General features: G+C 36.7%; 5 protein-coding genes across 5 annotated transcripts in view; 2 read left to right on the top strand and 3 right to left on the bottom strand.

The window, feature by feature from the left end:
• The first annotated feature begins 23,638 nt into the window (after positions 1–23,638).
• Positions 23,639–36,508, top strand: LOC122027398 (rRNA-processing protein EFG1-like). The gene is made up of 8 exons (XM_042586352.1): positions 23,639–24,004; positions 25,807–25,936; positions 26,027–26,154; positions 28,323–28,461; positions 28,660–28,771; positions 35,278–35,341; positions 35,437–35,670; positions 36,245–36,508. Exons 1-8 carry the CDS (start codon positions 23,852–23,854, stop codon positions 36,251–36,253), a joined length of 969 nt encoding a protein of 322 aa, XP_042442286.1. The 5' UTR covers positions 23,639–23,851; the 3' UTR covers positions 36,254–36,508.
• A 15,239-nt stretch (positions 36,509–51,747) lies between these two features.
• On the top strand, positions 51,748–53,132 carry LOC122007414 (transcription factor BHLH148-like). Its single transcript, XM_042563283.1, has 2 exons — positions 51,748–52,591; positions 52,654–53,132. Exons 1-2 carry the CDS (start codon positions 51,866–51,868, stop codon positions 52,996–52,998), a joined length of 1,071 nt encoding a protein of 356 aa, XP_042419217.1. The 5' UTR covers positions 51,748–51,865; the 3' UTR covers positions 52,999–53,132.
• A 2,611-nt stretch (positions 53,133–55,743) lies between these two features.
• Positions 55,744–59,782, bottom strand: LOC122027388 (dehydrogenase/reductase SDR family member 12-like). The gene is made up of 10 exons (XM_042586342.1): positions 59,627–59,782; positions 59,449–59,510; positions 58,034–58,153; positions 57,825–57,924; positions 57,558–57,638; positions 57,302–57,351; positions 57,065–57,215; positions 56,459–56,515; positions 56,248–56,369; positions 55,744–56,159 (listed from the first exon to the last, which is right to left on the bottom strand). Exons 1-10 carry the CDS (start codon positions 59,639–59,641, stop codon positions 55,952–55,954), a joined length of 966 nt encoding a protein of 321 aa, XP_042442276.1. The 5' UTR covers positions 59,642–59,782; the 3' UTR covers positions 55,744–55,951.
• Positions 59,783–61,252: 1,470 nt separating this feature from the next.
• On the bottom strand, positions 61,253–65,420 carry LOC122027378 (GRF-interacting factor 1-like). The gene is made up of 4 exons (XM_042586332.1): positions 64,994–65,420; positions 62,708–62,784; positions 61,987–62,068; positions 61,253–61,912 (listed from the first exon to the last, which is right to left on the bottom strand). Exons 1-4 carry the CDS (start codon positions 65,075–65,077, stop codon positions 61,505–61,507), a joined length of 651 nt encoding a protein of 216 aa, XP_042442266.1. The 5' UTR covers positions 65,078–65,420; the 3' UTR covers positions 61,253–61,504.
• A 2,673-nt stretch (positions 65,421–68,093) lies between these two features.
• The window catches only part of LOC122027369 (endoplasmic reticulum oxidoreductin-1-like), a 5,087-nt gene continuing 1,277 nt past the window's right edge, over positions 68,094–71,903 (bottom strand). The window contains exons 3-10 of the mRNA XM_042586319.1: positions 70,876–71,128; positions 70,656–70,766; positions 70,169–70,287; positions 69,962–70,066; positions 69,182–69,384; positions 68,982–69,105; positions 68,474–68,646; positions 68,094–68,372 (exon numbers count right to left, since the gene is read on the bottom strand). Coding sequence (XP_042442253.1) covers positions 68,497–68,646; positions 68,982–69,105; positions 69,182–69,384; positions 69,962–70,066; positions 70,169–70,287; positions 70,656–70,766; positions 70,876–71,128 — 1,065 coding nt within the window. The 3' untranslated portion in view covers positions 68,094–68,372; positions 68,474–68,496. The remainder of the gene's footprint in view (positions 68,373–68,473; positions 68,647–68,981; positions 69,106–69,181; positions 69,385–69,961; positions 70,067–70,168; positions 70,288–70,655; positions 70,767–70,875; positions 71,129–71,903) is intronic.

Below are 71,903 nucleotides of genomic sequence, written 5' to 3'. Positions count from 1 at the left end.
TGTATTATGAACTTGTTGTATCATATTCTTATATAAATAAAGGCATTTGTTTTTTTTTTGGGTTATTATACTTACTTGTATTGGTGCCAAATAAACTAAATATAATAGCGTCCTTGAGTAGAAGGTTCTTACCTATATCAATCGATTGGTTGAATCGATAGTGAGATGATATACGGAACACTACTCTTAATCATTCCTAGTCGAGTATTAACATTCAGGGACAATGTTAATGAAATAAGACTAGCATGTAGGTCAAATCGATGACTTGATCTCACAAGTCATGGATATAGAGATATCAAGTTGACACATGAGTATGCATTGGAAAATATATACTGAATGACCCGCCATGATAAAGTATCATGGATCGTTATATGAGTGTCATATACTTTCTCATGTGACTATTAGTATGACTACTAGTTCTTAGACCTGAAGTCACCATGGTTCCCTACATAAGGAGTTATGTACTTTGGTTTCGTCAAACGTTACCCATAACTGGGTGGACTATAAAGGCGATCACTGGGTATGTAATAAATTATGCAGAGGGATGTGAGTGGTGTAGATGGGATCTATCCCTCCTATATGACGGGAGCGACATCGATATTCTTGATAGAGTGAGACCACGAAGTGCATGGCCATGCCCAAATGAGCTAATATGAGATATTGAGCTCATTTGATTGAGTGAGTCTACTTGGAGTTCAAGATTTAGATTGATTAGAGGATGACACGGTCTATGTCTCACATTGATCAATCTAGATGTCTAGGATAGAAGGACACTTGTCATATATTGTGAGGAGTCACAATTAGTAGTCACAAGGTGATGTTGGATCTCAACATTCTTATAACTTGGGTAGTAATGATGTGTTGCTAGATACCGCTCATTACTTATGCTTCTAAATGGATTTAGGAGCATTGCCAACGTTATAAGAACCTATAGGGTCACACACAAAGGATAATTAGATGGAGATTAGGTTCATATGATGAACCAAGAGGGTTAGATTCATGTGATGAATCAAATTGGATCAAGAGTAATCCTAATTGTACTAATTGAGTTGGACTCAAGTTGATTCATGTGTTCAATGAGTCTAATTTAGATTATGACTCATTGAATCAATTTAATTAAATGAATTAGATTCATTATATTAAATTGGCTTGAATCAAATGATTGGATTAGATCAACCATGGGAGTTATAATGTCAAGTTTGACTTGACTTGAGAGGAAGAGGAAAATTCAAGTTTGACTTGACTTTATGCCACATCATTTGTGAGTTGACATTAAGTGGCCAATAATGGTATTACACATCATCATGTTTAGAACATGTGTGTGCCACCTCATGGAGGTTACAAATCTCGTCCTCATTTTAATGGCCACATTAAATGAGAGGAGGTTACAATAGTGGCCGACCACTTATTGTGAGGAATGAAATTTGATTTTTCATTCAAGGCTCATTCACTTCATCTTCTTCCTCTAGCTCTCATTGTCTTCTCCCTCTCCTCCTCCTTGGCCGAACACTTCATAGGTGCTAGCACACCTTTTGTTTGGCCTCTCCACCTAGTTTGTTCGTGTGGATACTTCTAGAGGATCGTACGCTTGACGATCTCGAGATCTGGCGAACCGTTGGACGAGCGGGATTGCGAAGGGCATCACATTGAGGGTAACTTCCTTCTCCTAGTGTAGATCTAGATGTAAGAAACTCGTACTCATATTTTTATTTTATTTTACTTCGCACGGATTCGGTGGCTTGGGGTTTCGGGGTTTTCGCGACGCGAAAAAGCGGTTTTCGCGGCCCGAAAAACCCAACAGTGGTATCAAAGCCACGTGCGAAGTCTTGTACGAGTTTAGTTTGCATTTTTATGAAAAATGTAGGTTCTATAATTTTCTGTAAATTTAGGATTTTTATAGTTTTTATGGGTATTTTTCTAGTAGAACCGAAGCACAAGTGTTTCGACACTTGTAGGCTTCGACTACCGAGAAGATTTTTCCGAAACGGCAAGGTTTCGCCCCAAATCTTTTTGGGACAACAAGCTAAGGCGATGTAGGATCGCTAAGGAACATTCACAATGGTTAGATCGCGGGTAGGGGCGCTGCCCCTGGCCCTGCAAGGGGATTCGTTCCGCGATTGCGCCCGAAAACCTGCTAAACGGAACCGCCGGGAATTTTACTCATAAAAATTGTAAAAATTATAGTAAAAATTATAGACAATTATAGAAAATACATAATTTAGAATTATGTATCATTTTGTGATAGTCATGGCCCAAAAAGACCCAATTTGATTGGAAATGTGTTGTAATTCATAATACGGCCTGCGTGCCGTCATGTGATGTGTGTGTTGTATATTTGATTCGCGACCTACGCGTCGTGCCTTTCTCTATTTTATATTCTTGTTGTAAATTAGTTTAAACTCGAATGTAACTCGAGTTTCAAAAATTGTAATATACAAAATTGGAGCGGTGGAAGGTCCACTCGAGACGGAGTTACGAGGAGGGCGCGAGCAACACAAGGTGGTCAAAGGGAGGAGCTTGAGAAGCTGTTGACCTTAGGTTGACCATTCGATCTTCTCATTGGCTTGAGAAGATCGTAGTAGGGTCATGACTAATCACAAATAATTTAATTAATTGCTTGTGTCTATGTGATGCATAATTAGTAATTAATTAGTGTCTGACGATTAGATTAGATCTAAATTGTGTACAAGATGCACCCTCTCGATTAGATTAGATCTCAATCACGTCAACTCAAATGCCTACCGTGCCGTGATACCTATTACTACCTCGATCACATGTGTTGTTGAATCTGCCAAAGCAGAGCAACACATATTATCTTGGTAGGGTACGGAGGGACAATTTTGGTCCCGCTTATCAACGCATGGGCGAGTACAAACTCAATTAGATTGAGTATTCCTAGTTAACTCGGTTGGATCGAGTACAACTATAGGCATTCTTCCAACGGTTGGAAAGATAGGACATCAATCACATTTATATTAATTCTTGGGCGTATTAGCCAAAGCTAACTCAAGTTTTAATATAACTACAGATAATGATCCTATAAACAAGAGTTGCATAGAGATGTAATTGGTAAATCGTTACCTACCAATCATACTAAATCTTGGGCGTATTAGCCAAAGCTAACTCAAGGGTTAGTATGATGTGGATCTTGTCCCACATGAATTATAGAATTCAGTGGGAGCATCATTTAGTTAAAGGCCTAATTAAATTATTTAAAAGAATATGATATTTATTTTCTATTTTTTTCTGTTGTAGATAACCATGACGTCGAATACGAACTCTTTCTCCCTGCGTTCTGTCCTTGAGAAGGACAAGCTCAACGGAGCAAATTTCCTGGACTGGTACAAGAACTTGAGAATAGTTCTCATCCACGAACGTAAACTGTACGTTCTGGAGCAGCCCATTCTGGAGGCTCCTCCTGCCACTGCCACGCGAGCTGACCGAGATGCTTACAAGAAGCATCAAGATGACGCATTAGATGTGTCCTGTCTGATGCTTGCGACCATGAACTCTGAGCTTTAGAAGCAACATGAGTTGATGGGCACTTACGATATGGTTGAACATCTTCGTCAACTGTATCAAGGACAAGCGAGGCACGAGAGATTCGAGATCTCTAAGGCACTATTTCAGTGCAAGATGTCAGATGGGGCTCCCGTAGGCCCATATGTACTCAAAATGATTGGGTACATAGAAAACCTACAGAGGTTGGGATTCCCGTTTGGTCAAGAGCTGGCCACTGACCTGATCTTGCAATCCTTGCCGGATAGCTATAGTCAATTCGTTCTAAACTACAACATGAACGAAATTGACAAGCCACTGCCTGCTGAGCTGAACCTTAAGAAGGTTAAGCCCCACTCTATTCTGATGGTTCAGAAACACAAGGGCAAGGGCAAGCCCAAAGGCAAAGGAAAGTCCCAAGCCAAGGGCAAAGGCAAGACACTGAAGCCTAAAGGAAGGGTCGCCAAGACTGCGGTCAGACCGGGCACTGGAAGAGCAACTGCAAGGTGTACCTGGAAGATCTTAAGAAGAAGCGAAGTGAGACTTCCACTTCAGGTATATATGTTATAGAAGTCAATCTATCTATTTCTTCATCATGGGTATTAGATACCGGATGTGCTTCTCACATTTGTACTAATGTGCAGGCGCTGAGAAATAACAGGGCATTGGCGAAGGGCGAGGTGGACCTACGCGTAGGCAATGGAGCACGGGTTGCTGCTGTTGCTGTAGGGACTTATTTTCTATCTCTGCCCTCTGGGCTTGTACTAGAGTTGGATGATTGTTGTTATGTGCCTGCTTTAACTAAAAACATAATTTCAGTTTCTTGTTTGGACAAGAAAGGTTTCTCTTTTATAATAAAGGACAAATGTTGTTCTGTTTATTTAAAAGATATGTTCTATTGTAGTGCACCTCTGATGAACAGACTCTACATTCTAGACCTTGAAAGCCCTATCTATAACATAAATACCAAGAGGTTCAAGTCAAATGACATGAACCAAACCTATCTCTGACACTGTCACTTAGGTCATATAAATGACAAGCGCTTATCCCAGCTCCATAAGGATGGTTTGCTGGACTCATTTGATTTTGAATCTTATGAGACGTGTGAGTCATGCCTACTAGGCAAGATGACCAAGACTCCCTTTAGTGGGCACAGCGAAAGAGCGACTGATTTGTTAGGACTTATACATAGTGATGTATGTGGCCCTTTCAATGTCGCTGCTAGAGGCGGTTATAGGTATTTCATCACATTTACTGATGACTTCAGTAGATATGGTTATGTATACTTGATGACACATAAGTCTGAATCCTTTGAAAAGTTCAAAGAATTCAAGAATGAAGTACAGAACCAGCTTGGCAAGAGTATTAAGATACTTTGATCAGATCGAGGTGGAGAATACCTTAGCCATGAGTTTCATGACTATCTAGCTGAGTGTGAGATTCTATCTCAACTCACTCCTCCTAGAACACCACAGTGGAATGGTGTATCCGAAAGGAGGAACCGTACTCTATTAGATATGATACGATCTATGATGAGTCACACAGATCTTCCGACATTCCTTTGGGGCTATGCTCTAGACACGACAGCTTTTATACTCAACTGAGTTCCATCCAAGGCCGTGATAAAGACACCATATAGGATATGGACTGGGAGAGATGCCCAGGTGTCTTTCATGAGGATTTGGGGTTGTGAGGCTTACGTTAGATGTTAAGTCTCAGACAAATTAGGACCCAAATTTGATAAGTGCTACTTTATTGGATATCCCAAGGAAACTAAGGGATATTACTTCTACATTCCCAGTCAGCACAAGGCAGTTGTGGCAAAGACTGGGGTCTTTCTAGAAAGGGACTTTGCTTCTAGAAAAACTAGTGGGAGTACGTTCGATCTTGAAGAAGTTCAAGATGCAGACCATAGCACTGAAGCCTCGATGGAAGTTGAACTGGAACCACAAAGTGTTGTGGATGATGTTGTTCTATAAAGAGTTGAGGAACAACAACCAATTCAAGTAGACATACCTCTTCGCAGGTCTGATAGGGTACGTCGTCAGCCTGAGAGATACTCATTTCTCTTGTCTGACCATGATGACGTTGTGCTCATAGAAGATGAGCCTACCATCTATCAAGAAGCTGTAATGAGACCAGATTCCGAGAAATGGCTAGAAGCCATGAGATCCGAGATGGAATCCATGTACACTAACCAAGTATGGACTTTGGTTGATCCACCTGAAGGGGTAAAACCCATAGGGGGTAAGTGGGTCTTTAAGAGAAAGACTTATATGGATGGACTTATCTATAAGGGTCGCTTGGTAGCTAAAGGTTTCAAGCAGATTCATGGTATTGACTATGATGAAACCTTTTCTCCAGTAGCGATGTTTAAGTCCATTCGGATCATGCTTGCTATTGTAGCATACCATGACTATGAGATATGACAGATGGATGTCAAAACCGTGTTTCTGAATGGAAACCTGCTCGAGGATGTGTACATGACACAACCTGAGGGGTTTTGTAGATCCATAGCATACTGGCAGAGTATGCAAGCTGCATAGGTCCATTTATGGACTAAAGCAATCTTCTCGGAGCTGGAATCTTCGATTCGATGATGTAATCAAACAGTTTGGTTTCATCAAGAATGAAGATGAACCTTGTGTCTACAAGAAGGTTGTAGGGGATATAGTTGTCTTCCTCATATTGTATGTGGATGACATACTACTCATTAGGAAAGACATCCCTTTGCTACAGTCTGTCAAGACTTGGCTAGGGACATGTTTCTCAATGAAGGACTTAGGTGAAGCATCCCGCATTCTAGGGATACAGATCTATAGAGATAGATATAAGAGATTGCTTGGCCTAAGTCAGAGTACATATATTGACAAGGTACTCCTTCGGTTTACCATGCAGAACTCCAAGAAGGGATTTCTGCCGATGTCACATGGCATGAGTCTTTTGAAGACTCAAGGTCCCTCTTCTAGGCAGGAGAGAGACCGCATGGATCAGATCCCTTATGCCTCAGTCATAGGATCTATCATGTACGTCATGCTATGTACTCGTCCTGATGCCTCGTATGCTTTGAACATGACGAGTAGATACCAGTCAGATCCAGGTGAAAGTCACTGGATAGCGGTCAAGAATATTCTTAAGTACTTAAGAAGGACTAAAGAATATTTCTTGATATATGGAGGCAATGATGAGCTAGCTGTAAAGGGTTACAGTGATGCTAGCTTCCAGACCGACTAGGATGATTATCGATCGCAGTCAGGGTTCGTGTTTTGCATTAATAGTGGTGTTGTGAGCTGGAAGAGTTCGAAGCAGGACACAGTCGCTGATTCTACGACAGAGACCGAGTACATTGCTACATCAGAGTCAGCAAAGGAGGCAGTTTGGATCCGCAAGTTCATCACTGAACTTGGGGTGGTTCCTAGTATCGCTGACCCTATTGAGCTATTGTGACAACAATGGAGCTATAACACAGACTAAGGAACCTCGTTTACACCAGCGAACCAAACACATACTACGGCGCTTCCATCTCATTCGAGAGATTATCAAGAGAGGAGATGTGAAGATTTGTAGAGTATCTACAGAGGCTAACATTGCAGATCCCTTGACCAAGGCTTTGGCACAGAGGAAGCATGATGGTCACACTAGGTCATTGGGGCTTAGAGCCTACACTGATTGACACTAGTGCTAGTGGGAGATTGTTAGTTAGAGCCCTAGAGCCAATCATTTGATGATTGTATTATGTACTTGTTGTATCATATTCTTATATAAATAAAGGCATTTGTTTTTTTTTTGGGTTATTATACTTACTTGTATTGGTGCCAAATAAACTAAGTATAATAGCGTCCTTGAGTAGAAGGTTTTTACCTATATCAATCGATTGGTTGAATTGATAGTGAGATGATATAGGGAACACTACTCTTAATCATTCCTAGTCGAGTATTAACATTCAGAGACAATGTTAATGCAATAAGACTAGCATGTAGGTCAACTCGATGACTTGATCTCACAAGTCATGGATATAGAGATATCAAGTTGACACATGGGTATGCATTGGAGAATGTATACTGAATGACCCGCCATGAGAAAGTATCATGGATCATTATATCAGTGTCATGTACTTTCTCATGTGACTATTAGTATGACTACTAGTCCTTAGACCTGAAGTCACCATGGTTCCCTATATAAGGAGTTATGTACTTTGGTTTCGTCAAACGTCACCCGTAACTGGGTGGACTATAAAGGCGATTACTGGGTATGTAACAAATTATGTAGAGAGATGTGAGTGATGTAGATAGGATCTATCCCTCCTATATGACGGGAGCAACATCGATATTCTTGATAGAGTGAGACCACAAAGTGCATGGTCATGCCCAAATGAGTCAATATGATATATTGAGCTCATTTGATTGAGTGAGTGTACTTGGAGTTCAAGATTTAAATTGATTAGAGGATGACACGGTCTATGCCTCACATTGATCAATCTAGATGTCTAGGATAGAAGGACACTTGTCATATATTGTGAGGAGTCACAATTAGTAGTCACAAGGTGATGTTGGATCTCAACATTTTTATAACTTGGGTAGTAATGATGTGTTGCTAGATACCGCTCATTACTTATGCTTCTAAATGGATTTAGGAGCATTGCCAACGTTATAAGAACCTATAGGGTCACACACAAAGGATAATTAGATGGAGATTAGGTTCATATGATGAACCAAGAGGGTTAGATTCATGTGATGAATTAAATTGGATTAAGAGTAATCCTAATTGTACTAATTGAGTTGGACTCAAGTTGATTCATGTGTTCAATGAGTCTAATTTATATTATGACTCATTGAATCAATTTAATTAAATAAATTAGATTCATTATATTAAATTGGCTTGAATCAAATGGTTGGATTAGATCAACCATGGGAGTTATAATGTCAAGTTTGACTTGACTTGAGAGGACAAGGAAAAGTCAAGTTTGACTTGACTTTATGCCACATCATTTGTGAGTTGACATTAAGTGGCCAATAATGGTGTTACACATCATCATATTTAGAACATGTGTGTGCCACCTCATGGAGGTTACAAATCTCGTCCTCATTTTAATGGCCACATTAAATAAGAGGAGGTTACAATAGTGGCCGGCCACTTATTGTGAGGAATGAAATTTGATTTTTCATTCAAGGCTCATTCACTTCATCTTCTTCCTCTAGCTCTCATTCTCTTCTCCCTCTCCTCCTCCTTGGCCGAACACTTCATAGGTGATAACACACCTTTTGTTTGGCCTCTCCACCTAGTTTGTTCGCGTGGATACTTCTAGAGGATCGTACGCTTGACGATCTCGAGATCCGGCGAACCGTTGGACGAGCGGGATTGCGAAGGGCATCGCATCGAGGGTGACTTCCTTCTCCTAGTGTACATCTAGATGTAAGAAACTCGTACTCATATTTTTGTTTGATTTTACTTCACACGGATCCGGTGGCTTGGAGTTTCGGGGTTTCCGCGACGCGAAAAAGCGGTTTTCACGGCCCGAAAAATCCAACAGAACAAGTCCTTATGTTATTCTAAGAATTTTTATTCTTAGAATCATATCAACTAGACCCATATTTTTCATGTCAAATCTTGAGTTCAACATATCTTTAGTGGATTTAATTATCTTATCATTACTCTCAATGATAAGTATTGTTGGTGCAATTTCCCTATGTCAAGTTTGACCTGTTTGACTAAGCTTGAGTTGAGTCAAGTTTGAGTCGGGATTTGAGTTTTGATGTTTGACAATATAAGGAGATTGCTGGAGCAATCATCCGGTTGTGGAGATGGTCAAAGGATTGACCAGGTTGATGAGAATACAAGTCAAGTAGGTCAAGGTTGATAGGAGACTTGATTAGGAAAGTCTTGGTGAGGAGCCAGGCAACGGGAAAGTCCTAGTGTGGAGCTAGGCATGAGAAAGTCCAAGTGTGATCTTGGCAAAGGAGAAAGTCCTAGTGTGGAGCTAGGCAGGAGAAAGTCCTGATGAGGAGTCAGGCAGCGGGAAAGTCCTAATATGGAGCTAGGCAGGAGAAAGTCCAAGTGTGATCTTGGCAAAGGAGAAAGTCCTAGTGAGGAGCTAGGCAATTGAAAAGTCAAAGTATGATCTTAGCAAAGGGTGCAAGTCCAAGCATGTAGTCTTGGCAAGATAAGTCCTAGTATAACATGGCAAGGAGAACCCGACAACTAGGATGAAGCCGAAGGAAGCTCCTGAAGGCAAGGCGTGAAGGATGGGGAGATATCCGAGGGACGCGAGCTTGATGGAGGAGGCTAGAAGGCTAGTTCGAGGTTGGTCGGGTGTGACCAAATGCTAAGCATGGAAACCCAACAGGTCACGGTTGACCGGGAGTTGGGTTGGAGACTTTGGACTTGAGATTGAATCAAGTCCAGGATGGTCAATCGTTAGGCAATCGATTGAACCAGGGTCCAATCGATCAGCCGATCGATTAGAGTGTGCTGCGAAGGAAGAAATGACCCAATCGATTGGTCGATCGATTGAGAGCATGAGTCGCGAGCACAGTGGCCTTCCCAATCGATCGGGCAATCGATTGGGAATCTCCAATCGATCGATCGATCGATTGGAGCTGGGAATTCTCGCGCGATCGCGAGAACACAGAAAGTATCTGAATCGATCAGTGGATCGATTCAGACTGTCCCAATCGATTGGGATTCGACCCTGCACAGGATGCAGGTGATGGACGGCTACGATTGTGCGGAGCTGACGTGGCAATCGATTGAGGTTGATTTCAATCGATTGGAGGCACTGTATATAGCCTGGGCGGAGCATCTTCTTCGCGAGATCTTTGCGATTTCTTCCTACGATATTTTGGTGATCTTCAACGAGCTTCTCCGACTTTTACCGCTAGTTCTTGAAGGCTCTTGAGAGTATTCTCTCAAGGTTCAAGAAGTAATAACAAGCAACAAGTAAGCAAGAAGAGAGTGTTTTTACTTGTATTTGTATTTCTTCTTCTTGTGTGAGTTGTTTGTGTGTGTGAGAATTTGTGCAAGGCTTCTCCGCCTTCGGCTGCGACTGAGAAGGAGGGTTTTCATAGTAGAGGAGCGTGTCGTGTGTGGATCCTTGGATTAGTCACCTCTTCTTGAGGTGGATACCAAGTAAATCTACTTGTTAGCACTGTGTGAGTCTTGTATTTTATTTCCGCTGCATATCATCATCAAGATGCAACCGACAAGCGCGCGACGAGACGCTATTCACCCCCCTCTAGCGGACACATCGGTCCCAACAATTGGTATCAGAGCGAGGTCGCTCTTCTATGGACTAACTGCCAAGAGAGCAAGAAGCTAAAGGAAGAAGAAGATGGAGATTGAAGGACCGCTCGGATGTGATATCCGAATTCCACCTCTGTACGAAAAAGAAGACTTCAATTATTAGAGGGCGTGGTTGGAGACATGGTTTCAAATGGATTGGAACCAATGGGTTGCATTGGAAGACCCATTTGAAGCTCCTAAAGATAAAAATGGGAAGTACCTCCCACCTCAACATTGGAGCGAGGAGCAACGGGAGCAGATAGAGGCGGATAAGGAGGTAACAAAAATCTTGTTAAATTTATTACCTTCTAATATCATTGTGAGTGTAGGTGAATGCACAAGTGCATGTGATCTTTGGAAAAAGATCATTGCCTATCATGAAGACCCATCATAATTCCAAGGAGTAGAAAAGCCCAAGGAGAAGGGCTCATTGGTCTAAGAAGAGAAGGACCAATCCGATGTTGACACAAGGGCAACATTCGAGGAGGAAAAGGAAGAGGAGGAGAAGGAAGATGAGGAGAAGGAAGATGAGGAGAGATCATCCACATCTTCAAGAAAGGAAGAGGTGGAAGCATCCACATCCTTAAGGGTCGAAGAGGTGGAAGCACCCATATCCTCAAGAGGAGAAGAAGAAAAAGATGATGCAACCTCCACAATTCAAGCTACATCAAATAGAGAATCAAGCATCATCCCTACAAGCAAAGGTATAGAAACTTCAATTGTAAATAATAAAAACCATATCATTTGCTTTGAGTGTAGGGAATATGGGCACTACAAGAGCAAATACCCCAAATTGGCCAAGAAGAAGAGTCAAGTAGTACCCAAGGGCAAGGAGAAGCCCAAGGAGACAATCCCCACAACAAAGAAGAGCAAGGAACACATTGTGTGTTTCTTGTGCAACCAAAATGGACATTATCGAAGCCAATGTCCAAAGGGGAAGAAAACAACCAAAGTCAAAGGAGGAAGCACAAGTCTAGAGGAGTTTCCAAGGTAAAAACAAGGTATCATTTAATGAATTCATTCCTTTGACACATGATAAAAAGCATGCTAGAAATAATTCTTATCATCTTAATGCTATTTATCATGAGAATAGGAGGCATGATAGCCTTAAGGATAAATATATTCCTCCTCATGCTAAATTTACCACACCTAAGGTTAGGAAGGTAAATAACAACTTAGGCAATAACACCAAGGACTTTAGATATATGCCTAAAAATAGAAATGCTCAAGGAATCAATGAAAAACCAAAATCTAGGGATTTATGGAGTGAAAATCAAGTCTTAAGGTCAAAACTTGATAATTTAGAAAGGACCCTAGCAATAATGGAAAATATGCTTAGGGGTCAAAATGAGGATAACCTAGGAAAAGCTAGACAAGAGTCATCCAATGGCTATAGAGGTTTGGGATACAAACCTAAAGCCAAGAAGGATGTGACTTCCTTTCATAGGGTTCCATATAGCTATGGGACCAACCCTAGGTGTAGAGGTCAAGTCAAAGATACTAGGGAAGGAATCCCTAAGAGTACTTTTGACAAGACTAATGTGACTAAGACTTCTAAGAAGTTCAACAAAGTCACAAAGAAGGTCGCAAGGGAGGCAATCCCTAAAGTTGATCTAGTAAAGGTGACTAAGGCTCCAAAAAGGCCTAATAAAGTCACAAAGAAGGTTACAAGAGAAGTTATTCCTAGAAGTGACCTAGTAGAGGTAACCAAGGCTTTTAGAAGCCTAGAAAGGTCCTTAGGAAGATATTTAGGGAAGTCATCCCTAGTGAGTACCTAGAACATCCAAGGAGTACCAATAGATTTTGGGTTTCTAGGAGCATATTCTCTACACCCTAGATGGGTTTAGAGAGTGTCAACTCTAATTAGAAGGGTAGTCAACCCAACCTTGATGAAGTTGACACTTGGAGAGCATTTTCAAGGTTTTACTAACCTTTGAAAATGAGAAGGATTATTAGTGTTAATCTTTGAAAGAGTAAAATGTGTCAAAATTTGAGAAGTTGAATCTAATTTAAATTGACACACTTGAGAGAAGCAAAAGAAATGCCAAATTGGGAATTTGGCATTTTCCTATAGAATTAAGGGAAATGTAAACATGAATCCAAATTATCACTCTTAGAAAGAGTAAAATGTACCAAATAAAATTTGAGGATTTAATTTTTAATTTTAATTGGCACAAATAGGAAAGGGTAAAAGACATGCCAAGTTGGGTTGTGGCATTTCTCCAATAGGCAATCTAGGATTAGAATTTAAAGGCTTAGCTAAGGGATTAAGGATACTTAGATAATCTATCTAGGTATATTTTATATATGCTAAAGTGTCATGATTGATTGCTTATCACATGTCATGACATCATGTGTTGCATTCATTTTTAGTATGAAAAATACAAAAATACCATGTCATGTTATACATACATCATGTAGCTATAACATTTTTTTCTTTTGAAAATTGCTTATTTTGATGTATGCCATGTAACATCATGCATTATGTTAATTTCTTTGTAATTAAGGATAAAAGACATTTATCATGAATGGTAAATATCTCAACAAGTGGGATGATACCAAGTGACATCCTAGGTGGATGATCATAAGTTTCATAATGCCTAGATAGTTATGCATGATCTCTTAGTTTAGGGCAAAACCAAATATACATCTCACAAAGAACCATAAGGTGACTTGTATATGTTTTAGTATACATTAGAAACAAGTGAGATGTTAGGATGATGAACAAAACTCAAGATGTTGATGTAGTACATCTTGTTGAGTTATAGGTTCATCAAAACACATAGTTATGTGTTTTTCAATCATTGGGAAAGCTAATGTACAAGTCATGTGCATTGAGCCCAAAGAATATGGTTGGATATTGGTTTTTAAAATGTTTTTAAAATACTTTTGAAAACCTTGGTGAAGACTATCTTTTGATAGTATTCATCATTGAAAAGTTAGACACAAACTAGGAGAAAATATTGAAGTTTTCAAGAGTTTTCAAATTTGTGTCACTGTTTGAAAATAGAAAGTATTTTCATAGAAAACTATTTTTCCTTGATAGAGTATACCCTAAAGAGTATCTACATGAATTTTCATGATTTTTATAATTTTGTATAATTTTTGGGGAGTTTCTGAATTTTGCTGAAACTAAATTTCAGAAAATTAGAAACCCAATCGATCAGCCGATCGATTTGGATGGTTTTAATCGATCAGCCGATCGATTGGGAAGCCAATTTCCATGAACAGAGGGTTAGTGGATCGATCAACCGATCGATTGACCCAGTCTGGATCGATCAGTTGATCGATTCAAAGGGAATTTCTACAAGTATAAGCTCGCGAAATTGATCAATGGATCGATTGAAGTAGCGTTAATTAATTGAGTCCCAACTTCAATCGATTGGGAAGTCTGATTATGGTTGGAAAAGCCTAATTTCAGCACATTAAGCCACTTCAAGTTCCAATAATCATTCTAAATCCCTTGGAATACATTTGTATACATTTAGGGGGAGTTTTCATGATGAAAGAAAGTATGGATTGGTTAAGGTAGACTTAGGTGAAGTTTAGGTTGGGGTTTAGTTTCATTATTGAATTTTGAACCTCAAAACTTCAAGTTTTATTTTTTCTAACTGTTTAGAAACTCCAAGTCATTGTTGGTACAATGATAGAAGTTTGACCATGTTTGTAGGGGGTGTTACTTCTTAAATGCATGAAAATTTACTTTTAAGGACCTTGGAAACCTTCGTGATGGATAATACTCGGGTCGAGTATTGGGGAACAATAGAAGATTGGTTATCTTCATTGCTAGGATGATAAATGCTCTCGGATGAGCATTGTGGAGTAGGTTACTACTCAAGGGGGAGCATTGGATTAATGAAGAGGATCGGACCTTCATTGGTAAAGTGAAAAATGCTCTCGGATGAGCATTGTAAAGAAGATTACTGTTCAAGGGGGAGCATTGAATACAATAAATGGGAGTTTCATTGGGAAGTTAATGCATGCTCTAGGATGAGCATTGTGAAGTGAAGTAGAGCTCAAGGGGGAGCTTAGGCAGCAATGAAAAATATGAGATCTTCATTGTGGGGTTGTTAACAACATGTAAGGTTGTAAACAATGTAGAGTTAACTCTTATGGAGAAGAGTTTGTTTTCAGTTTTTGATGTGTGACAAAGGGGGAGAATGGAAGGTTAAGTTAGACCTTCATCCCAAGAAGGGGGAGTTTACTCTCTAGGAAAGGGAGAGAATGAATGAAACCTTCATTCATGCCTTGTCATGAAATGGTTAAGGCTATGAGATTTAACCTTGTGATAAAGAAGAAGTTAATGCTATGAGATTTAGCCTTGGTATAAAGAAGAGGTTAAGGCTATGAGATTTAGCCTTGTGATAAAGAAGAGGTTAAGGCTATGGGATTTAACCTTGGTATAAAGAAGAGGTTAAGGCTATGTGATTTAGCCTAACTTAGAGGTATTGTTAAACATCAAAAAGGGGAATATTATTGGGGCAATTTCCCTAGGTCAAGTTTGACCAGTTTGACTAAGCTTGAGTTGAGTCAAGTTTGAGTCGGGATTTGAGTTTTGATATTTGACAATATAAGGAGATTGCTGGAGCAATCATCCGGTTGTGGAGATGGTCAAAGGATTGACCAGGTTGATGAGAATACAAGTCAAGTAGGTCAAGGTTGACAGGAGACTTGACTGGGAAAGTCCTGGTGAGGAGTCAGGCAATGGGAAAGTCCTAGTGTGGAGCTTGGCAGGAGAAAGTCCTAGTGTGGAGCTAGGCAGGAGAAAGTCTAAGTGTGATCTTGGCAAAGGAAAAGTTCTGGTGAGGAGCCAGGCAATTGGAAAGTCCAAGTGTGATCTTGGCAAAGGAGAAAGTCCTAGTGAGGAGCCAAGCAATTGGAAAGTCCTAGTGAGGAGCCAAGCAATTAAAAAGTCCAAGTATGATATTGACAAAGGGTGCAAGTCCAAGCATGTGGTCTTGGCAAGATAAGTCCTAGTGTAACTTGGTAAGGAGAACCCGACAACTAGGATGAGGCTGAAGGAAGCTCCTGAAGGCAATGCGTGAAGGATGGAGAGATATCCGAGGGACGCGAGGCTGATGGAGGAGGCTAGAAGGCTAGTTCGAGGTTGGTCGGGTGTGGCCAAATGCTAGACATGGAGACCCAACAGGTCACGGTTAACCGGGAGTTGGGTTGGAGACTTTGGACTTGAGATTGAGTTAAGTCCAAGATGGTCAATCGATTAGGCAATCGATTGAACCAGGGTCCAATCGATCAGCCGATCGATTGGAGTGTGCTGCGAAGGAAGAAATGGCTCAATCGATTGGTCGATCGATTGGGAGCATGAGTTGCGAGCACAGAGGCATTCCCAATCGATCGGGCAATTGATTGGGAATCTCCAATCGATCGGGCAATCGATTGGGAATCTCCAATTGATCGGTCGATCGATTGGAGCTGGGAGTTCTCGCGCGATCGCGAGAACACAGAAAGCATATGAATCAATCGGTGGATCAATTCGACTGTCCCAATCGATTGGCTGATCGATTGGGATTCGACCGTTACGCAGGATGCAGGTGATGGACGGCTGCGATTGTGCGGAGCTGATGTGGCAATCGATTGGGGTTGATTTCAATCGATTGGAGGCACTGTATATAGCCTGGGCGGAGCGTCTTCTTTGCGAGATCTTTACGATTTCTTCATGCGATTTTTCGGTGATCTTCAACGAGCTTCTCCGACTTTCACTGCCATTTCTTGAAGGCTCTTAAGAGTGTTCTCTCAAGGTTCAAGAGGCAATAACAAGCAATAAGTAAGCAAGAAGAGAGTGTTTTTACTTGTATTTGTATTTCTTCTTCTTGTGTGAGTTGTTTGTGTGTGTGAGAATTTGTACAAAGCTTCTCTGTCTTCGGCTGCGACCGAGAAGGAGGGTTTTCATAGTGGAGGAGCGTGTCGTATGTGGATCCTTGGATTAGTCACCTCTTCTTGAGGTGGATACCAAGTAAATCTACTTGTTAGCGTTGTGTGAGTCTTGTATTTTATTTCCGCTACATATCATCATCAAGACGCAACCGACAAGCACGCGACGAGACTATTCACCCCCTCCTCTAGCGGGCACATCGGTCCCAACAAGTATGTCATCTACATATAGACACAAGATGACGTAGTCATTCTCTGTGAGTTTCATGTAGATACATTTATCACATTCATTAATCTTGAATCTGCATTCCTTCATGCCATTATCAAAATTTTCATGTCACTGCTTTGGTGATTGTTTCAAGTCATATAATGACTTCACCAATCTACAAATCTTGTTTTCATATCCTGGCACAGAAAACCCCTCAGGTTGCTCTATGTAGATTTTCTCTTTTAAATCCCCGTTTAGAAAGGATGTCTTTACATTCATCTAATATATTTCAAGATTTCATAGAGAGACAATAGCCAATAATGCTCTAATGGAAGTTATTCTTGACACTGAAGAATACATATCAAAGTAATCGAGACCTTCTTGTTGTCAGTATCCTTTGATTACTAATCTGGCCTGATACTTATCAATTGTACCATCTGACTTCATTTTCTTCTTTAAAATCCACTTGCAACCTAGTAGTTTATTTTCAAGAGGAAGATCCACAAGTTTCTAAGTATGATTTTGCAAGATAGAGTCTATCTTAGATGCAATTGTCTTTCTCCAGTGAGGTCCATCAAAAGAACCTACAACTTCTGAGTAACTTTGGGGCTCACTTTCTAGTATAAAAGTGATAAAATCCGATCCATAAGATTTTTCTACCCCAGCTCTTTTGCTCCATCTAAACTCAACCTCCACTGGTTCCTCATCATCATCTTCACCTTGTATTTCATATACCCACTTTGAGGAGCTAGCATCCTCTTGGGTCTTATACGGAAACACATGCTTGAAGAACAAGGCATTTCTCGATTCTATTATCGAGTTCTTGTGTATCTCTGATATTTGTGACTCATATATAAAAATCGATATGTACTTTTATTCTGTGCATATCAAATAAATATGTAACCAACAATATTTGGTCCTATCTTAATCCTTTTCGGATTAGGCATCAACACTTTAGTAAGACACCCTCACATTCATAAATATTTGTAGGACAGTTGTCTTCTATTCTACAACTCATAAGGGCTCTTATCTATTTTCTTTCGGGACACCTTATTTAAAAGGTAATTAGTTGTTAACACAGCTTCCCCCCATATGAACGTTGGCAGTCTAGAGCTCAATAGAAGAGTATTCATTATCTTTTTTAGAGTTCAATTCTTTTGCTCAGCAACTCTATTTTGCTGAGAGTATAAGAAGTTGTAATTTTGTGTCTAATCCCATGTTTAGCACATAACTCAGCGAACAGTGATACATATTCACCTCCTTAGTCACTTCAAATCACCTTAATCTTTCTATTAAGTTGGTTTTCAACCTCATTTTTATAGAGAGTAAATTTCTCTCTATAGTTTCATCTTTACTTTCGAGAAGATACACATAATAGTATTTTGTGTTATCATCTACAAAAGCGATGAATTATTTATCACCATCACGTGTTGGCGTACCTTTTAGGTTGCACACGTCAGTGTGGATTAGGTCAAGTGGTTTGTTGCTTCTTTCAATATGTTGAAAGGATGACTGTATCATTTTTGCTTCAACACAAATCTCACACTTGTGTTTCAGGTCAAGGTAGAATGTAGGTATGCTTTGCATATTTATTAATCTATACAACACATTATAGTTAACATGTCCTAGTCTACTATGCCACAAACATGAAGACTCAAGCATATAAGTGGAAAAACTTTTATTTATTTATCTTAGGTCCAGTGGTCATTACATTGAGCTTAAACAACTCATCAGATACATAGCCCCTTCTACAAACATTCCATTCTTGGACAATACAACTTTGTCTGACTCAAAAATAATGTGAAAGTCATGCTTACTTAACAGTGATCCGGACACTAGATTCTTCCGAATCTTCAGAACATATAATACATTGTCCAAAGTAAGGTCTTTGCCTGAGGTTACTTTAGCACCACTTTTCCTTGGCCCATGATGTCCACGGTTACTGAGTTCCCTATAAACAATTTATCTCCAATGACTTCTTCAAAGTTGTGGAGCAGCTCCTTGTTACATCACACATATCTGGTGGTTCCAGTATCAATCCACCATTGTCGTGGGTTTGAATCGACCAGGTTCAGTTCTAAGACCACTGTGTAGAGGTTGCCCATTTCTGGTCCCCCGTTCAGGTTGGCCTCCTGCTTCTTCTTTGGCTTGTTGCACTCCGAAGATTTGTGACCCAATTGGTCACAATTGAAGTACTTCCCAAAGAACTTCTTCTTGTTGATGCTTCCTCTGTGTCCCATTTGGAAGACATGGGATTCTTCCATTTCTAGCCTTAACCGTGTTCAACCACGTTGGCTTTCATAGTAGCTTGAGAGAACAACTTTCTCTTTGAACTCATGTTGTCTTCTTCGATGCAAAGTCTAACAATGAGTTCCTCCACATTCATCTCCTTACGTTTATACTTCAGGTAGTTCTTGAAGTTATTCTAGTCGGGGGCAACTTTTCAATGATAGCAGCCACTTGAAATGTTTCACTTAGAACCATCCCTTCTAAGTGGATCTGGTGCAAGATCACCTAAAGCTCCTGGACTTGGCTGATCACCGTCTTGAAGTAAACCATCTAGTAGTCCAAGAATCGACCTATGATGAACTTCTTGGCCCCTGCATCCTCCATCTTGTACTTCTTTTCCAGAGACTCCCACAACTCCTTACTCATTCTCTTCATGCTATACACAGTGTACAATGAGTCGGCAAGATAGTTGAGGATGTAGTTTCGGCAAAGGAACTCAGAATGAGTCCATGCATCCACTATACTGATGGTTTGCGCATCAGCATCCTCAGCATGCTTGGGAGGGTCCTCGGTCAAGAACCGAGCCAGATTGAGCGTGGTCAAGTAGAAGAACATTTTTTGCTGCCACCTCTTGAAATTCAGTCCACTGAACTTCTCTGGTTGTTTCCCATGATTGATTGACACAGTTCCAATCAGGGTGGAGGGGGCCTTCATTTGTTAAGTCTGTTGCACCTCAACATTCTGTTCTGTGGTCATCTCAACAGGAACGAGTCTATTTCAAGATTGTTAGAGAAAACAATCTGCGAGAGATATTTGGGACTTTGTTGAATTTAAATTACACAAAATTAAATTCAACTTATCTGTAGAAATGACCTGAGCTGATAATATCAAGCTGCCAGTAGGGCTGGTTTATGCTAATTGCTGAGTGCAGACTAAGATCTGAGTACAAGCAGCAAACTCTGAGCGGATTGACGGGTCAAGCGGGCTAACAGTAGATTGACTGATCGGGAAGAGTGCAGAACGGCTGACCATATAGTTAGGCTGAGCAGGCGAGCAACCAACCCCATGTCAGAGTCACACAGCAGAGAGGCCGACCGGGTAATAAGGCCGAGCAAGTTCAACCGGACAGAGCAGCTGACCGAGCGAGAGACCGGTCAAGCGAGCAGACAGGTCGAGCGAGAGGTCGGTTGGGTGAGAAGATAGGTCGAGCGAGTGGCCGGTTGGCGAAGCAGCCGTATGGCAGGTCGGGCAGAGCAACAGAGTGACCAAACGAGTGAAAGGGCGGCCAAACGAACAGGTGACTGGACGAGTGTGCGGTCGATCGGGCGGAAGCTAAGCGACCGAACGAACAAGCGACCAATCAAACTGGGTGAGTGGTCGAGTGAATTGAACGAGTGGTCGGGCGAGAGGCTGGCCTAGCAGAGAGGTCGAGTGAGCTTCTGCCGGATGAACGAAACAACTGAATAAGCGAAGTAGAGAAATTGGCTGGGCAAGCGCAATAAGAAAATCGAGGCCTGTGATGAACGCAATTTCCTTTAAACAGATTCACTCCACTTCCGGCTGTGCTTTGAGGCTTTCTCAAATCATTTGTCTCCCAGGATACAATTGCGAACCGTGATTCTCACCAAGAACTGATGGTCACGACGAACTGAGAGGTACCCAACTGCTATCACATGCATTTGCCGAGCAAGAGATGCATGGCAGAGGAGGAGGGGAATGTAGGTGAAGAGTTTCAGCTTTTCACGTGTGTAACCTTTTGCCTATGGTCGCAGTCTCCTTATATAGGAGCTCAAGACCAAAGGGCAGCGTTAATGATCGTTTAAGAACATTATTTGCCAGTTGTGAAATGCCAACGTTTCACTCAACTACATTAATCTTTCTTTAATGCATCTGTTACACAAGCAGTAAAAAGATTTATATGACAAAATATTGATTGTTCCACTTGGATAAATTTTACGCTGATCGGTCTGGCATTCAGCGCACACAGGTTGTGCTTGCACACGAGTCAACATGATTCAATGCAATATGTGCCCTAGATTTGCACCCCCCCTCCACCCCGCAGCCGAGTGAACTGAACGAGTGGTCGGGCGAGAGGTCGATTTGGGCTAGCTTGAGGCTGGCCTGGCAGAGAGGCCGAGAGAGCTTCTGTTGGATGAACGAAACAACCGAGCAAGCGAAGCAGAGAAATTGGTCGGGAGAGTGCACTAAGCGAATCAAGGCCTACGATGAACACAGTTTTCTTTAAATAACACCCCACCTCCTGCTGTGCTTCGAGGCTTTCTTGGGTTGTCTGTCTCCTAATATACAATGACGAACCATGATTCTCACTAAGCACTAATGGTCACGACGAACTGAGAGGTACCTGACTGCTATCACGTGCACTCCGCCGAGCAAGATATGCACGACAAAGGAGGAGGGGAATGTAGGTGGAGAGCTTCAGCTTTTAACGCGTGTAACCTTTTGCCTGTGGTCGCAGTCTCCTTACATAGGAGCTTAAGACTAAAGGACAACACTAATCATTTAAATATCATTATTTGCCAATTGTGGAATGCTAATGTTTCACTCGGCTACATTAATCTTTCTTTAATGCATCTGTTACACAAGAAGAAAAAAGGTTTATATGGCAAAATGTTAGTTGTTCCACTTGGGTAAATTTTACCTCGATCGGTCCGGCATTCAGCACGTGCAAGTCGTGCTCACACATGAGTCAATATGGTTCAGTGTAATCCGGGCCCTAGATTTGTAACCCCCCTTACGGTCAAGTGAATTGAACGAGTGCCTGGGCGAGAGGCCGATCGGGCTAGCTTAAGGCTAGCTCAATAGAGGGGTCGAGAGAGCTTTTGCTGGATGAACGAAACAACTGAGCAGGCGAAGCAGAGAAATTGGTAGGGAAGGTGCACTAAGCGAACCGAGGATTGCGATGAACATAGTTTTCTTTAAATAGATTCACCCCACCTCCGGCTGGCTTCAAGGTTTTCTCGGGTCGTTTGTATCCCAAGATACAATGGCGAACTATGATTTCCACCAAACACTGATGGTCATGGCGAACTGAGAGGTACCTAACTACTATTATGTGCACTCCGTCGAGCAAGATATGCACAACAGAGGAGGAGGGGAATGTAGGTGGAGAGCTTTAGCTCTTCACGTGTGTAACCTTTTGCATGTGGTCGTAGCCTCCTTATATAGGAGCTCGAGACCAAAGCGTAGCGTCATTATTCGCTAGCTATGAAACGCCAATATTTCACTTGGCTACATTAATCTTTCTTTAATGCATCTGTTACACAAGAAGCAAAAAAGGTTTAGGGTTCAGGGTTTAGGCACGCGCAAGTCATGCTCGCACACAAGTCAACATGGTTCAGTACAACAGATGAGGGATGATAAGTGGGATGAGTTACTTGTAAAAGTGAAATCTTTTTGTGAACTTTGAAATATTAAAATTCTTGATTTCAGTGCTCTGTATATTATAGACGAGGTCGAGTATGTCATCATCAAGACAATTTCACCATTGAGCATCATTATCAGATAGACCTCTTTTTATGCTTGGATAGATTCACAGTTATAAGAAATTAATAGATGCTTTAGTGATGATGCTATGAAATTGCTTATTCTTAGTAATGCCTTAAATCCTCAAAATGTGATGGAATCTTTTAGAGTTGTGGATATATGTAAATTAGTTGAAAAACTTTATGCATAAGATTTTATAAGAGTTGAAAAAAAATAATTGGAGATGTAATTGAAGCATTACTAATATAATGTAGTCAAAGGTCTGATTACAAAAATCTTTCAACTATTTCAGAGTTATGTCAATAATTGGTGAAGATTAATAAATTTGTTACATACAACCTTATTTTTAGAGTGATCATACATGTGCTTACTCTTTCGATTTCCACTTCTACTACTATAAATATCATGAAAACAAAACTTTATATAAAATAGGGGATGTGTTTTTTTCAGACACATTAATGATATATATTGAAAGAGAAATTTGATATTTGAAAGAGCGTTGAATTTTTTTTAGTTAGAAAATTGTATTTGACATTTGGTTGGATAATATCTTTTTAAAAACTTTTAACTTTCTTATTTTAATAATATTAATATTTTGAGTATTCTGTTTATTTTTTAAATTATTATATTTTTATTATTAAAAGTTATATATAATATATAATATATAATAATTATTTTAGTTACTTAATATATGACTTTTTCAAATTAAATTTCTAATCCGTCCTTCTAATGAGCTATCGATTTAGCATTGAAATAAAAGTATTTTTTTACAAAATATTTAATTGTCCTTGTGATTTATTTTTTTTAAATATGCTCTTTTGATGATTTAGTACTTTTTATTTCTATCTATTTTTATGGAAGAATCTAGGGGTGCAGTATAATATATTAAACATTTTAGAGTAAAATGAAACAAATTTGTAAGTTGTGTTGGGATCGACCGGCTCAAACGGGCCTTTTTTTCCCGTTCATCTGGTAACGTGGCTCACCTGCCACGGAACTTTATTGAGCCCTTTCTTTTTGGACTCATCCTACTTATTAGGCTCGTTCAGCATCGATGAAGATTGGAGCGCGAAGGTTACGTAGAGGGTTCTCTCCCGCTTCGCCCGGCGAAAGGAACCCTAGGAACCGAAGGGGAGGATTTACTGCTTTCAATCGCGAATTCTACTTCTATTCCATCTTATTCCAAGATCCGGGCTTCCCGGCGATGCCGATCTAGCTCCGGCAGGCTGTAAATCATCGGGAATGGCTCATGGCGGCTACGCCAGGCGTCGGATCGCTGAGAGGAGACCCCTTGACCGCCGCTCCAAGGGGATGGGGCTGGATAAGAGGCGCAACAAGTTGAAACGCGTCTCCATCAAAAATCAGATCCGTTCCGTTGAACGCTTTCTTCGTAAGGTACTCAGGTCTCAACGTCCATTTAACTAAAACGGTAGCATTGCACCATTTAATTTCGTGCTTGTTCGTGCGGTGCTTTCCTAGATTAGGTTTTAGGCAAATTTTGGGCTTTAATTAGCTCGGAGTTGAAGGATAACGTCGCAGCATTTCATACTGGAAACAATTAGAAAAACTTTATATGGAAATTATCTTTCTGAAAGAAGATAGTAGTTGAAAATGATGTCAAGGACCATCTGTCCTAGTCGGATGATGACCGTCATTGAATTTCATTATTAAAAACATTTGCTTCTTTTTATTTCCAAGGCAATGCCTTGCGGCTTGATTTGTAGTGGTCTTCTTTCTAATACTTCGTAATTTTACTTTGTTGTGACAGCACTATATGCTATATTGATCTCACCCTTTTATTGATAGCAAATACTTCATCTAAATTGTATAACGCCAATGTCATATGACTGTTTCTATTCTATTTATAATTTTTAGATTTCTAGACAATGCTGTTGTATTTTATTCTCCATATTTGCTCAAAGAAGTTGTGTAGTTGTTTCTTTTTATCTTTAAGTGTTTGAAAATTTCTTTTTCCATTTTTATTTGTAAGTCCCTGGCCCCTGATGGTCTACTTCATTGCCACATTAATCTTCTCAAATGTGTAACTTATCGTGGAGATTTATGGAAACACATATTCAGTGTATAGTCATGCAATCACATTCATGGAACAAAACGATGCAGATCCATTGTTGTAAATGAGGATAGACGGTGACAGGGCAGTCAGTGACAGCCTACCACCTACCGCCTCGACCACCTAGGCGGTTGAATTTTTCTAACTATTTTTTCTACATAATATTATAAATAATCATTATTCTTTATAATATTTAATTTTAATAAAATATATTAATTAAAAATTTAATCTATATATATATATATATATAATGGGATAATTTTATTAGGTTTTAATTAAGTCTATTTAAGTTATCCCAATCATAGTTGGGAGTTGATTAAAATTATTAATCTAAATTTATTTAATTAAATCATAACATACAACTTACCCATGTACCTGCTTCGGTCGAGTGACGAGCCCGATGTGCCGTCGGGATCGCACGACGAGTTTGGATGAGTCGTAGGGCCCGAGCGACCGTCCGTGCCCATCGTCGGGCTCTAGCGATGTGTCCGTGCCCATTGCTGGGCCCGGGCAACTCATCTGTGCCCATCCCAGGGCCGGGCGACGCCTTCGGGCCCGTTGCCGGGGCTCAGGCAACACATCCGGGCTCACGCGACACATCTAGATGTGTCACAGGGCTTGAGCGACGCTTTCAGGCCCATTGCCAGACTTGAGTGACGCTTCCGGGCTTGTAGAACGCGTCCGGATGCATCGTAGTGGCGAAATGGCGGCGATGGTGATAGCGATGGCCATGGCAAAAGGAGGTGAGTTACCACCTAAAGCACCGCCTCAGGCAAAGGCGATGCGGTGGATGCATGCCTCCCGCCTAGGCGGCTGCCTCAACCACCATTTAGAGCGCTGTGCATATCTGATTGAAGAAACATTCAATTATTGAATTAACGGTAATACTCTTTTCTTTGGAAGTAAAATACTATTTGACTTGATTCACAATTAATATCATTCTTTTTGTATAAATATCTCTTATGAATTTTTGTTTGTTGGGTGATTATTTTTTGTATTTTTAAATTGAACTTTGTAATGAAGCTATGGCATTGAGTTGATTTCCTATGTGTAATATATTCCTTCACTAAATCTATGAACATCTTTGCTTGCTTGGTGAGTCTTTTAACACATTGGACATATATAGGACTTGCATGATGAAGTCAGGAAGGCTCAAGAAAAGAAGCTTGAAGAGCTAAAGCAGCAACAGGAGCTTCAGGCACGCTTGGAACTGGAACATAAGATACGTTTGAGGGACAAAAAAATAAAATTCTTTGGTATATTTGTCTCAAACTAAAAACTATTGTAATTTGTAGGATCACATTTGGCTTATCATTTCTGTTTATCTTTCTGTGGTTTTTAATTAGAGAGGAGAAGGGTTGAAAGGATGATAAGAAGGCTTGAGAAACGACAACGCACATCATCTGATCATGCCTCAGATGAAAGAATTCTGGATCAGCTTTCAAAACTAAAGGAGGATCTAAATTATGTTCGTGTGAGTTCAGTTTTCCCTTTGTCAATCTAAATATACGAAGGTTCTTATTTTTTTTTCCCGCATATTGTGCAAAATTTATAAAATAGAATGAGTTATATAAACAAATATTTGATTTATTAAAAGTAAAGTTAATTATTTTCAGTTTTTGGTTTGTCTTTTTTTGCTAAATATGGTACAACTAAACATACTTAATAAAATATTAATATATTCTATCTTTGGAATAATAAATTCAAACCCATCTCTAATAATATCTAATTTTTAATTAATAAAAATATGATTTAACGATAAATTTTATTGTATTTTTTAAATTTTATTTATCTAAAATGAAATAATTTTAAAAATTAAGTCCCCATTTGAGTTTTTTAATTGAAAGTTCAAAATTTATTAAATTGCTTTAGCATTTCTATTCATAAATTCTTAAGTATACTACTATTTTTCTTTCCACATACTTGTTTTACCTAATCTTTCAAATTTAAAATTTTTAAATAATATTTAAATTCAAAAAATATAAGATTTTAATTTTGAATGCTTAAAGATAAATAATTCTAATTAATCAAATAGTATTAAAAGTTTGTTGGTGCTTAAAATAAATAAAATAACTGTGGCTAGAATTAAGTAATATTCTATTAACTATTAGAAAATCTTGATATACTAATAGAATAAATAAAAGAAACTATCCAAAAGTCAATTAAATAATTTTTATTTAATGTGAATTGCACAATAACAATCATAATAATCAAGTTAAAATATACTAAGGTTTTTAAATAGAAGAAACTTGATGAGAATAATAATAATAGTAATAAAATTTATTACAACTCTAATGTTAGGTTAATATGGTCTTGCTTGTGCCATGGTCATCTCAAAATATTACAAAATTGTGTCCATACGGAATATTTTTCTTATGCTCTTATTGTGTCTATATCGATGGTTCCAAAACCGCCAATGCCGATCTTAAGTCCGGGCGAAAAAGGTTGAGAGTTGCGTTAGGTTGTTAGCCAACATCAAAGACAAGTGAATGTTCTATGAATGGATCCATCAAATTATTGTGCTAACGTTACGTTGTTCCTCGGAAGGCGCGTTGTAAGATTTGATTGCATGGTCCTGGTAAGAACTGATATATCTCGATGAGAACTTGAGTGTAATGTTAAATATGCGAGAGTTCTCACAGTATAGGTTGGATAAGAACAAATTTTATATGAATACCAATTGTTCTCACACGCAAAATTCTATGTTTCAAATCTAAGATAATTAATATTCCTATAAAATTAGCACAACCTAACATTAGCACAATAGATTGATAGATTCATTCATAGAACATTCGTCTCTCTTTGACATTGACCGACAACCTAAAGTAACTCTCAACCTTTTTCATCAGGGCTTGAGACCGACATTGGCGGTTTTGGGTCATGCCAAAGTTTTGAATATTTTAAAAATTGATTTGAACCTAGAGACTATTTTGAGTTATTCTCAAGTGTGCACTAGTCAAAATAAGTTGTGAACTTGTGACAACTTACTTAAGTCACAAATTGTGTTGAAATCATGCAATTTCGACTTTTTTTAGGTGTGGTTCTCATCTAAGTTGACCTGCCTTCTATTTACGGCAGTCTTGAAATTTTAAATTTTTTCAACGTCAACACTAAGGATGGAATAGCAGATTAAGAGTTCATGCAACCCAAGTAAAAACAGGTTATGTAAAAGCTTCGTCTAAGTAATGTTCACAATTATGTGAATATTGTCAGCTAAGAAAAACTTATTAAACAATGAGATTAAATGCCTAAATAGGAATAAGTTTATTAGTTATTAAAGAAAGCTTATGCATATTATTAATTTACAATTATTTAATGTTATTCATGGTCATATATACTTTCATTTTAAGAAAGTTTTAACTCTTTCTAAATGACACTCGATAGATCTTAATTTGTTTATAAATGCATAGGTGGCTTAAAAGATGCCCACGTCATCATATTATTAGCTATTAAGAATGTTCTCAAAATGCATTGCAGGTGTGCAATGATATAGAAAGACATGGTGGGCATTGCTTTTAGATATACATATCGACATGTCATCTGATCTGTACTGAATGTTGTTTTTATTGTTGGTGTATTTGAGATGCTGAACACTGAAATTTTTTCAAAGTGGCATCTGACTTATTCCCCTTGTTGATACAGTTCTTCCCGAAGACTGAAAAATATGTTTCACTGTTTGTTGGCGGTGATAATCCAGCAATTGTAGATAAGAGAAATAAATTGCGTCAACAGGTGAAAGCTAATCTTATAGCTGCTGCGGCAAGTGGAATGGATTTAGAAGGTTATAATATTCTTCCTTTCAAGTTATTCAATATTTGCCCACAGTTTACAAACCATTTGCAACTTGTTCCACTTGATTTTAGCATTTTTCATGACACCAAATAGAAAGTATATAAACAAATATTTTTATGCATCCATCACTTGGTGTTTGGTACTTGTTTTATGCTAAAATTTCAATGTAGTCATATTGATTTAGCAGAAACAGCAAGTGATGATGATGCTTTAGATGGGAGTGAGGATGACTTTTTCTTGAGTGGAAGTTCCACTGATGAGGCAGAAGCAGATGATGAATGGACAGATAGAAGTATTAGGTATGTTATTTCATTAAAGAATGAGTTAGTTGTAAGTTAATGATTTTTAGTGATTGATGTAAGATTGTCTCTTTGTTGAAAGACTGTTACATTCGATAAGAGTTTTTCTTTTATAGTTTTGTGACAAAACTACTGTTTAAACAATTGCAAAAGGTTTTTTTCTTATGAGATTATATTTCACCCTGCCAACCTGTTATTGTTGTATTATCTCTTGTTTAACTCAACTTTGCTTCTGAGGATCATTGGATATTACTTCATGTTTGGGAGAATAAGATCTTGTTTTTTGATTGTCTACTAATAAGCATCTAAATAACCTGAACCCTCCTTTAAGATATGTCTGTATATGCTAATTTTAGTAGCCTTATCATATTTTAGTCAAGGCTTTATAAAGAGTTTGCTATGTGGAACGAAATAAATGGGCATTCTGGTGAAACTGCTAGGGAGAATAATAAGAGCATGTACGTGAGCTGGGTAGTTTTGTAGTGTTTTCAGTCACTTACAAATTGAATAACCATATGTAAACCATAAGCCAAAAGCTAGTCTTCGTAGATGGTAGTGAAATTTTTTTGACCATATGTAAACCATAAGCCAAAAGCTAGTCTTCATAGATGGTCGTGAATTTTTTTGGCCATTATGGATTCTTCTTGTCTTCATGTTCCTATTGCTGGAAAGCATTGAAGATAGTGTTTTTTTCGCAAGAACCAACTTAATTTTCTGAATCTGCTGAACAAATTCAGCTTTGGTGTCCACTTTCTAATTTCTCATGCAGAATTTTTCAAACTGGCTATATGGAAGCAGGTATATGTAAGCCACATGTTTATACATAGAAGCAGCAAATGCTTCTATATGACACATAAATGGAGTTCATCTTCCTATTTGAATGTGCGAATAGTTTGAATACAAATGACATTAGCTGGCGACCTTTCAATAGACCTCATCCCTGGGCACCTCTTGGGCTTATATCACTTAGTATAATTGGCATCAGATCACCACATGTGGATAAAATAAAAAAAAAAGGACTTTAAAATTGATAAGTTTGCTTCTTGAGCTAGACCTTGAAAATTTTCGAGCTTTGGTGCATCCGTCCAGTGAAGATTTGCAGGTGCTATTGTCAGTATCTTTTGTTGGACCCCGTTGTAGTTTTGCTGTGGTCAACCAAGTTAAGTTAGATCTTGTTATGTTTTGATCCTTGTGTCTAAGTGTGCAGGAGCTTAGGAACATAGGAAATCGAGTAGAAGACGTAGCTAGCGAGAAGGATGGAACGGGAAGAGAGCCGACGGGCTCGGTGCATCTAAGGGTCGAGGTGCTGCGGAAGAGTATACTGGTGGACGAGATGGACGTGCGCGATGTTTGAGGGACGAGAAGCCGGATCGGAAACCTGCTCGAGGAGAAGACCGGAAAATAGGTTCGGGTTAGCCCTATTCCGATTGGCCGAAATCACCCAGGCTATTGGACCAGCAGAAAAGCAAAAGGTGGTTGTAAGTGCTGCTGGAGGCGCCTTCAAAGGGAGTTGAAGGTGCCTCCGTGTCTCGCTGTGGAAGGCGCCTTCAATGAACAATACGAAGGTGTCTTCCAACCCTATGGAAGGCGCCTTTGACCATGTTGATGTTACCGTTGCCAAGGGATAAAGTTTTATCCCTTGGCACCTCGCTAGAGACGCCTTCCAACTCCGGATAAGTTTTCCCAAGGGCTATAGAAAGATCCTTGACCTAGGAAATAAGTAACAACTTCTGTATTCATTTCCTAGATACTTTCTGAGCTGTCAACGAGTGTTAGAGACTTCTCCGCCTTCAACGAAGGAAATTTTTAGTGCGTTTATTTGTCTTGAATTAACAACCACCTAGATTGTAACCAAGTAACTTCTTGGTCTCTTTTATTGTATTTAGTTGTTCATTTCTGTTAATTAAAATTGTGATATTGCTACTAATCTGAGTTGGAAATAGAGAAAGGTTCTTTTTATTTTTACAGACAATTCACCCCCTCTTGCCGGCCCCGCTACGCCAACAAGTGGTATCAGAGCCCAACCGCCTACTGAAGCATCGAAACGATGGTCGGATCGACAATTTACCCACCAAAGTTTGAGGGAGAATTTGCGTCTTGGAAGAAACGCATGGAGGCATTTTTTAAAATCTATTTTGAATTATTGTTAATATTAAAATATGGATTTGTAGCATCGAAAGAAAAAGAGGAGTATCAAGAGGAGTATCAATGGACCAAAAAGGAGCAAGTAGATTTCGTGGCAAATGGACGAACCGAATTCCATCTACTGAGTGTGCTACCTCCGCAAGAAGTCAACAGAATCGGCACCTATGAATCAGCAAAGGAACTTTGGGAGAAGTTCCTGGAACTATACGAAGGTACGTCCGAAGACAAACTCGCAAAATGGGACCTACTCCGAAACCAAATAAGCAATATCCGAATGGAAGAAAGCGAATCGGTTGCTCAACTACATGAAAGAATTAAGGAGCTAATTACTGGCTTAACGAACCTCGGAGAAACGGTAACTAATCGAGACACGCTAAGATATGTTTTAAATGCGTTCCTGAGAATACTGGAATGGACATCTATAGTAGACTCCTACTATATCTCTAAAGATCTCGAGGTGAGTACTTTAGAAAATATTTTCTCCACTTTTGAATTACACGAATCTCAATGTGCAGGACAAAGAAAGGGACCGAGTCAGAACATTGCCCTAAAGGCAAGAACGGATGATCCAGACTCTGAAGAGTCAATTGATGAAAGACGAAATGACTTTAATGGTAAGGAAATTTAATAAGTTTATTCGATCTAATAAGTTTAAATTGCAGACGAAAAAGGATTATCGAAACAAGAGGAAGGTCCGATGCTACAACTGCAACGAAGAAGGGCACATGAAGGATGAATGCCCTAAGCTAAAGAAGAAGGAGAAAGACAAGGGCAACAAACCAAAACACAATAACTTTAAAGTCACATGGGATGAATCATCATCCTCTGAGTCAGAGATCGAGGCCTTCTCTGGACTAGCCCTAATTGTTGGTGCAGGAAGCATCCGACGATCGAACTCGAGTTTTGATAATGGCAAAGAGTTCAAAGTTAAGATTAATTGTTGTCTAACGTACTTGAATAAGTGTTTCAGGAAAGTCCTAACTGCGGTTAGGCAGGTGAAAATCCTAAGGGGTGGTAACCTTAGGTCCTAGGGGGCGGTAACCCTAGGTGAAGGACAACCCTAAGGGGCGGTAACCCTAGGTGAAGGAAAATCTTAAAAGGGGGTGGGGGGGGGTAACCTTAGGTCCTAGGGGGTGGTAACCCTAGATGGAGAAAAACCCTAGGGGGCGGTAACCCTAGGTCCTAGGGGGTGATAACCCTAGGCAGAAAGTCCAATTGGTCTGGAGGACCGGACTGACATAAGGTAATCTCTTTTGAGGGGAGTAGGTGAGGACGCGTTCCACGTAGAGGGAACAGTAGGCGTTGGGTCGACCTAGGGTTTCCGGTCGGAGATCCGAAGTCATACCCGGACAGTCCGACGACTGTCAAATACTGCTTTTACTATATTTTATGTGTGCTAACTTTGTCTTGCAGGGTATGTGTGTGTTTTGTGAACTAACATGCTTTGTAGGGACAAATGAGGAAGGCCAGCTTCGGATGAACAGTGTCCGAGGCGCCTCCATGAAGCTTGGAGGCGCCTCGGGTGCAAAGGAGCTGAAGTCTGCGCGGCAGAGCTGGAGGCGCCTTGGACCGCAGCTTAGAGGCGCCTTGGACCAGTTTGGAGGCGCCTTCAAGTGGATCAGAGGAGAAGATTTCAGCGTTGATCCACGCGGCTGACTCGGCTGCTTTGAGGTGCCTCGGAATGGCTTTGAGGCGCCTCCAGCACTGTTTAAAAGGGGTATTCGAGCAGCAGGTTGAAACAATCATTCTCAAGCGACCTTTCTCCTGTGTGCTGCTAACAAAACGACCCAGAAGTGCTACGACAAGTTACCAACGACCCGGAGCTGCGATTCTTCAATCTTTTGTTGTCGGTATTATATTTCAGTTTATTTTATTGTAATCCTTATTGTACTTCAGTTGTAATATTTTTCGATATTATAGTTGTTGCCCATCGAAAGCGATCAACGATCGCGGGCCTTGGAGTAGGAGTCGCCACAGGCTCCCAACCAAGTAAATACTTGTGTTCGCGTTTGTTATCTTTTATTTCCGCTGTTTTAACTCGATAGTTTTACGAATCCGAAACCTGAAAAAACCACGAGCACTATTCCCCCCCCCCCCCCCCTCTAGCACTTCTTGATCCAACACTAATGGCAAACCATCAAACAGAAGATGAAAGCAGCTCAGAAATGAGCATCAATGAAGGGGGAAGATCATCAAAAGAAAGCTGCGATGAAGGTACGTGCACTATCTCCCGAGCAGTCTTTTAATTTTATCAAAATACTTTTTAAAAATTTGTACAAATTAGAAAAAGAAAGTATTGATTTAAAAAGACAATTAGCTAATACATGCCCACTAGAATTGTATGATAATCTAAAATTAGAAAACGAAAAATTGAAGATAGAAATCGAAAAATTGAAAAATGACCATGCATGCTTGAATTTGAATAATTGTCAAAAACCAAAATCGAGAAAGTATGGTAGACTAAACTGGTATATTAGATATCACCAGGGCCAAATTAGGAATATTCCTAAAAATTATGTACCTCCAAATTTTTAATTAACCCAAGGTAGGAACTTATATTGGATTCTAAAAATATACTTAGAGTAAAATTCTTTTTAAAAGGATTAAATGTGAGAAAGGAAATTAAATATTAATTTTTTTAAAAGACTTTGTCTAAGAAAGTGGTTGTTGCTACAATATTCAAGAAGGCCTAGTGCCTCGCCACAGCCTATAAGTCGATTATTGAAATAAATGTTTAATTGACTAACTGTTAATTGTTATAATCTTTTAACAAGTTAAAGTTTTTTCAAAGTAAGTCTTTATGAAAATTTTAAATTAATTTTGAAGCTCTTAAACTTAAACTTTAGAATCTTGAAGTACCCCTAAAAATAATTTTCACATTTTTTACCTTTTTTATGTTGCTTTTTTTTTATTTTTTTTATATGATTATAGGGGGAGTAAGGGAATTTGTTGAAAAATTTTAATGTGTTCAAAATCCGTATTCGCATTTTATTTTAATGCTTAACTTAGTTTTGCAATTTCTTAACAGTACTTATATTACTGTAATTTGTTTGTTTTTACCCTAATTTGAACTTGGATTGATGCACATTAAAAAGGGGGAGATTGTTGGATCCTGTGGTAGTTTTGATGTGATCAACTAAATTAGGCCCTGTTATGTTTTGATCCTTGTGTCTAAGTGTGCAGGAGCTTAGGAACACAAGAAGTTGAGTGAAAGACGCAGCTAGCGAGAAAGATAGCACGGGAAGAGAGCCGACGGGCTCGGTGCATCCAAGGGACGAGGTGCTGCGAAAGAGTACACCGATGGACGAGAAGGAAGTACGCGACGTTCAAAGGATGAGAAGTCAAATTGGAAGCTTGCTCGAGGAGAAGGTCGGAAAATGGGTTCGGGTGAACTCTATTCCGGTTGGCCGAAATCATCTAGGCTATCGGAGCAGCAGAAGAACAAAAGGTGGCTTGCTGGAGGCGCCTTCAAAGGGAGTTGAAGGCGCCTCCACGTCTCGCTGTGGAAGGTGCCTTCCAGGCTGGAAGGCGCCTTCAATGAACAATATGAAGGTGTCCTCCAACCCTATGGAAGGCGCCTTCGACCATGTTGATGTTACCGTTGCCAAGGGATATCCCTTGGCACCTCGCTGGAGGTGCCTTTCAGCTCCGGATAAGTTTTTCCAGGGGTTATAAAAAGACCTTTGGACCTAGGAAATAAGCAACAACTTCTGTATTCATTTCCTAGATACTTTCTGAGCTGTCAACGAGTGTTAGAGGCTTCTCCGCCTTCAACGAAAGAGATTTTTAGTGCGTTTATTTATCTTGAATTAACAATCACCTAGATTGTAATCAAGTAACTTCTTGGCCTCTTTTATTCTATTTAGTTGTTCATTTCTGTTAATTAAAATTGTGATATTGTTACTAATCTGAGTTGGAAATAGAGAAAGGTTCTTTTTATTTTTACAAATAATTCACCCCCTCTTGCCAGCTCCGCTGCGCCAACATCTTTAGCCTAGCTGATACTGTTGTTTTTGTTCTTGTTAATATATTAATAGGCAGAAAATTTAATGTGCCAATAATCCATTTAATATTGTCGACAATCCTTAAACCACTGCATCCATGACCTATGCCTAGAGTAGTGTTCTAATATGAAAAGTTAGGTCGTCAATTATATCTAGACCCTTATGAGTAATGAAACCATGATGCACGTTAGTTTTATATGAAAGTTGCTCTTTATTCCAACAATGACTATTGATTGATACAGGCCTGGCCTCGTGAGTAATGAAACCATGATGCACGTTAGTTTTATATGAAAGTTGCTCTTTATTCCAACAATGACTATTGATACTGACCCAGAGGGTTTGCTGATTTATTTGCAGAGAACCAACTTCAAGTACTTCTGGGAAAGCAACATCGAGCATGTCCAGTGATGAAAGGAATCAGGTTATTTCCATGTGAATCTGCAAGAATCATCTTCTCATCTCTTTTTCTTCACATAGGTCCAATTTGACATGCATTTATCTAATTTGTATGTTCAGAGGCTATTATCTGCTCGAGCTCTAATGCCGCCACCTCGTTCATTGCCATCAAGCAGAAACCAGCCCGTTGAAAACATTGCGATGTCTACATGTAGCAACACATCAAATAGCTGTGGCCCTTCCTCCAAAAGTTCTAGATTTCTAAATGGAGTGGGATCTCAAAACAGCAATGTGAGTTCTGGCTCCGATGCTCGTAAACCATGCCGGAAAAGGAGGCCAAAGAAGAAAAAGCAGGTTGGAATTATTTCTTTCTTGATCTCTAATTCTGTGCATACTCCATTAAATAGGGTCCAATGTGGAAAACAATGTCTAGTTTTGGGCATATATGAAACTATACAGTCATAGTTTTGGATCCAATCCGAAGTTAGTTTCCTGAAATGCTTTTCTTTAAATGCAGACAACAGTTAGTTTGGTGAAAATGGTCAGTCCTCTTGCTTCATTGCCTTTGTTGTGAGGGTCATTTGGATAGAATCTCACTAATATTACCAAATCTCTCTTATTGTTATAGAATCTGTTCGTATGTAGTTTTTATTAGCTTGCACTGTAACTCTTGATAGCCTATAAACTAGATATTTTTCTGTGAGAAAGCTTCTGGTTGCCCCTTCTAATGCAATATAAGAGAAAGTGCTCCTTTGCAAATTGATTTGTTGCTCAGGTATAAATCATTTTTAACTTAGATGGGAGAACTGACCTTAATAAAGCCTACTCACTGACTCAATGCTCAAGACCAAATTAATTGTAGTCCACTCATTTAGACTTGTGAAATGTTGAAGCTAAATTGGGCTGTCCTGTCTTCTTCCCTTTTCAGGCATTATGATGCATTGGTTATCAAAGAATAAAGAAGCTGATGCATACAACGCAACCACTGATACTGGAACTTATTCGATCCAACTGCATGGTGAATATTTTACATCTCGGTAAAAAGAATGTTTCTCTTTCCATCATGGTTAGCTATTTCGCAATGTATTATAGTTCACATACCCTGTATTTACTGTTCCAAACTTTTGCAATTTGTTCCTTGGAATGGTTCTTCAAGCTATTAGTAAATGAAACGATCAACTTTCTTACTGTATGACAATTTTTTCAGCATTGTTCTATGTAAATTGCAGCCCTCATGTTGAATTCAGATGGTCTCTAATTAGCAGATGGTCTCTAATTAGCCTCCACTGAATCCAGTCTGTGTATGTAAAATTGTGTTTCCATTTGGTTATATGTATGAGAGGTGAAGTTCTGTGGAATAAGTTGATGGCATAATTTATGGATCACGCTGAGGCTTTTTTTTTTTAATTGGGGTTTATTTTGTTGAATAAATGTTCCTTAAGAGTCCCATACATCTTAATTTTCATCAGACAAGTTTGTTAACTTTTTTATTTTTTCTTGTCTAAAATTTTAATATGATTTTTCTTTTTAGTTTTTGATTTAAATATATAAATAATATATGTTAATTCCTTTTCCTATTTCTATCTATTTTTTTTTTATCTTAACAAAGCTTAGAGATTATACTTATCTGTAATATGGGGGGGAAATGTATTACTATGGACCATGGTGCTAATTGAGTTTCAATAAAAGTTAGAGGAATAAATAAGTTTGAATACGATATATTCTGTTTAATTTAGTTTATTTATTGACGTATTTAGATATTTACAATTTATCTTCCTTCATTTATCCAATTTAAGCATAAAGATATAACAATCAGGTGAAATTCGTTTTAGAGAGAAATTTTAGTTTATCATTCATAGTCGTATGTTTTGATCATCATTTTACAAATTAAAAGGGCGTCCACTTTTTTAAAATCATCAAATGATCACTTTATTATATTTTTCATTTCGAGAATATTTTTACTATAATTATTTTATAACTAACACTGATAATGTGATAAAATATAATATTTCATTCTAATCAAAATTATTATATAATACTATTATATTAAAATATTTTTTAATAATTTAATTAAAATTATTTAAATTCGGTTAAAACTGTTTTATTTTATTTTGTATTAACTGCTTAGTAGTTTTCATAATGTCATAATAACTAACAGAATAGTCTTACGGTGTAATAATAACTATTTAGGTAGTAAATGCTGTAACAGTTAATAAATTGTTGTAGCAGTTATTAAATAGTCATTATAAAAATTATAATTTAATTTTAATCAAATTAAAATAGTTTTAATACAGTTTAAATATTTTTGATAAGTTGGTAAATAATTAGGGGTGCCAAAAATGAACCCGACCCGACGACCCAACCCGAGTCGACCCGAAAAAAATCAGGTTCGGGTTGGGTATTTTCGGGTTCGGGTTCAGGTCGGGTTCGGGTTGGAGGGTTGGAGAGCAAAAAAATTTCGGATTGGGTCGGGTTGGGTTCGGGTTGACCCGGGTTGGCTTAAATATAGGATTTTGTGGGTTTTTTTGGGTTAAATCAAATTTTATTTTAAAAATTTAGATGTTTTAATGTATATTAATATCATGTTTGTATGATAATGATGGAGTATTGAGATAAAAGTGAAGAATTATAGGGAAAATAGTCCAAAAAAGTCGTTTTGAATCGGATTTTCGGGTTATATGGGTCGGATTCGGGTTGATCGGGTTGGTCGGGTTCGGGTTCGGGTTGAGGTGTTTTGGGTTGAACTCGGGTTCGGGTCGGGTTCGGGTTAGGTTAAAAAAAAAAAAACTCAACCCGACCCAATCCGACCCGACCCACCCGAATTGACACCCCTAAAATAATATTTTAATATAATAGTGACTATATATAATAATTTTGATTAAAGTGAAACATTGTATTCTATTATGCTAAATAATACTTGCCTCTACTTTTCTCCGCGACTCGTGTCCGCGACCCAACTGGAGACCCACGTGGATGAGACCAAGTCAGTAGCATGTAAATGATACTTGTCTTTACTCTTCTCTTTCTCCACCACTCTCTTCTTCATAAAATTATACTTCCTTGCTACCGCGACTTCTTCTTGGAGTTTCTCCTCTTCCTCAGACCTGCAATTCCAGCCTCCATTCTCTGTTTCTGACCGACCTCCTTCTTCCTCTGCAACGACGACCTCCTTCTTCCTCGACGACGACCTCCGGCCTCCGCGACCGACCTCCCTCTGTGAAAGACGAGTGAGTTTTTGCCCTAACCTAATTTCATCGGATACATTTCTTCAGGGCTGCTAATTTTTGAACCCAACTAACTCGTTGCGACCCTCAACCCTAATTTCGTCCAAGTTGAGCATCGAAGATTGCCTCCACATAGTCAACCCTAATTTCTCCACGGTTGCATAAAAGCATATGAAGGACGCTTTTTCCCGTTCACAGCCAAGCATCAATTGATTTAGGGCTTCAGACCAGGTGAGAGCTATAGTATTGAATTGAATTTTATGCTCATTATAGCCCATTAAGTGATAAATATTTTTGGGTTACAGTTTAGCCGACGAAGGTTTTCTATATTTGTGTTTAATGTGCCCAGTCTTTGAGTTGTCTCTTGAGATAATTTTTTCTGGGTTGAATATGATGCATATTGGAGCAAGTAGGAATGTAGGATCTTTGGGTTGAGTGAAATTATATAAGAATGGACATGAAAAATTCATTATATACTAGATATAAGAATGTCAGATTATGTTATTGTTTCTTTGGAATTTACAAAGCTGTCATTTTGGGAGTTGAATTCTAGATTCACTCATGCTATGAACTACTCTTGCTGCCTACATTATGTCGTGGAGGAATTTTTTTCTTTGACCTACTTGTTTGCTTATGTTCTGAAACAATATATTAGCGTTTGGTCGATGCTTGTTTACAATTACTATCTTGTCTCTGCTTTTGGATCTATTGCTTCTTGGTGGAAGGATCTCTTTAAGTGATTAAATTGAGGAGTTCGTGTTTCCCTTTCTTGGTACCTACTTTTTTCTTTATAATTCAAATTGCCTAGTTATAAGAGTGTTGATTCCTATAATTTAGCTCCTAGCTCCCTAAAAGAGTGTTGATTCCTATAATTCAAATTGCTTTTAGATCTGTTGCTACTTGTTTGTTTAAGTGATTACTATCTTGTCTCTTTCATGTTTTCTTATTATGTTTGTGTTTTTTTGTCTATTTTTCGGTCCTGTTATATGTTTTGATTCTATCTTTGTTTTCTATTTTTTTTTCTTCTATTTTTATTTTATTTTGCTCAGATTTATTTCAGGTGTTGTCTCTTTTTCTGTTTATTTCAAAGGCTCTGTTATCTGTTTTTTCAGGGTTTGTTTTCTGATTTTTTTCATGGCATCATCAAGTTTTAGCAATATCAACAATATGAGATGTCAACATGTAACATGTAGGGGTTGCGAACGAAATACATTGGTTTGTGTTTCTAAATCAACCAAGAATCTTAGGAGACAATATTATAGATGTGTGCAACATGGATGACAATAGTGGGTGCCGACCGATAATAGTTCAGTCGACAAAAATGAAATTGAATGCATTGCTACTCATGGGCATAATATGAGGATAATCAATATACCGAAGTTCATCTGGATATTAATGGACTTAAACTTGATTCTCTTAGCCATAATTCTAATTTTGGTGTTAGTTTATCTGGATAAGTTGTTTTAAATAGTGTCAGTGTTGTAATGTAACTGTTGTAAGTTTGGATTTGGATGCACCCTTCATTTTAGTTCATCTAGTTAATTATGTTTGATACTGTTGAATAATGTTAGTGTTGAAATTATGATAGGATAAGGAATTAGTGTCAAGTATTGTTTTTGCCCTCTATCATTTTGTTAATTCATCTTATTAATTAGTGTCAAGTATTATTGGAAGATGTGGAACATTTTATTATTGATTAAATAAATCCACAATACAAATGCAAGTGAAACTTAGCATGAAAAAAGAGACGCACAAGCGACTTTCAATTGATTTTCTGCCAAGAGTACATCAAATTGGATTGTAGCTACAAAAGTAAAATGCTTGGAATTTATTAACACAATAGACCAATAATTTCTTTACAAGATAAATATCATAAGTTCAAAAGAAGTACAATCAAATTGGTGTAAATCTCCTCAACTCTAACTGACAAGTAATGTCTGCTAAGCACTTTTGACACCACCAATATGCATAAAAAAAATATGTATTAAAAGGCATAGAAAGCATGAAACTGGAAAACAAGATCAATTCCAACTCCAATATATTGTGAAGAGTTGGAACTCGTTGTTGAGTTTGTTGGTGTGCTGAGGCTTGGAACCACAAGAGTGTGCATTTAGTAGTTTTGCGGCTCTCTCATTTTGAATAGCTCCTATTTCTGAATCGAGAAGGCTTTGCAAACTATCATTCACAAGCCATATCTTGCAACATCAGCATGCCTTTTTTTTTTATACTAAACTCAACATAAATTCAAATCGATAATTTACTAAACAGCGCACCTAAAGTTTTAAATTTATTAAAAGACGTACTTTACTATTTACCAAAGGGAGTACCTTTTCAAATGCAATTCCTATTTTGCCCTCTTGGCAATTTGACTTTTTCTACCATTTTTCTTTTCTCTACCATTTTTCTCTCTCTTTTCTTTTTTACAGGCATGCATAACATATGAATAACATTATATAGATTTAGTTAATTTTTTAATAACATGTTAATACATTTGAAGAAAATAAAATAAACAATTGATAGGATATTTGAACTCCTTACAACCTCAGAAATTCATAGGAACTGAAATGACCTATAGAGTTCTGATTATACTCATTTCAGTTCCTATAGATTTCTAAGGTTGTAAGGAGTTCAAATATGCTATCAATTGTTTATTTTAGCTTCTTCAAATGCATTAAAATGTGACAAATAAGAATCGTTAAAAGTATTCATGTTGGGCCTGATATGAAATGATATTAAGTCCATATGGTTTTCTGTAGTAACTAAATGCCAAGTTTAAAAAGCAAGAATCACATCAACAAAAGCAATGGATAAAAAAATCCCTTCTCCGTAGTAATATAGTGGAGTCTATCTTATGTAATTACAGTTTAGAGTCACGTGGGCTTGATATAATTTAATATCAGGCCCAATGTGGGCTTGATATGAATTAGTTTATATTTTAGCTGATTTTTTAATAATATTTCAACATTTGGAGACGTCAAAATATGTAATGGGCAGCACTGTTGGACTCCTTACAATCTCAGAAATCCATAGAAATTAAAATAGGTGCAATCGGAGTGCTCTAGGTCCATCAGTGAGTTTCGGTCGAAACTCACTGATGAAACTAGAGCGCTCCAATTGTACCGATTTCAGTTCCTATGGATTTTTAGGGTTGCAATGAGTTAAAATATGTATACTGTTGGAGTGTATACTGAAAGCCTAAGCTTTGTAAACATTAATTATGAATAAAGAATCACATTTGGTCAAATTTTCTACATTTAGTTGTAGTTGTTCAATTAATTTATATTGTAGATAATATAGTATGTGGTGTCACATACAGAAGATGATATTATCAGTACCTTATAAATTATAAACAGTAGCTCACGACCAAAATGGAAAGGAACAAACCATTAAAAGGTCGTAGTGTAATTAGGTGTCAGTTTATCTTGACTGTATAATTACACTAGTACACTCAGAGTGTATTGAGTAGGACCATTTGAGGTCGTTTCTTTTATACTGATTTTATAAAGAAACAAAGACCTCGGTTATTATGGAAGTGTATGCTCTTAATCCTAATATAATAACAAGCACATATATTTGATATTAATTTCTTTAATTTATCAATGGGTGAGATTTAGTTCGATAAATCAACAAGCCCGATAAATTGGGAAATGATATCACTTATAGTGTGTGTTGTTGATTATAGAAGGAAACTATGTCCTAGAGATACTAGGTTGATAATGTCCTCAAGAGGAGCTCATAAGGATTGTCATGTTAAACCCTGCAGGTGGACTTAGTCCGACATGACGATAAGGTTGAGTGGTACTACTCTTGGACTTAGATATTAATTAAATGAGTTGTCGAACTCACTTAATTAGTGGACATTCGATATCTTAAACACAGGAGACTAACACACTCATAATAAGAAGGAGCCCAAAATGTAATTTGGGATTGGTGCGGTAGTTCAATGATAGTTCTCTAGTGGAATGAATTATCATTGATAAAATTAAGTTGTGTGTTCGGGGCGAACACTTAATTTTATCGGGAGACCAAAACCAATTTCTCCTCTCGGTCCCTATCGTAGCCTCTTATTTGTAGAGTTCTATACCCACCTATACCCACCTTCTATACCCACCAATAAGGGGCCGGCCAAGCTAGCTTGGGAACCAAGCTAGGGCCGGCCTAGGTATATTATTGGGTGGCCGGCCCTAGCTTGAACCCAAGCTAGTGGGGGCCGGCCAAATTAAATTAAAAGGGGATTTTAATTTTAATTTTTATTATTATGTGGAAGATATAATTTAAAGAGAATTAAAATTAAAATATCTCTCTTGTAAGAGATCTACAAAAGATTAAAGAAAGAGATTAGATCTCTTTCCTTATTTGTAGATTGGAGAGATGTTTTATTTTTTCTTTAAAAATTATTCACATGTTGATAAAATTAAAATTATAGAAATTTCCTTTTATCAACCATGAAGAGATTTTAAAGAGAAATTTTATTTTTTAAAATTTCCGGAAACAAATTAGGAAGTTTTAATTGTTGATTAAAACTTGTCCAATTTGTTCTCCAATGATGTGGCCGGCCATTGAAGATTGATTTGGAAAATTTATTTTATTTTTCTAAATTAAATCATGTCAAGGAAATTGAGAAAATTTTATTGTAATTAAATTTCCTAATTTGCCTAGGCCAAGGAATATAAAAGAAGGGGTGAGGGTGCCTTCATGAGACACAACCTCTATTATTTTCTCTCCCTCTTTTGTTCCTTGGTGTGGCCGGCCATCCTCTCTCTTCCTCTTGTGGTGGCCGAATACTTCATCTCTCTTGGAGTTCTTGTGGTGGCCGGATACTACTTGGAGAAGAAGAAGAAGAAGGAGAGAAAGCTAGCATCTCTTGGAGCTTGGTTAGTATTTTGGTTTTCTTCTTTGGTGAAGTTCTTCCTTTGTGGCCGAACCTTGCTTGGAGGAGAAGAAGGTGGTTGGTGGTTTCTCATCTCGGTAGATCGTTGCCCACACAACGTCCGAGGTTAGAAGAGGAATACGGTAGAAGATCAAGAGGTTTTTCTACAAGGTATAACTAGTAATTTTTATTTCCGCATCATGCTAGTTATTTATGGAAATAATACCAAATACAAGAGGCTTACGTTCTAGTATTTCGAATATATTTTTCGATGTTGTGTTCTTTTGTTTTCTTTCTTTTCCTTGTGATTTGATTGTTCTCTTTGGTTAACCTAAAGTTATTTTAGGAAATTAAATATTAGCTTTCTATTAAAGGTTTTGTCTAGTCGGTGGTGGTTGCTCCCATATCCAAGAAGGCCATGTGCCTCGCCACGTCAGTACTGGGAACCTTTTATGGAAATTAATATTTAATGGAATTAATAACTTAAGGAGACTTGGGTCGAACGTGTTAAGTTCCGCAGGAGATCCAAGTCAAAACCTAAAAGAACAAATAGATTAAGTTTTGGATCAAACGTGTTAAGTTCCGCAGGCGATCAAAAATTTAATTTAAAAGAACACATGGTAGCTAGGAAAAGGTTCAGACCTTTGTACAAAATTTTTGTACAGTGGAACCTCTAGGTTTTCCGAGTAGCAACCAACATATACATTATTTATTTCGACTTTTCATAGATGTTAATATGTAAAATGGAAGAATTGTCAAAAAATCCCAAGTTGAGTCTGATATGAAATCATATCAGGTCCAACGTGGGTCTGATTGATATGGAATGATATCAGACTCACGTTGGGCCTGACCTGATTCCATATCTGGTCTAACATGAGCTTTTTTTACTATTCTTCCATTTTACATGTTAACATCTATGAAAAGCCGAAATAAATAATGGATACCATATTTTAACTCATTGCAACCTTAGAAATCTATAGGAACTGAAATGAGTGCAACAGAGCGCTCTAGGTCCATCAGTGAATTTTGATCAAAACATACTGATGGACCTAGAGAGCTCTGATTGCACACATTTCAGTTCCTATGGATTTCTGAGGTTGCAAGAGTTCAAATATGATATTCATTATTTATTTCAGCTTTTCATAGATGTTAACATGTAATAAGGAAGAATCGTCAAAATTGCCCACGTTGGCCCTGATATGGAATAATATCAGGCCCAACATGGGTCTGATATCATTCGACATTAGAAATCCATAAGTAGTGAAATGAGTGCAATCGGAGCTCTCTAGGTCCATCAGTGAGTTTCAATCAAAATCCACTGATGGACCTAGAGAACTTCGATTGTACTCATTTCAGTTCTTATGGATTTCTGAAGTTGCAAGGAGTCCAACGGTGCTGTCCATTACATATTTCAGCATCTCCAAATGTTGAAATATTATTAAAAAAAACTAGCTAAAATATAAACTAATTCATATCAAGCATACATTGGGCCTGATATTAAATTATATCATGTCCACGTGACTCTAAACTGTAATTACATAAGATAGACTCCACTATATTGCTATGGAGAAGAGATTTTTTTAGTCATTACTTTTGTTGATGTGATTCTTCCTTTTTGAACTTGGCATTTAGTTACTATAGAAAACTATATGGACCTGATATCATTTCATATCAGGTTCAACATGAATATTTTTAACAATTCTTGTTTATTACATTTTAATACATTTGAAGAAGCTAAAATAAATAATTGATAGCATATTTGAACTCCTTACAACATCAGAAATCCATAGGAACTGAAATGAGTACAATCAGAGCTCTATAGGTCCATCAGTGGGTTTTGACCAAAACCTACTGATAGACCTATAGAGCTCTGATTGTACTCATTTTAGTTCATATGGATTTCTATTGTTGCAAGGAGTTCAAATATGATATCCATTATTTATTTTGAATTTTTATAGATGTTAATATGTAAAATATAAGAATCATCAAAAAGGCTCACATTGGGCCTGATATGGAATGATATCATGCCCACGTTGGTTTTGATATGATTCCATATCAGGCCCAACGTAGGCCTTTTTGACGATTCTTCCTTATTACATGTTAATATTTATGAAAAGTTAAAATAAATAATGAATATCATATTTGAACTCCTTACAAGCTCAGAAATCCATAGGAATTGAAATGGGTGCAATCAGAGCTCTCCAGGTCCATAAGTGGGTTTTGACTGAAATCCACTAATGAACCTAGAGTGCTCCGATTGTACCCATTTCAGTTCCTGTGGATTTCTAAGGTTGCAATGAGTTAAAATATGGTATCCATTATTTATTTTGACTTTTTATAGATGTTAACATGTAAAATGGAAGAATCGTCAAAAAAGCCCATATTAGGCATGGTATGGAATCATATCATGCCCAACGTGGGTCTGATATCATTCCATATCAATCATGCCCATATTGAACCTGATATAATTTCATATCAGGCTCATGTTGGGCCTGATAGGATTCTATATAAGGCCTAATATGGGTATTTTTGATGATGCTTCCTTATTACATGTTAACAACTCTGAAATGTTGAAATAACTAATGAATATCCATTGATGGATCTATAGAGCTTTAATTGTACTCATTTTAGTTCCTATAAATTTCTGAGATTGCAAAGAGTTCAAACATGTTATTCATTATTTATTTTAACTTTACAGAGATTTTAAAATGCAATAAACAAGATTCATTAAAGTAATTCATGTTAGGCTGATATGGAATGATATCAGGTCCATATAGTTTTCTGTAGTAACTAAATGCCTAGTTCAAAAAGCAAGAATCACATCAACAAAAGTAATGGCTAAAAAAAATTCCTTCTCCATAGGGCCTGACATTTTTCCATTTCAGGCCCAGCGTAGGCCTAATAATTTCCATATCAAGCCCACGTTGGGCCTGAAAAATTTACGAAAATGTTGATGAAAGGAACAATTTAGATAAAGGAAACTTGGATCGCAACATACTTACACAACTTTAATATATATACTATAATGTTACACTGGAATAAACCACCAATTGCTTGGAAATGGAAAACAAAGCCTTATAAAATTCTACTTGCAATCATGATTTCTACTTGGCCAAGAAGGTCTTAGTGAACTATGACATGAAGTTTCTACATTGAGGTGGTTTATTTGCTGAAGCAATCTGAATAGTTACAAAAATCTATCTATAACTTGAAACCGAGTTGGAAATATTATAGAGGAACATCAACAATGTTAAATCAACAACACAGAAATAACAAATTGCACCAATAACATGAAATAAATTTCACAGTACTTTGAGAAATCAAGTCCAGTTTGATAGCCTGGATACAAATTCAACAGTACATCAACAATTGGTTTCTTGATTTACAAACCTACAAAACTCCTAGCTAACATAGGATACAAATTCAAACATAAAAAAGATAAACAAAGCCAAAAAGAGAAACAATTGCATTACAAGTAGAATAACCGTGCTAATAGTAATTTAACAGTGCTAATAGCAATTCCATGTTCTTCCAAAAGTCCATTTCAACTTTAGAACCAACAACTTAACAAAATTCCATGTTCTTCCAAACCAGCAACTTCAGAAGTTGCAACTTCAAATAAATCGTCTAACGTAACAAAGGCAAAACAGGTTGGAAACTGAGTTGGAAATATTATAGAGGAACATCAACAATGTTAAATCAACAACATAGAAATAACAGATTGCACCAATAACATGAAATAAATTTCACAGTACTTTAAGAAATCAAGTTCAGTTTGATAGCTTGGATACAAATTCAACAATGCATCAACAATTGATTTCTTGATTTACAAACCTACAAAACTCCTAGCTAACATAGGATACAAATTCAAACATCAAAAAGATAAACTAAGCCAAAAAGAGAAACGATTGCATTACAAGTAGAATAATCGTGCTAATAGAAATTTAATAGTGCTAATAGCAATTCCATGTTCTTCCAAAAGTTCATTTCAACTTTAGAACCAACAACTTAACAAAATTCCATGTTCTTCCAAACCAGCAACAGAAGCCGCAATTTCAGATAAATCGTCTAACGTAACAGAGGCAAAACAGGATCCATGCTCTTCCAAAAGCCTCTAGAGAAGGCAATGCTAGTAAATAAAACTTGCATTACTGGGATCAGAACCAGCAACTCCCTGTAACAAATTTTAAACTAGCTAAAATCACTGTTGGGATCAGAACTAGCAACTCCCTGTACTAAAAAATGTAATTATAGTGCTATTTACATAGAGCAATATCAAGCATTTTCATTAACTAACCCGTACTAAAATTCTACTTGCAATCTTTGCCCGATGGCATAGAAATGGGAAAAAAAAAGCAAATGATATTAAGCATTTTCATTAACTAACATAAATTTTCATTCTATCTTCCACCAAAAAACAGCACTCATAGCTGCAAGATAGATTATAAACAAAATTTAAACTAGAAAAAATCACATGAATATATTTGTACAAAACAATAACACACAATTACTTTAGGTGTCTATTATATACATTACATACCTTCTTTCGGGCCTTTGCAAGTGATTTATTCACAATTTGTTCAACCTTAGATTGTTTCCTCTTTGTGGGTGGACGACCATTGGTTCTTACTTTCAATGGAGAGTGTATCACTTTTGCCCCGGATGTAGATGCTTTTTCAAGTTGTTCAGCCCTTGATTGCCCATTCTCCATAGTAGTAATAAGTTTTTCCTTAGTGTCTTTCATGATTTCCACCAAAACAGAACAAATTTCGTCACTTTCAGCTCCAAGTTGTTGAACCTCTTGCATCAATGGGGTGAGAGTATTATACCGAAGTCTTTTTCCACCACAATCATAATCATCATATATGTTACTAATGTTTTGATACCCACGCTTAATATCTTTGTGCCATCGGTCCATAATATAACTCATTGGAACCTCAATAACCTTCATTCTCATCAACACTTTGATCACATGCCTACATAAAATTCCTCGGAACTCAAACATACGGCATACACACTTTAATTGGCAATTTAACTCGGTATAATGTACCCTAAAGGAAATTTCTCTTCCAGGTTGTCCATTATTTCCCAACATATTTTCTACTACTTTAAATATTAAAGTTGTCCCTTCTTCCCTCAACAAAGAGGCATCGTAAAACATCAACCTTCTTATTTCATCTTAGAACAACTTAAATATATTGTTAGTATATGCATTTTGAAGGATGAGGTTGTCGGTTGCTCTTGGGCTCAGCAATTAACAGCCCTAATAGCAGGGCCTCTCCGTCTCTGCCTCTCTCTTCTCCACAAAATTAGGACTATGCGGAGGCAAAAACTCACTCTTCTTTCACAGAGGGAGGTCTTCGCGGAGGAAAAAGGAGGCCTTCGTCGCGGTGGTCGTCACGGAGGAAGGAGGTCGATCAGAAACGGAGAATGAAGACTGGAAATCGCAGGTCTGAAGAAGAGGAGAAATTCTAAGAAGAAGTCGCAGCAGCGAGGAAGTATAATTTTGTGAAGAAGAGAGAGGCAGAGAAAGAGAAAAGTAGAGGCAAATATCATTTACCTGCTGCTGACTTGGTCTCATTCACGTGGATCTCCAGCTGGGCCGCGGACACAAGTTGCGGAGAAAAGTGAGGCAAGTATCTATTCTCTTTTATGTCTATACATTTTATTTAGTTGTCAAATTTTTTAGCCTATTTAAATTCTTACCGTTGTGCATTATCTTTAGCAGATAGTTAAGGTAAATTTAAAATTTCATTTTCACTCTTTAAATTTATATATATATTTTAACAATTATAAACTGATGTTATTACAACTAGAAACTTAAAAAACGTTTATTCTATAGAAAAATTTATAGTATTTTATATTTGATCCAAGTTGATTTATTAATTATTTTCTAGATGTCAGTGCAATATTAAGTTTTTTAAAGATAAATCATTTTAAATTAGGTCGAGTCTAATGAATTAGCTGATCACGGCTGGGGTGGAGTGTTGTTGTCTTTTGATTATTTCTATCTCCCTATCGCATTTATAACATTTAAAAATCGTTTATATGACTGTCACAGTAGTCATAGGGGAATATTTATAGACGTAAAATGAGGATGGATTGGATTTTCACGATGTACGAGTTTAGAACTTTGCCCTTTTAGCTAAGGTACTATGATAGATACTAACTCGTTCTTTTGGAACGGTATATTAGTTGAGGTATAGAATATTACAATATGAGATTTTGGATTAAAATTTGACATGTTTGAATATGTCCTCTCCTATATCTAGACCACTTGTACTAATAGTTAATAGTCATTTATGATTTATCTTCTCCATGTTGACCTAAGGACGGATTGATGGGGACCACTGGAGATGAGCAAATCATCTTTTACCACATATGGTGGATACTAAGTAAGAGTATGTCATATGGATCAAGTGGATGAATTATGCCTACTTGAGGGGAGCGAATGTGTAACATTAGGAGGTGGTGCATTTGGATTCCTTGTTGATTAAGTGACTACTGAATATCTGAGATCTCATCCTATTGGTTGTTGGGTCGCCTATGGATGTTACTTACGCAAAAGATGACGGATTGGTTTGAGCAGGGATAGTGGAGTGGCCAAGACCTATGATTTCTTTAAATAGACCGACCTTAATAAACTTTGGGTGTGAACAATATGGAAGCCTTACATTCAGCTCAATCATATAGTTATGATTTGGATACTAACACAAAGACATCTTCTAATTAGAGATAGACAAAACTCTCTAGATGATCGACTATATATTTTTTGTAAATATGTGCCGGATATTCTTTAAATGTCCACCTATTGCAGATTTATAGAGAGCTAGAGTTTGATTTCATGTGGGACAAGAGATGTCTACTTACAAATTGAGCTTTAGGTCTTTGGGCGGTACTATAGTGATAGACAACTATTGACGAAGGTTAAGCATTTTGTTTTATTTTCTTTGGTTCACCTTGTATGGAGAGCACACAATAGTAGTTTCTTTGGTAACGATCAGTTAGATCATGAGAGTATTTAGATGAGTGTACATGTTCATGTATACAAAACATTAAAAATGTATTCGGATCACTTCTAATTCTTCATTATTATTAGTCATCATGCACATACGTTGCATGTGTAATATAATGCATGAATATGTTTAAATTAGTACCCAGGCCTATAAGTTAGATTTGGTAAAGATGTGTCAGGTCCATATATGGTAAAGATGTGTCAGGTCCATGTAGTAGTGCAACGCAAGGGTGGATAGAATATTAAAATTACGGGCCAAAATCTAACTTTGGACAATAAAAAATTTAATTTTACCAGTAAAATATAACTTTGGTTAATAAAATTTTAAAATTATCTGTCAAATATAATTTTGATCTATAAAAAATTAAAATTACCGGCCAAATATAACTTTGGCTATTAAAAAATTAAAATTATTAACCAAATCTAACTTTCGCTAGTAAAAAATTAAATATTATTGTCAACCCCTGGTCGGTAATTATAATTATTTACTTGCAAAAATTCATTTCAATCGAAAATAAAATTTTTAATCAAACTTGATCTTAGCTTTAAAAGTCGAGAAAGATACGTTTTCTAATATTGTTGGCCCAAAATATTTATAGAAACTTCTCCCGTGTTGTCAATCCTAAGATATGAGACTAAAGAGAACTATGACAATGTATATTTTTTATATAAAAATAATCAGAAAAAATTACTAATAAATTTTAAAATTATTTTTTGTGTGAAAAGAAAAAATGACATTAACATAATTTTATTTTAAATTTTTATCAAAATTAATTATTAAAAGGCCCGACTAATAGTAAGATGTTTTGGATTTTATTAAAAAAATGAATTTATGATTCTTAATATTTTAAAAAATTTAACTCTCATATTAATGCTAGAAATTTAGAAAGTTGATAATTTTTTAAATTTTTTTAGCAAGATACTTTGTAAATTAATTGGTGCTTTGAAACATTGCATGACAAATATGAACTAAAAAAAAAGAGATTATGATTAAATAAAATGTTAAATTTAAAAACCATAAAAAAATTTTAAAAACATTTTGTACTGATTTTTGGCAGACAGTTCATAGCCACCGAAGTATGTGAAAAATCCCGTGGAACGACCATCGGAATGAGGATTGAAGAAATGTAATATGAAACCTTGCGTCCATTGGTAAAACTCTTTAAAGGGTTGACCAAATACTTTTATTTATAATAAACAAAACACTGCCCCTGTTTTTTTTTTATTTATAATTTTTTTTAAAAAAAAAGAAACGCATGTTATAGAAAATTCTTTCGTTTTTTTTAATAATCCGACGGGAAATGGGAAATTGACCCGATTGGTCAAACAGATGCCCGGTGACTCCTCAACCAGCTGCCCCTCCGCTGGCTAAGTCAAACTCTCCGTTCACACTTAACTCACCGCGTTTTAAAATCCCGCGGGAAGAAACAGAGTCCCGCCATGGATGACGACGGCGACCCCAACGGCAAGCGCCCCTTCCCTTTCCACGAAGAGGATGAGCCCCTCGAAATCCTCTCCTGGGCCTTATCTCCGGCGTCGGAGGCGGTGCGCGATGCGTTAATCCTCCTCGAGTCGGCTCCGGCGCTGACGCTGTCGCCGCTTTCCGTCTATGCGGAGTACAGAGAATGCTCTGTCGGCGAACATGTAGGCGCCGGCCTGGATAATGCCTCGTTATTTCCTCCTGCTCGTCCGCACGATGCGTTCGTTCTCCTCGAATCGGCTCCGGTGGCGACGTTGCCGTCCTCCTCCGCGTTTGCAGCAAACAGAAGATGCACTCCCGGCGGAAATGTAGGCGACGGCGCGAATGAGAATTTCCACGGGAGTTCCATCCCGTTCTGGGCCTTAACTACACCGCCTCCGGCGCAGCACGACGCGTTCTTCTCGGTTCCAGCTTTGCCGTCCTCCGCCTTCTTCCAGTACATAAGATGCTCTCCCGCCGAAAAAACAGGCAGCTGTGGGGCGGGAAATATCCACCGGAGATTTATCCAATTCTGGCAGTCCATGGCGGCGGAAAGCTGGCGGAGGGTCGCCGCCAAGGAATCAATGTCGGAGGGCAACGGCGGCCGCGGCCCTGGGTTCCAGCACATGATGAGGGAGAGGCAGAGGAGGGAGAGGATGAGCCAGAGCTACGCCGAGCTCCATTCTCTGCTCCCTCGTGGATCAAAGGTGCGATCTTTCTTTAAAAAATTTCTTCAAATACAAACCTCGCAATGCCGCCTCTATTGCAGGGCGATAAGATCTCGATCGTTCGGTCTGTGACGGATTACTTGATCGAGCTGCGGTGGGAGAGGGAGAGGCTGTGGCGGCGGAGCCGAGAGCTGGAGCTGATGAACCGCGGGAAGGCCGAGGAGGAGGGGAAGAAGATCAAAATGGAGGTGAAGTCCGCGTCGCCGTTTGGCAATGTGATTTCTGCTCTTCGAGTCTTGAAGAGAAAGGGAGTGGAGGCGTCGGCGATTGGAACCGAGTTCTCCGGAGAGAAATTGACGGTGGAATTGGTGGTGGAAACAGAGGAGGGGAGGACGGAGGCTGAGAGAGTACTGAAGGCTGCTTTGGATGAAATAGAAGAGAGTTAAATAACATTTAAAAAATTACTCTGAAGCCATCAATGTTTATGAATATTTTATTTTACCACTCCATTTAGTTTCCAAATAACAGTTTGAGTGTCTCAACTGGTGTATTGGAGTGGTAAAGAATTTAAAGAAATAATAAAAAGGTCATAGTTTAAATTATATATATATATATATATATATATATATATATATATTGTATTTTAAATTTACTTGATAGATAAACTAAAGAAAAATATCATTTAACTTAGCTTTCTAAAAAAATATATGAGAGTTTTAGATATCTAATTAAATTTAAATGGCAAAATCAAAATAGTACTCTTTGTTTTTTTTGGAAAATATGAATCTAAAGGGTGTTTTTGTCATAAATGCTCTTAAAGTCATTCAAACTCATGAAATAATTTTGGTGAATTATAAATTTTAAAATAAATATAAAAATAATATTTCAATAAAGAGTAATAAATAGCAAATATCAAAGTAATATAAATTCTATCATGATGTTTAACAAATAATTTTCTTTACAAATAACATCCACATCAACTACCCTATCCAAAAATTTTACCCTAAATTTTAGGGTAACTAAAAAATATCTGCATCAGTTACCCTATCCATTCCCTAAATTTAGATTTGATGAATAGTAATTTTCTAAATTTATTAAATGACTCACTTTATTAAATTTAGACAATCATTTTTCACTACTCACTACATCAACTATCCTAAATTTCCATCATCCTTAATTTTTTATTATTTTCTTCTCTTTCTTCTATTTTTTATTATTATATTTATGGAATGAGTGGAAGGAGAAAGATGGAGTGGAAGAAGAGAGATTAAAAAGAAATATTATTTTATTTTTAAGGTAATGGTTTCATTCCCTAAATTTAGAGAATCACTATTCATCAAATCTAAATTTAGGGAATAGATAAGGTAGCTGATGTAAAAGTTCTTTAGCTACCTAATCCAAAATTTAAGGTAAAATCTTTGAATATAGTAGCTGATGTGGGTGCTCTTAAAGAATGAAATCTCTACCCTAAAAATAAAATAATATTTCCTTTTAGTCTCTCTCCTTCCACTCAATCTTTTTTAATCTCTCTCCTTTCACTCATTCCATAAATATAATAATAAAAAATAGAAGAAAGAGAAGAAAATAATAAAAAAAAATTAAGGATGATAGAAATTTTAGGATATTTGATGTAGTGTGTAGTGAAAAGTGATTATCTAAATTTAATAAAGTGAGTCATTTATCTTAAATTTTAGATATAGTAATAAGGAAACTTGATGTGGATGCTTAAAATAATTTTTAAAATAATAGGCATCAAAGTAATATTTATAGATTTAATAGTAAATTATTTTTTTTAAAAAAAAGTGAAACATAAATTAAAAATATAATAATTTTAGTTAAAATTATATTTATAATAATTTTGATCAAAATTACTATACGATTATATAATAATTTTAGCTATAAATGTTACATTATAATTTCAAGTTTTCACGCCACTCTAACAATCTTTTTGAGTGTATTCATTTGTTTGGATTCAAAATTTCAAATATATATATAGGTCAACTGTTACTACATAATAATTTTTGAAGTCATTTTATCATTTGAAAAGTATAATAAATTTCAATGACCTTAGAAAGCTGCATGATCATTTTAAATTGTTTAGTTACTTTAAAATATAAATAACTTTAATAGAAAATTAGTCATGTATTAATTTTTTTTAACATTTGTAGCATCAAAACTATTACATGATCATTTTTAAATTAAAATTTGATTTTGAATAGATATATACACTTTAGGAGACAATTGTAGTCTACTCAAACTTTTAAAATGATCAAACAAACAAAAATAATGTCATTGCTGTGTCCATTTTGGCTAAAACCATTAGATAAGTTTAATATTTTTTTATGGAATTTGATACATGGTTGATTTTAACCAAAATTATTTTTATTTTATTTTATTTTTTTGAAAAATAATTTACTCCTAAATTTAGAAAATTTATAGTATTTTAATATCTATTTAGAAAATATATTTTATTTGAAAATTTTATATTTTCAATATTTGTTTAAAAATATTTTTTTAGTAAAATTATTTGAAAACTTGCATACTGATTTTTTTTAATTTATAGTAGAATTTATATCAATTTAGATCATCTGTCCCTAAATTTCTCTATCCCCGTGTCCCCTGTCGATCGGACGGACCAGATTATATTTCAAGACATCATGACATTTTTAAGATGTATACAAATCCTCGTGATGTGCAAAGTATCCTTGAGATGTAATCTGATCCGTCCGATCGATAAGAAGACACGGGGACAGAGAAATTTAGGGAGAGAGAATCCGAACTCAATTTATATCACTTTCCTCCCTATTATTTTTTCTAAACTTTTTATAATCTTTAAAAAAAATTTAAATTTATAACTCGTCTAGTAACTTTAACTATAACACTTATAAATTTTATGCACTAATAAATCTTACGAGGGAAATTTGACACAAAAGTTAGATAAAGTATCCTTTTAATGAAAAATAAAAAAAATTAGAGACTCCTTTGATAATTAAAAATAATAATACCCTTCTATTTTTGCCACAAAAGAAAATAGAGTTTAAAAATAATAACTTTGAACCCTTGAACATAAATGCTAAATTATTACAAATTCTAGCAGATATAAAAAAAAATAGTTTTTATTTTGTCGAAAAGGAGATTTGAAGATTATGCACTTTACTAAAAAAAAAGAAAAAAAATATAACAAATATGAATTTTACAAGAAATGACATGCCATTTTGAAGTATTACAAAGAACAAGTCCCATACCAGTACAAGTTGCCTATACAAATCTAGCACATTCTCAATTAACCCTTGGAACAAAAGGATGCTTTAACCACTATTTATGGTTCAACCACAAGTATATAATTGGTGGATTCAATTGAAGCAAAACACTTGGAACAATCATGTAGATTCAAAAGTATTAATGTAGATCACACAACGAACGGAGGTCCCTAACAATGGCATCGATGGCAACATGAGAACTAGCTGTGCCAGCAAATCGCAGATGCTTGGGAGCTTCCATTCGGTCAAAATAAAAGGCACCTGATTTTAGTTTCTCTTTAGGTTGCAAAGCCAGCCAGATAACAGTATCTGCTCCCTCTTCGTTTGTGCGCAAGTTTCCCGAAAGCCTGGCATATTGACAAATATATGATCTTGTGAAAATTCATGTCCTACAAATGCAGGCACAGTAAGGAGTCATCTAAAGCAAACCATTACCTTTTTGACAATCCAGGCAAGCTTTTAGCTACACCAGGCGTATCAGCCCATCCAGGATGCATTGTGTAAAAATCAATGCCTTTATTGCTATAAGTTTCAGCCCATTTTTCAGTCAATGCTACCTAAAAAATGAGAAAGAAGACAAACAAAAAGAAAAATAACTTATTATGATATCAAAAGGAAGTGTTATTCACTATCAATGTTCATTAACCTGAACTCTCTTGTTTCTAGCATACTGCTGTGTTCCATCGAACTTGGTTTCAGTGAACTGCAAGATGACACGTAATAGTATCATCTTCTTGATTCAAAATAGGCACACAAAGAATTTTGCAACTTTAATAAAAATAAATCAATGCATCGATTGGGAAAAAGTAAGGGTAGGGAAAATACCAAAAATTTCGGTATGCTGTATATATGATACTAATATACATCGTTCATATCGAAAACTTCGGTATACTGAAAATTTCAATATGAGTATGAATTTATTATTTTTGGTATACTGAAATACCAAATAATACTATTATAAATTATTTAGTGGTGCTGAATTTCGAAATTAAGCACCATTGTGATTTATAATCAACATTTTTTTTTATTTTATAATTTTGGTATATCGAAAATATTGAAATACTGAACAAATTTAGTATGAACGATATGGAATTTAACCATAATGAAAATTCGATATATTGAAGTTTCGGTATATTAAAATTTTAGTATGATATCGGTATATATTTTTCAAATACCAGAAATTTCGAAAAAGTATATGGTATGATATAAAATTTTGGTATAAAATGGTATACCACCTCTAGGAAAAAGTTACCTGCAAATCTGTCGTCAAAGGTGTTGTGTACATCCCACCGGATGAAACTGTTATGACTCGAGCATCAGGAGCTGCTTTTTCCAACAATGGGATCGCCAACTCTGTTAATGTGTAAGTTGCTGCTACATTAACAGCAAAGTTCAATTCCAATCTGATTGACAATAGTAATGTTAAGCGAATAAATGTTTTCTGATCTTAATATATATTACTATCAGCATTTATATTGAAGGTGATTACCCTTCTTGTGTATTCACTCGATTGTGCTCTAGTAAGCCGGCATTGTTAACCTGAAATACGTATGCTTCATATAAAATTTATTAATGTGATTGTATGTGTATAAACTATTAGAGTTGAAGAAAGTTGGCATACGACTAGATGTATGTGTATAAACTATTGTCGACTGATAGGTGTTATTACAAAGCATGGATGATACCAAAGAAAAAGTTAACAAGATAGTTCAAGCTATGATAAACATTTACTTCATCACACTTACAAGGACATGAAGAGACTTTTGATTTGTAGAGAACCTAGATACAAATGATTTGACTTCATTAATGGATGAAAGATCACATATCTGTGCAAAATAAAAAAGTGTTATAATAAAGAAATTAAAACAATCCAAGCCTTAGAAAAGGTACTGCATTCGGCATAGAGTAAGAGGATAAATTTCTTTAAATGTTTCATTTTTTGAAATAAAGTGCTTTGCTTCATAGTCCAGTGAAAAAACACAACCGAAACATACAGAAAGGTGATGGAATACCTCTAGATGGATGTTTGGGTTACCAGTGGTTGACTGAATTTTTGACAAGGCAGCCTCTCCCCTTTCTTTACTACGACAAACCATAAAGACATTTGCACCTCTGCAAACATGATGTGAGATGTTATATGCCGACGAACATTTGTTGAGTTAAAGCAATCTACAATTACAAGTGATAAAAATACACTTTGAACTATGAAATACGTCCTTACCTTGAAGCTAGACCTTCAGTGATTGCATAACCAATACCAGAATTAGCACCTGTAACCATGCAATTTTTTCCCTCCATCCGAACTTGTATGTCTTCTTCTTTGAATCTTTTGGAATGCTCCCTAATAATAAAGATTAATTTAAGCAATTCCAACAAGGAATATGCAATTTATCTCATGAGAAGAACTGATAGAAATTTGTAATCTAAATTCTCCGAAAGATATTAGTATTAGGGGTGAGCAAAAGTTCAGTTAAACCAAATAAATCGACCGAACTAACCAAATTTAAAAATATAGTTTAGTTATTTCTGCATTTCATTTTTTTTTTTAAAAATGATTTTTTAATTAATTTAGTTCAGTTTCGATTTTAAATTCCTTATTCGGTTAAATAAAAAAATAGAAATACAAAAAATCAAACCAGTAAATCTCCCATGATTCGATTATTGTTAAAAAAAAAACAAGTTTGGTTTCAATTAAATCCATCATTGTTAAAAAAAATCAGTTAATTTGATGAATTGATATCTTATCTGCTCGGGTTGTTTGATTTTTATTAAGAAATTCAATTAGTTAATTTGTAAAAAGTCGATTTATTCAGTTTCGGTTTGTTCAGTTCGGTTTTAACCGAATACTCAACTCTAATTAGTATTGATTTCATGTGTGATTTCATGTGTTTGTTAAGACACTACTTAGACTAGTTGGTTAAAACCAACTTGTCAACCTCATCAAAGATTAACAATAGAATTACAGCAATATTTTATTGATAAAAATGGATTAACTTCTAATGATTTCTTGAAGTTAATTCAAGACTAAACTAATAAGAATTGATTCCAAATGGGGGGTTGATATTTGAATCCTCAACAACCAACCACTTGGTGCCTCATTTGTAACTGGATGCAGTGCCCTCGGTAGGGTCGGGCAACCAAGTCCTCTAGCAAGACCTTTCTTACTCTGACAATGCATCTAGTAGTGGAAACTTCTTATCTGTCATTCACGCAAAGATAATACAAGATTTATATTTTGATCGTGGTACAATCCTCGACCAAAGAGGTTATCATCACGTTCAATATGTTTCAGGAAAGGGAATTCCCATGTTGTAGACATCCACAACTCTGAAACTAGCATTTTCTTTCAATTTACACATATAGAGCATGCGAATAGACCTGGCCGGGATAATTTCAGAGACATTCAGCTTGTTATTTTACAGGAATTTCATGGAATTTCTCACTCCATCAAAACGTCACAAAACAACAAGAATATGAAACGGAGTCCTAGTATTACTTGGAAGAAAATTTTCAGTATTAACCTAGAAAAGATTAGAAAAAACAAGAGAGTAGAAGATGAGACCCAAATCAATAGCCAGCAAGAATAGCGTCTGCAAATTAACAGAACAAAGGAAGAGTTTTGAGATGAGAGATTACTGGAAGCCAGATTTCGTGAACTGCGTGAATCCGTACAGCCCGAAAGACGCCGTCCTCCATGCCTGAAACCCAGATCCGATCTCAGCGAACGAGGAGGAGGAGGAGGAGGAGTTCATTCTCGAGGGAGTAAATCCACAAAACAAACCCTAAAATAGGTGGGGGATCAGGAAGGCCGTACCTTTTGGAGAAACATCGAGGGCGGCACGTCGAATCTCCTCGCCGACCGAACAACGGAGAAAAAAAAGAGAGAAAGAAATCAAATTAAACAGCAAAATTTAATAAAAGGTTCGAAATAAGCCACGTGAGCTGATAACTACTTTACTTGGACTGGGAATGGCGACGCACGCATAATTGTGCGCGGTAGAAATTGAGAAAGGCGACGGCGGAGATGATAACCCTAGTTTTGTTTGTTTGCTATCTTGTTCCTGAGGGATGCTGATTTCGCTTGGATCGAGCCATTTTCCATGCTCCAGCTAGTCAAATCGGAGACTCCCCCGCTCGTTTCGTTTGAATCTATGAAACTTTGAATTTTCTGTTTGATTTTGAGAAAAAGATTTTCTTATTAAATAAATTAAAAAATAGATGATAAAAAATGGAGATGCGGGGTATCGATCCCCGTACCTCTCGCATGCGAGCGTTCTACCATCTGAGCTACATCCCCGTTGAAATACTTGCCTTATTTTATCTTATTTAATTATATAATATTGTGCATAATTATTTTTTTTATTACTTCAAACGAAATTTTAACTTTCCGCAAAGAAAATTTTAAATAGATTTGAACCATTAAAAATCTAAAAAAAACTACAATATTTTTTTTATATCAAAATCAGCTTTTCTAGGTAGAAATATCCTAATATATTTGTTGCTTAAAGCTTAAAAAATCTTTCATTTTAAACTATTTACAAACTAGTTTTACATCACCATAACACTAATGGAAAAAATTAATGCAAAATATTTACAAACTGATTTTTCACGGTTTTAATTAATATATATATATATATATATATATATATATATATATATATATATATATATATATATATATATATATAATAATAATAATAATATAGAGAGAGCGAAGAATTTTACATTGGGGATGAAAGAAAGATATATATTTATGTTGAAAGATGACTTTATTATTACCTCCATTCATCCTATACTTTTATACTCCTACATCTCTTGTATTAAAAAATTGAGGGGAAGGAGTGGCCATCGCCATTACACCCTTCCCCTTTATCTCTTTCCTTAGCGACAATGTACTTCCAAAACAATCAAGGTTCAATTTTTATGCAAGGAATACTTAAGACGATTAAACTAATAGTACAATTAAGACATCAAATTAGGAGTCACCATGTTTCTTGAATTTATTTGGTGGACAAAATATGAGACTAGATTATTTATCCAAATTAATTGGTTATAAAATTTGAGCACCAAATATATTAAAAATAAAAAAAATGGTATAAAAATCTTCAATTATGTACATGACAAGTTGATTTAAGAATCAAAGAAGGAAAAGCATTTTACATATAATTTCGAGCATTTTAAGTGTGATACTGGCAACGAAGGATGATAGGAGATAAACTAATAGTGTACAGCATTAATGACTCACAAGTGATATTGGCAAGACAGCAAAAATAAAGGGAAAACATAGCATCTACAGTTTAAGGATTCCAAATGAAAAGATATTTAATACAATTAAGAGAATAGATGAAGCTCAACAATCCAAGCTACCAAAATCCACCACGAAGAGAAATCTCAATGATCAATGGCCATACTGATTTGGCATGAGAGATCACAAGTTAACTGAGCATAAGGTCTTCAGAGCTTAACATTTAAGTTCTTCAGCATACTGATAATAATAATACATCTGATCTGATCATGGAACAAACTGAACACACTGGCGAGATTCACCTCATCATCAACATCACATCCCAATGCCATCACCACCACCACCACAGGAACCCAAACATATAGAGATGGCATTCATAAAAGTCCACATTTGTTAAAGGAAAAAAAAAAAAAGTTGGCATAAAGGCATTCCATATCATCAAACTCCCTAGTTCCCTTCCTCCTCTGATCCCTTCATGTAAACAGTTTCTGTGCCGTCTCCACTTTGTCTTCCTGAGTTGTTGCTTCCGCGTCCTTCGTTGGATAATGCATTGCTGGCGTCTTGCTTCATTGAACTGCCACGGCCGAAATCAGAAAACACACCGCCAGCCAGTGTGTTAGATCCAATGCCAGACTCTCCGTGAAGCATGTTGAATCCACTGCTGCCGCCACCGGAGCTCACGCCGAGCTGGCTATGCAGTGCCACTTGCTGCTGCTGCTGCTGCAGAGTGGAGATTGGTGACTGACCGTATAGCATGGAGGATCGAGCCGCCATGAGAGATTGAGGAGTCATCTGCTGAGCTTGTGGGTGTTGCATGTAACGAGGGCCCGATTGCATGACAGTATTGGGGGGAAACTGCCAACAAGACACTCCAAAGTTCAATCGAACGAGCTCAAATCCAGGAACAAAATATTGACAATGGCACTTGCCTGAGCAATCGTCGGTGCTTGTTGTTGACTATCTGCAATTGCTGCAAGGTACATCAAATTCCTTTGAAGTTTAGCTTGGTTCCTGTAATAGGATCAAGAGTAACATAAATACACAAGATTGGTGCCCAACTAAAAGAATAGCATCACGACTACAATAACAATTTTTAAGGTTCATGAATCATTGCATCTGTAATCAGAATCTTAGATACACATCCATGACATTGTGATACGTTACAACTAAGAAAATCATAGGGTAAATGCTGACCTTTAGTTACAAGGCAAACAATTGCTACACAAATAAGATATTACTACGAATGCTAAGGGAAGAACCAGATTCTTGTTTGTAAGGCAAATGCAAACAAGAAATTACAAATTTACACTTATATATTGTTAGCTTACGAAGTTTTCTTGTGTTTCAATCGGACAAATAAGGTTGATGATGGTAGTTGTTGTGATACTGACAAATTTACAAACTGTTCTTTATCATTGTAATTACAGAAAGTCATAATTCATGAATGAAGCCAAATGATCATGAATAGAAGTGGCCAAGTACAAGATACTGCCATAATAATAAACCATTTACGATGTGTCTAGTTAATAAATTTGTGATTCTTTGTGCATTCTACTTGTTCTGTACCAAGTGATTAAGAATAAACTTAAATTACATGATTAATCATACAAACATAGAATTCACATCAAATTCATGACATTTCAGACTTACTCAGCACATTCATCAGCTTTTCCAGCACTTTGGTTGTCCAGAATCGCTAGAATCAACTGCTTATTCTCATCCAAGTACTACAGTATAAATAGACAATTAGTAAAGCTTTTAGAAAACAAACAAAAAAATTGTCTGTTTTGATGAATTAACTAAATGGTTACAAAATATTTGAAATAAATGAATTTATGAATCTTAAACAATTAAAATTCTTCAGATTGCATTAACTGGATTATGTACATATTTTTTGAGGCGGGCAGAAGGCAAAACGTCTGGCTGAACTTAATAGTATTCCAAAAATCAAATACATAAACTGTTGTATGTTACTAGATTACATGCAAATGTACTAACTATTTTGTTGTGTGATATATAAGAAAATTTAGAAGTAGTGTTTTTTGTTGCACACCAAAATTAAGAAAGTTCAATCCCCGATTTTTGAAGAGTTGAGCTTATTAAAGCAACATGAACAAGCACCAGTAAAATGACAATTATTTATTTATTTATTTACCTTCTTTAAGAAATATAACCATCCTTATATTTATCCATAAATAAAAAGTATAAAATGTGGTTATAGTATATTGGTATTGCCTTTGAAATTCCAATGATGCATAAAGTAACACACTTTCATTTGTAGTACACTGTCTCTGCTTGACCTTATCAACAAAACTATGATGCCATAAGAAAAAATGAATACATAGAATACTTTATATAGATCATGCAAGGATTGTATACAATCTGAAGATCCCACAAGAGAAACAAGCACATAAAAAAAATCTATCTAAATCCAAAGTAAGAAAAATAAGTAAACTATGTATGTTATGTGGTGAACCATAACCCACCAAACATTCTAAATTGAGTAGCTTAGAATTTTATGTCAATTTGATTTAAATTAGTTTAAATGAACTAAATAAGATTTCAAACATATATAGGCTACATCTATCGTATGTGATTGTAACTTTGAAGTCGCCTTCAAAATCTACCTAAGCAGTTCTTTGTGTGGTTCAAGCGGGGATTTTTAAAACCATTAAAATGTACATTTAAAAAATGAAAAGCATTGGCAAAAGCGGAATTTTCCCATATGAATGAAGACAGAACTCCTCCGGAACTCCTCCATTTGCCTAAACAATTAGCATAAGCTTATTTACAATTATGTTATACTTTTATGTTTGACTACTTTTTTCTATGAAAGAAGACACTACTACCGACCAAGAATGGAATCCTCCAGTCAAGGATCTTACAACACTGAATACTCATGAAGAACAAGCAAACAGAAAAATCTCAAATGAAGGGAGCCTTCAAGCTAACAAAGTCTAAAAAACAAACATGCCATCAAAATTAACCCATAACAAATATTCCTGGTCGAGCAAGAACGAAAAATCAATATGCTAAGGACCTATCATGCCTGATCGAGCAAGAACGAAGAATCAATATACTAAGGGCCTATCAAGGTTGAAAAAAAACTCTTTTTTGAATAGAATCACAAAGGAAAGGAAATAGCACTAAATACACAAAGTCAAAGTGTTCAAGAACCTCGATTTTTTCTGTCATTCATTTGAAAATGCAGCCGATGGAGCAGAAAAGAAGAGCCAAAGAAAGAGGTTAAGAACCAAAGTAGGTTTTTTAAAAATAATAAAAGCAGAATCACAAAGCAAAACAGGGCTAGTTATACTTATTCCCCTCAAAGTCGTCAAAAACCTCGATTTTTTGCTGCTGAGAAGGAAAAAAAAATACCTTGATCTTGAAATTTTAGCCAGAGAACATATTCCCATCGAGGAGCAAAGAGCCCATATCATTTTTATCAAATCGAAACATCGGCGCACCAAACTTGTCGCCCAAGAAAAAGACTTTTTGAATAAGATCACAATAAAAGGCAGCACTAAACATCCATCTCGCTATTAGCCCTAAAAAACTTGGCTTTTAATAGACAAGATGGAAAAGAATCGACAATGAAAACAGGATCCTGATCGAGCAGAGAACAAGAGCCAAAACCTCTATTTTATCATCCAAACATTAACGCACCAAACCTGTTGCAGTTCAAGATGGGATAAAACATCCAAGCCCTAAAAAAACCAGCTTTTTTCTTTAACAAGATGGAAATAGAACCTTCAGATAATGAGTAGAAAGAAGCCAATACTCGTCATTAACGACAATAAGACCACGATCGAGGACTTGCCGCACAACAATAGAGAAACTAGCCCGGAAAAGTTCGCATTAGCCATCGAAGACAATGAGAACACAATCGAGGGTTTTCCGCACATAAAGAATGGACAAGAGGCAGAGGAGCCGCACCTGCTGGATGATATCTGTGGTGACTTGGTTGGGGGACGCATATGCAGCCATCATCGGCTGCATCTGCATGAGATGCTGCTGCATATCTCGCTCGCTCGCTCGATGGCCGGCGACGACGACGACGACAGCAAAAGCAGCCTGGACTGCTCGTCAACACGAGAGAAGGCAGAGCTAGGCGTCCTGTTCTCTTCCTTCTCTCTCAGGGCGTATATATATGGAAGGAGACAAGGAGACCGCAGGGCGCTGGGCTTCTCGGTCTCTGGGTTTTGCTTGGACCTTTCTTCCTCTCTCCTCGTTGTGTAGTTGCTGTCAAAAGTTCCGGTCACCGCCAGTGTCCTGCGCGAGCAGCGTGCCTTCTCTAAGGACGAGTGGCGCCGAGGAAGCGTCCACGTGGATTGGAGGGGTGTCAGTAGTTCTATAGGATTGCCGAAGGTGAGGGGAAACAGATGCCCTCGATCACGCGCGTGGCAGGTGCTCCGAAGGGATGCTTACAATTTAAGTAGGACTGACAAAATCTTATAATCATATTAATAATATAAATTGGAATTAATTGCGGAATTTAGCCTTTTTTTAAATAAAATGTTTCTAAATACAACATTATTAATATTGTTAGTTTATTATGATGAGATTTTAAAAGAACCTAAAGAAGAATATTAATATATTCCAAAATTTAATAGATTGACCATGATAAACTTCTTGTTTTTTTTTTGTTTTTATCTAAAAAGAATATTAATATATTCTTGATTTTAAAAGAATATTTTTGATAAAAGAAATTGGTCATAAACTATTTCCAAATCAATTTGTGTTCACTTACCATGTGCGATTGCATATTTAAAATTAAAATTTCTAATCATTATATTTGATGTTGATCAATTATGCTAATGAGGGAATGTCGAGGTAGAGGAGATACTAGTGTAAAGATTAGCTGACACTTGATATTAACAACAATCAAAGCTTTATTACACTAGACTAGGTGGGTTGTGTTTGAGAAAAATACTAAAAGACACCAGAAGTAATAATATATGAGCATTTATAAATAAGAAATACCTTAGAGATTGTGTCTTTAGAAAATCACATATTTTATAACAACTTTGACTGTTATCTAAAATGATCATCCATCATTAGACTATAAAGACATCCGCAATGCCTTTAACACTTGAACATGTTAATACTATTTTTTATTATTATTTTTCAAATCTGTAAGCATTAACGTGTTCAAAAACTTGAACGCGTTAATGCTACAATGACAATAAAGGGATGACACGTTGACATTAACGCTTCACTTTAACATGCGTTGCAGAAGCCCTAAGCCATATAAGCGTGTGGCTAATAATCGCATGGATAATAATGATTATGTTTAAAGAAGACCTAGAGATGAACCATGGATATAATCTATGGATTTCATAAAAATAAAAAATGGATATGGCCTATTGAGCTCAAAACACAAACTTTTTAAATCAAAATTGGCGGAGAGCTTAAGAAACAACTCTAAGAGCTTAAGAAACATTTAAGTAAAAAGACCAAGGAATAGCTGATTTTTCTCCAAACTTGGTGTTGAGCTCAGGGAACAACTAAATCAAGTTTGTTGAAGAACTCAAGCAACACATAGTTAAGTTTTTAAGGGGGTGATTAAGCTTATCTCACAATTTATCTATCCCCTAATTATATGAAAGAAAATAAATTATGAAATCAATTTATAATCAACCATTAGGAGTAAGAAGATGGTTAATCTCGTATCATAGGATGTCTTACCCGTTGACATTATTATTCAATCTAACAAAATAAATATAGAATATTTTCAACTATAAATGAATCTTTGAGGAATAAAGGGTGAAAAGGTGAGAAAGAAGCGAATATTTTGATAATTTTAAGGCTGAGAGTTTCAAAAATAACAATGAGAGAGACTAAGGATATTAACACCCCTAAAGTTTACTCGTTTTGAAAATATCTCTTATAGTTTTAAAACTATGAAAACATTATTAAAGTTTAAAATGTTCTAAACATTTTAGCACCATCTATTAGCATCATTAAACTTAATGACAATGAAACGATATCTCTCAAATAAATCCCAGCAACTAGAAGGTAAAACCCCACATGAATCTAGTGGTAAAAAATTTAATAGAATAACAAGAAGTGTGCAGATCATACTTTAGATTTGCCCAAGAAGGAAGACCGTATCCAGTGCTAATCAAACATCTAAATTATAATAAAATAAAATAAAATTTTAAAGTAATTTCACAAACATTTTATTTTTTAAAAACTCTTTTTTTAAGGGTATCAATATTTTTTTTCAATAATTCAAATGCCCAAACTTTGCTAGATGAGGCTTTTTTTTATTAATCCAAATATTCAACTCTTCAAAGTTCCGGGACTGTAAGATTACTCTTGAATCATATACTCAAGGGTGGTGGGTGGGGGCAGACGATTTCTAAACAAACTCATTCATTAAATGGGGAAGATCTGATCCCTGCCGGATGGTAATCAATCTTGGAGGTAGATGATTTTTACCTTCAAGCATAACTTATGCAATATTTATTTTTACTGAGATTCAAAACTCTGATTCTTTTATTTCTTCTCCTACCATACGGCATCCAAGCCTCCAGGGGTCAACATTTGAAAGGGTAGGTGGGAGAGAAGAGGTGAGAATCATGCTTTCCTCCGAGTCTTACTGGCACATCAATGAGCAAACAGATGAGTAAAAAAAAAAGTCGGAGGTAAGAAAAAGAAAAGAGATGCTGTCAGTTCCCAACTGTGCATTTGCCAGTAAGCAAGCAGCAGAGGGGTTACCACTGCAGTGGCCTGCCCTGGCCAGATGGGTGCTGGGGTGGATTTGCCATCTCTCTCTTTAATAAATCCCAATCACGCTATAAATTAGTCTTTTCTTCCTCATCAACTTTGCCCTCTGTTTTTATCCCCTCCCTGTCTACACAATGTCTCTTTGATGTTGCCTCGCCTGCAAAGAGTGCCATGCAAAAAATGCACAACTAATAGAACCCTTCGGCACAATCTCTCTATACATATATATATAGTTTAACTCTTTGTTACTATGGCAATGATCTGGGGTCCTCTCCCTCTGACTAGAATAACCCAAGAGTGAAGATTTAGTACCTAGTATTGAAGTTTCACACTTTGTATCTAAATGATCCAGTAAATTTTCTTAGAAAATACTGGTATGATCTCAGCTAGTAATCAGTTCGAGAAGAACAATATGCTATCGACAGAGCAATGAATGAATGCCAGTAGTGCTCACTCTGTACATGATCTCTTTAGTCGTGGTTCGTTTCCATGGTAGGGGCATTGATCTCCCCAGGACTAGTTCTGACTCCTTTGATAGTGTGCTAAAAAAATCACTACCAGAACATGATCCAAAATGATATTCCTGTAAACATTGTCAAAGTTCAGACAAATACAATCAAGACACTGTCGGTTCTCGTGGAATGCTGGGGTGTAGAGATGATTAGTAGGGGACAAAAATCTTACTTGAAGTGCATTAGTGCTGTGGTTCACAGACTGCTTTTGGTAGTAGTGGAGTAAGTCTTTTTCGCCATGATTTTCTCAGCATAGGGGCCTTTCTCATTGACAAATTTAATGGATTCTGAGAGCCTATTGAGGAGGTTCATCAGAGCGATAACTTCATTTCTTTGAAGCTGCAACTGAATGACCAACAAAGAGCCATTGATGTGGCTTATGCATTCAGAATAATTTCATAAAGCTAATAAAACACATTTCAAATTCAAGAGAGGAAAAAAAATCTTAACAGAACAAAAAATCAAAATGTCATTCGATTGGACTGACTTTTACTCATGGAGAATGGAGGCAATTGGAAATTAAAAGATCGAAACCTAAAATAATTATGCTACTAGAGATATGAACTAGGTAAAAAGGGAGATCTACAAAGCTTAATTTTTTTGTCAGATCTTATTCTCTGAGTGAAAATTAATGAGTGAAGATTAGTTCTCAGGTGAACTTTGCTGAAGAAAAGACTTACCTGTTGATTGATGAGGTTTTGGTCATCAACTGAGAAGAGAATCTTCAAAGCTGTAGCAAGACCGAGAACCTGAAGTTTTCCCCATAGGCGGCATTTCTCACATCCAACACAATCCATTAATGCACTGCATGAAGAAACGGATTCAGTCAGGTTGATTGTCTCACTATCTTTTAATAATACAGGATCAAGTTTCCTATAACCTGATATTTCTAAACTGCATCTGAATTTGTTGTTTTAGTTCGGGACCACTTTCACCTTGCCAAAGTTTAGCCTCATCAAATGGAATTGGGCAAGCAGTCTGTACTTTGTGATTGTACACAAATTGCCTCACTAACGATTGTGTTTTAAGATCTTCTTCCAGGTTTCCTGTGCTATATTCAGCCTGTTCCAAGAAATCTGCAGCCTGGACACATGAAATATGCTGTCAGATTATTTATAGATAAATAGAAATGAGAATGTAGAAAAAATGTCTAAGCTGATTGAACATTTAATTTATGATGAATCAATTGATGTTCTATATACATTTCAGCAGAAGAGGAAGCATAGATTGATTTCGTCACCAGGGTCACATAGAGAAGAGATTTTTTTTTTTTCAAATAAATTGTATGAGGATAACAGTTTTGTTCTAAAACGGACAAGACCAAGAATATATATACTTGGAGCACTTTGAGATATTTCTGTTTCTCCTTCATAAATAACTATGGGATCCTATTTAATACAGTCATGTAAATTGCTCCATGTATCATGATCAAAATCTTTCTAAATATGGCAAATCTCAAGCCACTTTCCTTGCTATGATCATAGAGAATTAATAAAGACAGTTAGTATTGTAAAAGCCCTGTTAGAGGCAAGCTCATGTTGTGTCTTTCCTTCTGTCCACATCCTACTTCCAGAGAGAAACATAATACAAAAACATCTCAGAGGCTAACCATATCTCAATTGTGAAAAAGGAGAAGGAATGTGACAAGAAGGCAAAATACCTTTGTCACTGCACGGAGAACAAAAAGAAAGGCAAAGTACAAGTTTTTAACACGTTCCGGATGACTCAATATCCGATCATATAACAGCTCAAGATTTTCACCCCACTACAATCATGAAGAGAAAACAAGAATGTCAGCAGAACTATCAAGAAGTTGTTAATAAATCACTATAAACTCAATGAAAGCACAGCAAAAGAGAGAAATAACCAAGTTATAAGTTTCATCGAGAAGATAATCAGAAGCTATGTGAACTGAGATGGAGGAATGCAATCCTGATATCAGTTTGTACAAGACTCTTTTCTCCTGACAAAACTCTCCTGAAGGATCTGAAACACAAGCAAAGGACCATAAGAATATAGTAACTCACCTATTCTAGTCACCCTAGTACCCAGACATATAATGACTACTGCCAAATCAAACATTAATATAGCATAATTGTAACTTAATTAACTTAGAAACTCAATAAGGTGGCCATGAAAAAGTTTCAACAGAGAATGTTAGCACAAGTGAAACTGCTTGAAAATAATAAGCAAAATGAGTTAGGTAAGTTGGCAAAAGATGGTCAAAATCACCATGAAAGGGGTATTAATGAGGAATAAAAGCAACAAATCAATTGTAAGAAAATATTAGCAATCACTAAAATGCAACCAAATGAATCTTGAATAATGAGACCCATAAACAGCATTGAACTAACATTTTGGGCAATTTTCTGTATAAATTGCTTCCCATATCCTCCTAGCTGAAGGACCAGTGTAGCCTGTATAGCGCTCAGGATTTAGTTGAAGGTTCACATATGTCATCTCAGCTGCACGAGAGAATCATATATCAACAAAGTGGGGAATATCACAGTAGCCACATTAACTGAACTAACATTATAGAACTAGACCAAGCATCAACCATATTAGGAGAGCTACCATTATCAGTCTCATCATCACTGGTCCATGGATTGTCAACTTCAATCCACCCTCTGAAAATTTTATTATCTATTGTGCGATCAACAGCAGCCTGTGGTTTTCCTTCTTGACACATTAGATTATCAGAAGAAAGCTGATAAGATTTCTTGAAAGTCTCAGGAAACTCGCTTTCAGGACACTCGCAAACACTACAATCCCGAAGACGACACATTCCATCATCAGGCCAGAATGGGCAATCACACCATAGCTTGACCTTCCAATACCACGAGAAAATAATAGATCAGAAAACGAAAGGATTCTATAAACCTGGAAATGCACACTTTGGTCCCTACACAATGCCTCCTGTAAACAAACAAATTTGGAGAAAAAAATATTAACTGATGGTCAATAGACACTTAATTAATTACCTTATCATCCACATTTCTTTTTTTTTTTTTTTTTGGATGGAATAAGGTTGTGGGATGTTTGACTGGATTTGTTTCCATGTGATGTTAAGACATTAGAATATTGCCAGTAAATATCACTTTAATAGGAATAATCGTCTATCATCAGCAATTTTGCAAGCCAATAGGGATCTCAAATAGCCCGGAAAAAAAGAGGCATCACAAGATGGAAGCTGAGAAAGATGAATAGTCAAGTATACTTCCTAGGCAAACAGACACTATTAAAAATAGCCAAAAATGCAGACTTCTAAAATAACTGAAAAACTTTGTTGCAAGCCAAAAATGCAGACTTTTGAAAAACTGAAAAACTTTGTTGCAGGCCAGACGAGGAATCAAAATACAGATGTAACAATATTATGATGCTGAGGAAATTAAAGAATATGTTCACTTTGTTGATATATTTTGGCATAAGTATAAATAAAACTACAAGTGGTAAAAAAATGTTCTCCGCAGAGTTGACTTTAGGACTTCTCTCTCTCTCAAATGAATATGAGCACATGGGTACATGACCAAGAAAGGAAACCAGAGTTACATAAGACACTAGGTTATATGGGAGCTGAATTAGAGTAAACCCAAGTATGCATG

This window comes from Zingiber officinale, chromosome 1A, assembly GCF_018446385.1.
Source record: "Zingiber officinale cultivar Zhangliang chromosome 1A, Zo_v1.1, whole genome shotgun sequence".
NCBI classification, from domain to species: Eukaryota; Viridiplantae; Streptophyta; class Magnoliopsida; order Zingiberales; family Zingiberaceae; genus Zingiber; species Zingiber officinale.
The sequence above is the reverse complement of the archived record's forward strand: the minus strand, read 5'-3'. Positions and strand labels throughout refer to the sequence as shown.

Coding starts and splice junctions, on each gene's coding strand:
- LOC122027388 (XM_042586342.1), bottom strand. Junction 57,352..57,557: donor AAAAGTCTCTTCATGTCCTT/GTAAGTGTGATG, acceptor TACGTATTTCAG/GTTAACAATGCCGGCTTACT. Junction 56,160..56,247: donor TTGCCTGGATTGTCAAAAAG/GTAATGGTTTGC, acceptor TCAATATGCCAG/GCTTTCGGGAAACTTGCGCA.
- LOC122027398 (XM_042586352.1), top strand. CDS start 23,852: ATGGCTCATGGCGGCTACGCCAGGCGTCGGATCGCTGAGAGGAGACCC. Junction 24,005..25,806: donor TTGAACGCTTTCTTCGTAAG/GTACTCAGGTCT, acceptor GGACATATATAG/GACTTGCATGATGAAGTCAG. Junction 28,462..28,659: donor AAGTGGAATGGATTTAGAAG/GTTATAATATTC, acceptor TTGATTTAGCAG/AAACAGCAAGTGATGATGAT.
- LOC122027378 (XM_042586332.1), bottom strand. CDS start 65,077: ATGCAGCAGCATCTCATGCAGATGCAGCCGATGATGGCTGCATATGCG. Junction 62,785..64,993: donor CCACAGATATCATCCAGCAG/GTGCGGCTCCTC, acceptor TTTATACTGTAG/TACTTGGATGAGAATAAGCA. Junction 61,913..61,986: donor AAGCACCGACGATTGCTCAG/GCAAGTGCCATT, acceptor TCTTGTTGGCAG/TTTCCCCCCAATACTGTCAT.
- LOC122007414 (XM_042563283.1), top strand. CDS start 51,866: ATGGATGACGACGGCGACCCCAACGGCAAGCGCCCCTTCCCTTTCCAC. Junction 52,592..52,653: donor TGCTCCCTCGTGGATCAAAG/GTGCGATCTTTC, acceptor CCTCTATTGCAG/GGCGATAAGATCTCGATCGT.